Raw genomic sequence first — 72,089 nt, forward strand, 5'->3', positions numbered from 1 at the left:
CATCTATGTCAAAATAAGGCAAAGTTTAAAATTATGTTTAATTAAAATTAAAGTACCATAAAAGGCATTTATTTGGTAACTTTAAAACACTTTATTCAATAATTAAATGATCCCAATTGAATTTTAAGTGATTCCAAGATCCTTTATTTGTGCAATAATTAACCAGAGTGAGGCTCTGCAATCAACCATTACATTTTCAAGGTGAGTAAACTCTTTACTGATTACAACTCTTGTAACTCTTGGTTGAATAATTAACCATCGCATGTTTAATTATTACTCTTAGCTTCAAGGTTCTAAACGGTTTAGGTAACCTTGTTGAATATAACCAATTAAAAGTGTAGAACGTGATCTACCCCCACTTCCCCAAGATATATTATGACGCTCTGCTGAGGCCGACCCATCACAAACGATCAAGGTTTTCGTCGGGTTTTTAATTGGAAAAGCTGCATCAATATTACTGGGATCTAGATTCATTATGTTGTGATTATTTAGTGAACTCTAGCGCATCATCAATCAACATAAATAAACCTAAACATGCATAATCTACTAATGCAATAAAATATGACATAGTATGGCCCCTTAGTCCTAAGAAAACTAGAAATGAAAAATGCTCCCACTTGAATCATCATGGATCTTCATCCACCTTGCTCCTTTGGGCCTTCACTTCATGGGCTTCTTTTGGGCTAACACCATTTAAATAACTATTCTATTTACATTAAATAAAAGTTATGAAAATACTCAACGGTACGCAGACCGTATTTAGACTACAAAAATACATCACGATACGCAGATCGTATTTAAGAATCTATGGGCCATACTAGTCTATATATATAGCAATATAATATCATATATTAGAAAAGTGCCATATAATAATTCACTCAACATGCTTGTCTAAACTACAACATCGAATGTTCATAATAAAGTCAACGCATTTCCTAAAATATCTTATATTTTAATCATAATTAGATAATATCATATATTATTCATGACGGTTCATAAAATATCATATATTTAATTTAGTCATGAGATAGAATCAAATCATATTTTAATCTAGAAAGATAAATCATATTTAATCTTCCATGATTATCCTAACTAATTTAGGAGATTCTATCCTAATTACTAGCCAATCAAATAATTTTAAAATCAATTACATCCTAATCTAATTATGGGATAATCACATTATTTAAATCAATTATTATCCTTTTGGAATATGCTCAGAATATCCTAGTCAATCTTATCCTTAATTAACCACTTTAATTTAGGATAATTATCAAAATAACAAACTAAATATGGATAATATCAAATATAACAACTTTTGAATATTTGATTTTATCCTAAAATAAAAGATTTTATCAAAATAAAACCAACTTTATCTTTTAAACTAAAAGATCATATTTTGAAAATATTTGAACTTATCCAAAATAAAACCGATTTTATCCAAAAATAATTCGTAATTATCCTGAAATAATTTTTTAAAACAGAAATTTTTTTTTTTTTGAAAATACCGCAACCACCAAAAACGCCGCCCACCGTGGTTGGCTAGCCGAAGCTAGCCACGGTGGCTGGTTGCCGTGACAGCAGCCACTGCCGCAAGGGCAGCAGCGTGGCAGTTGCTACTGCTGGGGCTGCAGGCCACCGTGCGTGGCCAGCCGAGGCTAGCCACGGTGGCTGGCTGCCTTGCAGCAGCCACTGTCGCAAGGGCAGCAGCGTGCAGCTGCTACTGCTGGGCTGCAGGCCACCGTGGTTGGCTAGCCTTGGCTAGCCACGGTGGCTGGCGGCTTTGCAGCAGCCACTGCCGCTCAAGGCAGCAGCCGCAGCCCTGCTCCAGCCGTGGCAGCAGCTGTGCAACACTTGCACGCTACTGTCCACGGCCACCAGACCTCCGCCCTCCCCTTCCCCTCCCTCTTGGACCACCACCTGGTCGGCAGCCGCCGTGGCTGCGCCACCCAGCCGCGGTTGCCGACCTTAAATAAATTTTTTTTTTTTTTAGAGTTTTCAATTTAATTAAAATAACATTTATCCTAATTAAATTAAATTAGTCCATAAGATTAAAATTAAATCATATTCAACTTTAAAATTAGGGTTCGTCATAAAATAATTCCAATTTAATTCTAACTTTTAAAATTAAATCTATGATCATACATAAAACATTTTTATGCATAAATCAATTCAATTAAAATTATGAAACAAAGAACAAATCGAATTAAATCAAAATCAAGCACAAAAATCATATTTTAGGGCTATAAATTTCGAAAATTCGAAAATTAGGGTTAGGGTGTTCGAAAAATTCGAACATGTTAGGGCTTAAATCGGTCCTCTTCATGGCTATCTGAGCATAATTAAATCGCATTTAATCTATTCCAAAAGTTTAATCACATTAAAATTAATAATCGAACCATAATTAAATTAATTTCTCCCTCTTAATTGATTATAAAATTAACGTGGACATCAAATAATCGTATTATTATGATCTAGCGCGTTCATGCAAGAGGCTAACTGATACCACTGTAGGAGTTTATAGGTACTACGCAGCGGAAATAATATATATGAATCACATTCAATAGAGTACCTAATCCAAGGATCGCATGCATAACACACAAGACACATAATCATACCTTTGAAGCGTGAATTCCACGAAGCTATTCGACAGGCAAATCAGGGAGAGAATAGAGCCCCAAGTGTTGCTCCTCTACCAATACTAGATTGGTCGAGTGATTGAGGAAAACCGCGATCACCACCTTTTCGGACAACCGACCACCGCACGAACCACCACCACCACCACGAGACACCACCGGCGCCGGGAGGAGGAGAGAGCCGTGAGAGAGGGAGTATGAGAGGGGGTTGGTTTCGTGTTTGCTAATTAGGGTTTGATCTAAATGATCAGTAAATTACTATCTTGCAAACCTAGGCACCTAGTCTATTTATAATCTCATTATAATTAGACTAGGGCACGAAGCCCAATAGCCTCTCAAAGCCCCATATGGCCGGCCACCTAGAGTGATGAGGCCCATGATGGGCCTCGTCCTCTAATGCTCGATCTAGCCCCTTTGTGTGACCTTATAGGATCCGTCCAATTGGGCTTTGGCCTATTTTACTAGTCCAAAGATCGTAAGTACCTCTAGCTATGGCAAAACGACGACCCAAATGTCCGGACTTAATTATCTCCATGATTTGATCCAATTATATATCTAGTAATTGCACACGACGAAGACATAACTCCTTCAGAACCATGTTTCTAAGGCATTCCTTCTCCCCCTCCCTCTGGCAGATGATCTCCCTCTCCCTCTCCCTCTGCCTCTTTCATTCCCTCTCCCCCTCCCTCTCACAGCACCTCTCCCTCCCCCCCTCCCTCTTCCTCTCCCTCTCCCTCTACCCTCTGCTTCCAACTCAGCTTCTAACTCAGCCCAAGTTTGATCTGGATCATAATTTAGAACCACAGGTTCACTCACCTTGTCTGACTGCCCTTATGCCTTAACATGTCTATCAAATTCTGCCTTGCTAACTACTTCAGCTTCCACCAACTCAGTTTGTTTTTGCTTCCTAGGTGTGAGCTTTTTCTTAGTTGTAGCTGATGGTCCAGCTTGTGGCTTAGCTAATGGTTCAACCGGGTTAGCCCCCACTACTTCCTTCCCAGCCATTAATGATCTTGCAGCAGCAACTACCTTACTATCTTTTACACCATCCCCAACCCAAATGTAAATCTCTTTTTTTTTTTTTTCAGGCAAATTTGCAAACATCTTCATCAAATCAGCATCACTTAAAAGTGGCACATGCTTCATTTTATATACATATTGAAAGGTGGGGTTCTGAGCTGTTACAATATTACCCTCCCTAGCCTTTTCCCAATACTCTACAATAAGGTCAATCAAATTAACCTTATCTATATCATCAACCACAACAGACACATCAACACCATTAAACTGAAATTGTAGCACAATTTTATCACCCATTCTGCATCAATCAAACAACATGCAACAAACAATTGTATAAGCATCTGCCCTAAAATAGCATAATTCACCACAAAAAAATACACAACAAAATAAACTGATAATACCCCACAAAAACTAATAAAAACTTCAACTTTATCAATTATCATCAACAATCACACAAAAATACCCACAAAATCAACAGCATTTCATAATCCAACCCAGTAAATGAAAAAACAGAGCATATCAAAATTTTAAGCGAAAAAACCACTTACCTTGCTTAAATTCTGAGTCGATGATGATAGACTATAAAAAAATGCGACCTTTGAAGCCGATCGTCACTCCAAATACCACCCAAGCACGACTTTTTGACTATCAGAATTCCCGATCAAGCCGTCCAAAATTTTCACTGAAATCGCCTTCAAAACACAATCAACCAATTACAAAACACTACCCAGGATTATTATTGTCACAGGCCCTAATTTTTTGTCGAGTACTTTGTGAGGATGAAGAATTTTGAAGGTGAAATGAATGAAGATGAAGAATTTCGAAGGTGAAATGAATGAAAAAATTCAGAACCCTCCCCTCCAAAATTAATCTGATTAAACATATGTGGTTGGGCAAAATTAAATGAGGGGGAGGGTATTTTAGGCAGCACGGTCATTTTTTTATTAAAACAGTTAACCATGGTTAAATAATCCCTAATTACAATCATTAATCTTACCAATGAATTAATGTTTTAAAATATAGTCTACCAAAGATAATAAGTTTTTTCACAATTTACCAAAGAGAATAATAAAAAATAGAGGTTTACCAAAGAGAATTTCCCTAAATTTTTTTATTTGTACTTAAATGAAATCCGGGATATCGCTCGTGCTACAAATTATTTTCTTAATAAAAATGTCATGTGACATGGGTCAACACAGGAAAAAATCAAGTGAATGACGGAATGTGAGCTTTAGTTGTCTTTAACAAAATCCGCAGCCAGCCCCCCTCCCTTGCGAAGGGGAAAATGGCTCCAAAGAAGAAACAACAGCTGCAGAAACAAAAGCAGCAGCAGCAAAAGAATAATTCTTCAACACCAGCAGGAGGCCCAAAGCTGCAGTTATCGGCGGAGAATGAGCAGAGGTTGCGCCGCTTGTTGCTCAACAATAGCAGCGACGCTGCCACCGTCCGCCCGACGTTCGAAGAATCACAGTCGTCTTCTCTCTCCAAAGCACAGAAAACCAAGAAGCTCAAATCAATTTACGAGAATCTCTCTTGCGAAGGATTCTCTGATGATCAGATTGAACGTGCTCTCTCTTCGCTTAAGGTAGTTTATTTAATTACCTTTTTTTTTTTTTTTTAATTTTTTTTAATTTTTTTTTATCACTATTATTTTAGTTGATCAATTTGATTTAGCATGTCAATTTTTGTTTTGAAGTCGAATTAGTGTAATTGTTTTGTTTTAAATTAGTTTTGTATCTATGATGAATTGGATTTTGATGTTAATTGTATTTGATTGTTTGATCTTGAGAGGCTGATATGGAGTACATACTACATTGTTATTGATTGTTAATTTATCATAGTGATGAAGGAAACAACTTACAATGCTTTATTTAAGAACTACTTTGAAGTAAAGAATTTGTCAAGCATACTCGAATTAAAGGGTTTTTTTTTTTTTTAATATATTTATTTATTTGTTGTTATTATTTTTAATAATATAACTTCATGGAAGATTACTTATTATTATTATTAATAGTTTTTGGATTCGTGTTTTAATGATTAATATTTGTATGAGATCGTTTGAAAAATTCATTGTGAGGTGGAGAAACTGAGCTAAATATGAAGGATATGAATCATTTTTCTGAAAATTGTTTCCCTTCAAGCAAACGAAGCCTCAGTGAACTTCATTTGGCTAAAAGCCGTTTTTTTCAGTATTTAACATGATTATAATTTTCTTTATAGCTTGGAGAATCACAAAATTACTGCAATCATTTTTTTTTCTCTGTGAGGCAAGACCAAATCTGTCACCTTGCTGTTAATAAATTTGAAGTCTTTAGACCACAATGTTACCAATGAGTTTTATGTTGCCTTGCTTTCTCTGTTAATATTACCCTTTGCTATGTGTACGTCACAAGCGTGGAATATGATGAACATGACCTTATCCATTTCAAATGACTGGTGTGAAGTGTGAACTACGTGTGGACAATATGAAGAATGTATAGGAGGCGTTATAATATGTTTGATGTAATTGTTTAAAGCATGCACTTGCTAGTGCTAACTTTGCTTATACTTCCCTTTCAAATGCTGTATTAAAAAGTGTTCCTTTTAAAGTTGCTAATTAAGTTTGTTTTGCTTTGATTTTGACCTTTGTAGGATGGTGCAACTTTTGAAGTTGCGTTGGACTGGTTATGCTTAAATTTATCCCGGACTGAACTACCTGTTAAATTCCGTGATGGATTATCCATGCATGCAGGTGGCTATCTTAAACAACATTCACATCATGATGTTTACAAAATACTGTTCTAAATACCGTATAACATGTTTATAGTGTGGAAACCCTGAGTTGGTGTTCGAATTTGAAATATATATAATGTCTTTGTCTACCTTGTTTTAGGAGGGTCGATTGGTGTGGTGTCTACTGCACAAGAAAATTGGAATCCCCCAGCTGATACAACAACAAGGTCTGACGATGAAGTGCATGGATTTTCTGTCATAACTAGAGGCCGTCACGATGATGACTCCTTAGCTTTACATGAGCCATCTCAAGCTGATTGGATTCGTCAATACATGGAAAAAGAGGAAGAGGTATACTCTTGCCATCTTTTTTGTATATTTGTCATTTTAAAATCTGGGAGTATAAAGAAATGTAGTGAAAAGACCACGCTGCCCCCAATTTAACTCTTTATTTAATATGATAAGCTCCACTTGGCTTGAAACATAATAGGTTTTCTAAAATGGCATCAAAAACCGGAAATTTTTATATGTTTTTGTTTTAAAAATTATTATTGTGCTTGTGCATTCTTTGGAGCTTATACAATTGTTAACATTCTCTCTCTCTGAACCAATTGTACCTGTATATTTTTCACATAATCACAACTGTAATGATCTCCTAATTTCCCTTGATCGAGGAAGTCAAGTGTATGCAACCTGGTTTTGCAATGCCTTACTTTTTCTTCTCCACAAATTGAAGTTTCTATACTAAAAGAGCAATTTTAGTTTGATTTTTCTGTATTTTTTAATTCCCTTCCCATTTTTGCTCTCTTAAAACATGTATTTGCTAGGCTAAGGTTCTGAAGTGGGTAAAAGCTTTTGTCTTAGTTACTAGTTTGGGGAATCTCAATACATAAATTCGATCATACTAGGCTATTCCCTTAGGAATGCACTTTATGTTTTTCTAGTGAGCACATGTTATTATTTGTTTTGCATTGTCATGTGACAATATTTTTATGAAGGTTGTTTTTATTTGGTGTGTCTGGCTGGAGCGAAATGGCTGTATTTTTAATGGTGTTGATATCTCACATGATCTATTATATGATAAAGTAACTTTGTTTGTTTCATAATGTGCTAAGGCACCAAGGGCTTTCCAAATAACACTATTCCCAAATTACTTTGTAATTCTTTCAATTTGTCTCTTGGTGGGGACTCTTTGTCCTCTTGTACTTTGTGGTTAGTCTATTTGTAGTTAAAGTATAATATTTTTCGTATCAAAATATTTGTTTGTTTTGATATAGCTTATTTGGTTTGGTTGGTATACATTTAATGAACCCTTCTATATTTGAGGTCATTTACAATATATATCGGCTAGAAAGGTGAAAGGTTTCCGTTGAAGACAAATGGTAAGAATGTCCATGGTTGAGAATTTTCTTCAGCTACTTTGTCAAAGCGAGTGGTGTATTTAGCTTTCTTTCATGCTAATGGAGTATTAAGTTTTGTGTCTGGTGGACCTGTCAATTGGTTGGTCAGATGAGTTAGGGTAAAGTTATCTCGGGTTACGGGTTATTTTGGGTCGGGTTATGCGTTGAAACATAAAAGACCCTAACCCAAAGTTTGGTTCGAGTTAACCCATTGGGTTCATAAGTATTTGTATTATTTAATTTTTTCGCCTAATATTATAAAATTTAGACATTTCAAAGATTGTTTGCGCCTTATTATTTCAACTGTTAAGCAACAAAGGCTGTCAATTTCCAACTTTTAAGCAACTTTTCTTGGATTAACGCCGGTTGTGCAACTCTTCATTTTGGAGTCATTTCTGGCAACCGAGGAAGTCCAGTTAGAGATGAGTAAGAATGAAAGAAATGGGAGGCGATTAACTTCAATAGTATAAAATAGGATTTGCATTTTCCTGTTTAAGTTACTGCTTACTTGATATTTATACAAAAAAAAAGCCTTGTAACCCAACGGGTAACCTAGCCCCAACTCGTTTTGATTTGCTTTTGTGCGGGTTAAATGTGTTCAGGTTAAAATGGGTTTCAGGTTGATAAGATGTGTTCAAAATCCAAAAAATGGTTCGGTTTTTTGGGTTGGGTCAATCTTTGACATATTTAGTTCCGTCCCTTTATTTTCTTTAATTTTGGTCAACTTCTGGTCTATTGCTTGCTTCATCTTTCTTGTGATTGGTACTTTTTCTTGCCTAAGGTAAAACTTTCTGTTATTCTTGTTATATATATTTTTTTGTATGTGGACATTTATGAGCATTATATTGATTGGGGTTCAAAGTTGGAGGGAATAATTGTTGACAAGATGAGAAATGGTGATAAAGATGACAGATTAGGGAGTGCTTAGAGAATACTAAGAGAGTGGATTTCGAGGAAGATGGGAAGATGTTGGTGGTGTTGGGAGCACAAACTATTTTTGTTTTACCATTTCCTAATAAAATATCAGGAAAACACTTCCTTTTAAATTCCCTTTTGTAGTTGTGCTATTGGTAGATGCGTAAATATTTGGAGGATTCAAGCTTTGGTAGGCACCCCTTGTTATTTGTCGATGAATGTAAGGTAATTTTATGAATATCATGTGGTAATCTATGTAGAGGATGGGCCAGTGAAACGTAAATGGCCTCACGTTGCAGGTTTAGCTGGGCAAACAACTTTTAATATATTAGTAATGAGTTGAAGGATTAATAGTTATCCATATTTTTTTCTTGCATCTGAATGTTTTTAATTGCTTTTGCAGATAGAAACCAAGAATTGGGAAGATATGCTGTCAGATGAAGATTCTTGCAAAAAGGTATTAACATTGTTTTGCCATCATCTAAAGTTCTATACCTTAGTAGTTTAGGCTGATAAGGAGAGCTTCATTATCTTTTATACTGCCTTTGTTCCTCTAGTATCGTAACATAAGGGGAAGTGCATAAGATTTTAGGTAGTGGGAAAAAAGGAAGAAAGATAAAGGCAAATTACAAACTTGTTTATGTGATTGCAAGCATTAACTAAAGTAACAACTAGCAAGGGTGACCTGGGTGTTTGCAGTGCAAAAATAGATACTCGTTTTCCTAAATGTGTGTTACAATTTTGTGAAACTTCCTATAGAGGTAAATGTTGCAATATTATAAGAACAGAGGAAATGTCTAGGATTGTTGTTATGTCATTGTTGTTATTTTTTTTTATTTTTATTTTTATTATTTTTATTTTAAATACAGAAATTAAACATCCCATGCAATGGAAGAGAATTATAACTCTTTTTGTTTAGATATCTAGTTGTGAATTGTGATGCATTTGAATATGATTAAAATTTATTTCTGACTAGCATTAGCAGTAGTTCTAATGTTTTAATAAATGATGACGACAATGCCATAGTTACTAACTTACTAATGCTTTGAAAAATGATGACAATAACGTTATACTTACTAATGCTTTAAAAAATGATGACAACAATGTCTGTTACAGGAACCTAGGTCATATGATACAATTATTGAGGAGTACCAATCCGCACGTTTGGAAGCTTTTTTTGCTAAGGAGAAAAAGGACAAAAAAAGCCAAGAAGCAGCTAGCAATAAAATCCGCCTGCTTAAGCAGGAGATTTCTGATTTAGGTTGATCTTGATTATATGAAATTCCTGTCAGGGTTTTTAGACAAGTATGATTCAATCTAAGAAGACTTGTATTTTTGAACCAGGGGAATTGAATATGTTTATGTCTGATATTGCTAAAATGGAGGCACCTTGTTCTGTATACAACATGGAGGGCAATTCTAATATAGAAGCAATGGCTGATTCAGTAATTGATAAAGTGGGGATGGAGCATTGCTCCAGGGATGAGGCAACAGTACAAAACATTCCTTTTAACGAGGTGGAACCTCTACAAGAGGAATCAGAAGATATTGAGCTTTGCAACATTTTCATGGAAGGTGACTCAAGTAATGCGGCCTTAACTCCTGAAATCGTGATGAAACAAAACAAAGCAAGAACAAGAGGATTACCAACTAGTAAAGACTTGGAAAAATTGGAGGGCATCTGGAAAAAGGTACTTTGACAACAGATATTGTTCTTTAGGCTTCAGCTCATCATGCTCGTGGTTATTTCCTGGTTTGTTACTTTTGATGTAATGCTTTTTTTCTTCTTCAAGCATGACTTTGCTGGACTGCAATCCCATTTGTATCTGCCTTTCTTCTGGTAGTAAATGTTCTTTTGTCTAACATTAATAATGTAACAGAGGTTATCACAGTATTAATTTAATCTACTTCTTGACTTAAGAAAGTGAAAAGGAAAATAAAGTAAAGTACAGATTAATACAGTGCTGATTTTTCTGCTAAGTACATTGTACAGCAAGATATAGGAGAAAGAAAGAGTAGGAAACATTTACTTGTAGTGTTGATCTTTGATTCACTTATAAATTTCAATGCATAATAAAATATTTATCTTCGTTATATTTCAGTGCGTCCTCTAACTCGTGTTTTTCATTACAGCTTTATCGCCTGTATGATTGTTATATGACTATATAATTTACATATTACAGGGTGATCCACCTAGGATTCCTAAAGCTGTTCTTCATCAATTGTGCCAAAGATCAGGTTGGGACCCTCCAAAATTTGACAAATTGGGTAAAAAAGGAAGTGGTTTTAATTATAGTGTTAGTGTTTTGCGTAAATCTACTGGGAGGGGTAAGAGCCGAAAAGCTGGTGGTTTGATGACACTGCAGCTCCCTGGACAAAATGAAACTTTTGAATCTGCTGAGGTACTGACTTTAGTCCCTTTTTTAAGTCTGTGACTGCATAATATATTTGACGTTCACGATGAAGAACAAGCTCCTTATTATTGAATGATATGTGTTTTATAGACCATCATCTTTATTCAGTTTTCTTCAATGCACTTTTGAGTGTGGACCTTCTTGTTAGGATCATATACTTGCTACCTACCTTGGCATTGAAAATTTGATAAAGTAGGATGTTTTGGACTTTGCATTTTTCTTATCCTTGAGGAAAGAAAAGTAGTTTTGGGTGTTTTCTTCCATATTGGTGTATCTCTAGATTAACTTATGTTGGCCATAGGAAATAAAGGAGAGGAAGACTCTTAAAAGTGGCTTGATGACTCTTTTAGGCCAATTGACCACATTGGTATAAAAGTTAGCACGTTAGCGACACATTGATATAAAAATTATTACCGACCACAAATTGGTATAAAATTAACAAGTTGCGAAAAATTGGTAAAAAAGTTATCAAGTTGCGATAAGTTGGTATAAAAGTTAGGAAAAATTGCCACCATTAATCCCAACTTTATCTCATCCGCCAATATTAATCCCAACTTCAGTTTATTCCCTATCACTCCCAACTTTATACCCTATTAATTTTTATCACCTCCAAGTGACTTGAAATCGGCTGAAGCCTTAAACCTTGCTGATTTAGGTTTACTTGTACACATGTCACAACCTGATTGGTTAAAATATAAAAAAAAAAAAATCACGCCTAGCCAACCTCCTTCCCCTGGAGCGCCGGCCACCGCCCTGTCTGGTCACGTGTCGTCGCTGCTCGGCTACCGCACACTTGCCCCACCTTACGCACGCATGACTACCGCAAAACTTACCCAGCCTTAAACGGTAGTTTTCCCACCCAAAATAACCCCTTCCCCCAAAAACGACCACCAAAATTGGCCACAAACGACAAAAATCGGTGGGTTTTGGGGCTGAATGGTTGATTTCAACACTAAATCGGCCGATTTCGTGGCTAATTTCGTCACTGGTTTGCCAATGGTTTTGAATGTTAGGGTTATGGTTTTGGATTTAGGGGTTAGGATTTTGGGGATTTTGGCTGGTTTGCGTGGTGATCGAAGAGGAAAGGGGAAGTGGTTGAGGAAGCACCGGCACCGGCGCTAGGGGGGGAAGGGGTTGGCTGGTCATGGTGGCAGCGGGCTGTTGTTGATGGAGTTGCAGCCGGTCTATTGAGTGCGTGAAGTGCGCAGGGAAAGGGAAGCGGGGAGGTGGGCAGGGAGGCGGTGATACGGAGGTGGGGGAAGGGGAGGTAGTGCTGGCGTCATGGATTACTGGTGGTTGCTGTGGTGGGGAACCATAGAGGGCGGAGAGGGAAGGGGGAGGAGGGAGGAGAGAGAAGGTGTTTTTTTTTTAGATTTATTAATTTAATTTAATTTATTTTTAAACTTTATTTATTTATTTTTTAATTTTAATTTTTTAAGCTAATCACACGCTTACACGTGTCTTGTAAACTGTAATATTAGGTTGGATGACCGGTTGGGGGTGATAAAAATTAATAGGGTATAAAGTTGGGAGTGATAGTGAATATACTGAAGTTGGGATTAATATTGGCGGATGAGGCAAAGTTGGGATTAATGGTGGCAATTTTTCTTAACAGTTAACATTTAAACCATTTTTTTCTTAACGCATCACTTTAATTTTATTTTAGTTCAACTTTTTCAATATTGTGTATTTGTTGTTTTTGTTAATACTTATTTAATGTGAAATACTTCATCCGTCCATGTCCATACACCTAAGATTATCGAAATATAATAACAAAAAAAATTGTACGAGTAAACGTTTTAAAATCTCAAAATTGAAAGGAAAGAGAAATTCCTTGGATTTAATCTCAAAACAAGTTGAAAATGACTTGTAATTTCTAATTTTTTAAGAAAATGGGAGCAAATTTATTCATACACTATTAGCTTGATGTAATTCAAAACTTATAATTCGTATGCATGATCTTGAATTTTCCTATATTATTCTTTGTTTTCTTTTTTTTTTTTCCCTTCTTTTTTTTATTCTTTGGCCTTTTTTTTTTCAATTGAGTCCAAGAAATATTCAATAAATATTTAAAGAAGAGTAAAGAAAAACATTTAAGAATAATGATGTGTACAATATGCGCTTATTCTGGATAGATAGAAAAAAGGGTTAAATGTCGTCACTAACTTTTATACCAATATGTCGCCACTTTATAACTTTTTATATCAATATGTCATCACTAGTTAACTTTTATACTAATTTGTTGCCACTTGCTAACTTTTATACCAATCTGTCGCCGACGATAATTTTTATACCAATATATCACAAGGGTGCTAACTTTATATACCAATATGATTAATTAATTAATTGCTCGGCTGTTTTGTGAATTATGTGGCTCGCAGGAAATCATAAGATTCTATAGGACTTTTGTTGTTTGCATCTTGGGGCTTCTTGCGGTGTAGGTTCAATGCTTTTGCCTTTAAATGTTATGGACTTTTTTTTTTTTTTTTTTTTTTTGTTTTTGTTTTTGTTTTTTTAAGCATGATTTAGTACTGAGTGGTTCACGGGAATATTGTTCCCTATTGTTCCCCAGTTCTTATTAAAGCTATTTAGTAACCAAAGGAAGCTACATAATATCATAATCTATTGCCGATTTCTTATGCTAACGACTATAGAATTATTAATGTCATCCATTAGCAAATTAAGCTTCCAACTGAAATTGTTGTGTAATTAATTATTGTTAGATTATCACCCTCGATTAAAAAAAAGGAAAAGTTGAAATGAATAGTCTCACCTTTGACACTTCTGCTCAAAATAATCCCACCTTTTACACCCATATTCTCAATTTTTTCTTTCCTTTAATTTCTCTCGTCCCACCTCAGCTCCCTCTTCCATGGCAACACACCCCTCCTTAATAACAACCTTGATGACCATCACATCACCACCCCAAGATCCTAACCCCAAGGCTCCATCCCAAACTCCCAACACCCTGAAGCAAACTGACCCCACCCTTGAACCGAACTTACCCCCACTCTGAGACCCCTAATTCCACCCAATCCCCACCCCGAACCCACCCCTGAACCGGAAACCCACCCCCACCACTAAACCAAAACCCCACCCCAAAACCCTCACTCACGCAGAAACCACCTCCTCTGAAAAATCCACACCACCTCTTAACTCAACCATTCCGTCACTCCCTGTCCCAACCCCACCCCACCCCACCCCACCCCGAAACCTACCTCCACCATAGAATTTGCGGGAAAGAGAAGGTTGGCTGCTGTTCGGCAGGGAGTGGGGGTTGTTGTTTTGGCAAGGAGTGGAGGTTGTTTGGCGGGGAATGGAGGCTGCTCCGGAAAGGAAGAGGGGCGTGCTACTTGGTGGAGATCGGGGAAGGGGAATGTTAATTTTTTATTTTTATTGTTTTTCAATTGTAAAAAAAGACCAATTAAAATGTGACACATGGCAAGTCACCTTTTTCAACCGGATACCAACTTAATAAACCGGTCAAGGGACTGTTTTGAGCAGATTGGGGGTAAAGGTGGGATTGTTTTGAGCAAAATTGCTAAAGGTGGGATTAGTTTTAGTCTTTTCAATTTTTTCTAAAAAAAATTGGAATAATACGAGAATGGGCTAACGGAAGACCATGACGAAGTGTGATGATCTTTTCAGTAAAAAGCTATAAGCTCCGTTGGCTATATGGTTCCCCAAATGATCCCTAATAACTATTCTTGCAGCATTATGAACAAAAAAATTGTCAAAATTAAGTTTACAATAACAAGTAGGAGGAGACTAGCGGACAAAATTTGAATTTATAGCCTTGGGGGGGGGGGGGGGGGCAAGAACTGTAGGGTACACTAGGTTACATCAATTGTACTTTACATCAGTCAGTTTAGGGTAACTTTTAACCAGTTTGGGATAACTTTAAACCTGGTTTAGGGTAACTATAATATGTTATAATCTTTTACTCCGTATTATAACTTGGAAGGTTTTTTCTTAAGGATAAAATTTATAATAGGTAGTATGGTTATTTTGATGCATTAGAAATAATTTTTACTGTGCAAATTTCTTGCAAAGAGAGTAATATTATATGTAGACATAGCTAACTTTTATCTTTATATCATGGTTACTGTTGAGTATATTAGGGTAATTGTACCTTTGGTGTACAATATTTACACCCAATTTTTTAAGAGTTTGTGTGGGGAAAATAGGAGTCAAAGTAGATCTAGAATCCATAGAATTGAGAAGGGACATACCGACATAGGTTACCATTTCTTACATGCAGAAAAACTTCTGATGTGTCTATTAATTATTGATGTTACTATTTTTAAATATGATATTAATTCTAGTTTTCCATGTACTCCATAAAAAGAGTACTATATTAGAAATATTGCAAACTGAACTAATTTTCAAAGTGCAAAAAAAACTCAGTTAAAGAGTGATGGAGGTTATTGAAACCTACCCAATCAGTAGCATAAGTAGAGTTCCAGAGATCAGAGTAGAAGGGAAACTGAGAAACAAGTGCTATTGTGTTTCAACATGGGATTTACCAGAAGGACAGGTGTCTGAAATGTCAAGCTGACGATAGATACAACTCGCCCTTGAATTTTCTTAACGACATGACTTTGCGTTACTACTGCTTGGTCTGTTTAAATATGAATCAGTTTTCAATGGATCTATAAGTATAGTGAGTTGATCACACAAACCTATATAAGTAACAAGCAACCAGACAATAAGGCCAGGAGGGGTTCACATTTATCGTGCCGGGGGGGGGGGGTGGGGTTTCACATTTATCATAAGTGATTTGTGAAGAGTGAGGATATGTTCATCTTCAAGTAATTTGCTATAGATTTGGATGACAGTAATCTTATTAAAAGTACAGAGGATCTATATTAATTGTTATTACCTGTAAAGCAATATTTCATCATAAAGGGTTTATAGTTTTGGACTAGATAATTTACATGGCACACCTTGAGCTTTTTGAAAAAGTCTCCTATATGTACTTGTATATGTTCACACTTGCATTCTTGACATTAGATTTATATTGTGTTTTATGCCTAATCTTTGTAGTAAAGTAGTAAACAAGATTCAGATTCAATCATCAGAGAACTCAACTAGCGTATGAGTTGAGCAGTGTCTCTTTTATTGTTCCAGGAAGCGCAGAATAGAGTAGCTGCTTTTTCCCTTTGCCGCTTGTTTCCTGATATACCTGTTCGGTTTCTGATTACAGAGCCATATGCTTCGCTGGTTGTAAAATGGGAGGAAGGTAAGTGTTGTGAACTTTAAAATGTACTGATGATAGTTCTATGCGTCATTATATTTCTCAAAGGCTTGTGCTATCAGGGGATTTGTCAGACGTGATTGAAGACTCTATGGAAGATCGAAGGGCTGGTTTTGTGGAATCATTGTTAAATGCGGATTCTTCAGTAGGGATTAGTTCAGCCGATGTTTGTGATAATTCCAGTCAGAACAAGGTTTCTGATATGTTTGATGAACAATTTGCTGCTGCAAGTCTTCAGAGTATGTGAACTTTATGTGTAATTGGTAGCCACTCTGATTAATTTGCATTATTGTTGATGCTCATTACAAGATTAAAAATAGCTTCAGATGATGTATTTAAAAATTTAAGCAGCAGAACCAAAGCCATCCTCAAAACTCTACAAACACAAGCCATAAGAAAGAAAATGTATAGTGTAGGTCTGTAGAAGCTGTAGGGAGTCTACTAGAAGCAGCATCTTGTATATCCCATGGTAAAAGTCAATTTTACAAATCATCTTGAGTTAATGATATACAAGAATTTATGTTTAAAAGGTGCTTTGAGAAAACATAAACAACTAAATCCACATTTAACTCATATTGGGTAAAGGTTCTTGGACTGAATTCCACTTATATGCTTGTGTGGTTGATAGCAGTCTTAAGGTAACATTGTGAAACTGAAACATAACATTATAATATGATTTTCAACCAGCAGGGAAGATCTGACTTCTGTTTATGTCAAATTCATATTTGAACTAGCTGGGATGTCAGACTGTTGTGTAGTAAACTAAAAAATTGAATTCCATCATAACTATACCCAAAAGTACTTTTTGAGATTTAACATGTGTACATCTCTAAGGACTATAAACAGTCTAACCCCAAATAATGGATTGAATATGTATTCCCCTTCCTCAGAAAATTCTTTTATATTTCATTTATTTGTGAAGGTCAATATTACCTCATTTGTATCTTAAAGCAGTCTGCAACGATTTCTATTTACAGTTATTGGGTTGGTTAATGTATTTTGCAGGCAATAACCCTTTGAAAGAAAAGGAAAGTTTCTTCTTAAGACAAGAACTTGAAAACAAACAGAAGTCACCAAGATACAAGGTTTGTGTCTTTTATATATATATATATATATATATATATATATATATATATATATATATATATATATATATATATATATGTCAACTGATGACTAATTTAATTATGTGCTATATGAGCTTGTAATTATATTGCGTCCTCAGTTTACTAAGCATGATAAGCTCTTTGCTCTTTTCTTGCAGAGCATGTTGGAAGCCAGAAATGCACTTCCTATAGCTAAAACAAAAGATGAGATATTGCGATCGTTGAAGCAAAACAATGTCGTCGTTGTTTGTGGGGAAACAGGATCTGGGAAGACAACTCAGGTAACTGAAGCTGATACTTCTGGCATATTGTTTAAGAATTTCAGTGAATCCTCATATCCTTCTCTCATAAGCTGACACATCTTGATGTATGAATCTGCTGGTTATTTTATGTCTTATCAGCATGATAATTTTAACCTATCTGGTATAATTGTAGGTTCCACAATATATACTGGATGAAATGATTGTGGCTGGTCGTGGTGGGCATTGCAACATTGTATGTACACAGCCACGGAGAATAGCAGTACGTGCCTGTCTCCTATAATGAGTGTCTTGTATTGTGGTGCTGAGGAGAATCTAAGCCATATTTTCTTGCATTTTTGGTTGGCACCCTTTTCTTGGGAAGTTCTTTACCATGACGGGAAACAATCGGGTGTTTTTATAGCACCCCCAAGTGCCTCCTTTAATAAAATCCGTGTTCCCTAAGAAAAGAATTCTTGGGTCAGACAATCTGACCAAACAGCATTAGACTTTTGAATAAAATTTTAATTTTGGTCACCCTTCTTATAATGTATAATCCGTTGCGGATAACTGGTAACTTTTAACGTATAAACTAAACTTATAATGTTATGAAATGTAAGTAGGGCCTAAATTTGTGGTTGGGTTGATATATAGTGGTGTTAGTTGTTGGGAGACTTCTCTTGTAGGTGTTTATGGGAATTTTGATGGCTAAGGTGGTGTTTCTTGATGGCTAGTGGCACTCGGCGGTTAGGAGTGGTGGTTGGTGTTCAAATTCCGGAGGGGAGGTGGGAATGAAGAATTTTATAGTTGTGGGAACTCCAAAGATTAAAATGAGTGTAATGGAAAATGGAAAAAACACTGACCAAACACACACTTACAGAATTAATGGTTAATTTACCTTTCTCTTTCCAAATTACTTCCAGCCAAACAGCCCTATCGAGAGCACAGATTTTCTCTAGCCTTGTTTAACTCAAAAATCTTGATTTTGATTGGGATACTAAAGTTTGTTTAGGATTAGATTTATTGCTTTATTATAACCTTTTGTAACTAGTGTGGGGTAACGTATGATGCATCATTGCTGTTTATAAAATTTGTTGTTTGTGTTTTATTTCAGGCTGTTTCTGTTGCTGAAAGGGTGGCCGATGAGAGATGTGAACCTGCACCTGGTGTAAATGGATCATTAGTTGGTTACCAAGTTCGGCTAGATAGTGCAAGGTTCCCGTTTCCCTTTCTTTCGCATAGATTTCTTAGGGCTAATACCTATAAATGTTTCTTTCGATTTTCCAAAGTAATCGATGCAAGTTTCAGAATGATTTTCTTGTTTACGTAAATCGATGCAAGTTTTTACCCATCTTTGACCGCAAATATGTTTAATCTCACATTAACAAAAGTTATAAAAGTTAGATATTAATAATGTACTCATTGAGACGAATCAAACTAGATCCCACATGCCTATATTTGTTCTTATTGATTGAGAGAAATTTAGAAGATTTCCTCTTATTTTTAAAAGTCAAAGATTCCAAACAGGAACATCATGAGGGAGTAATTTATAATCATTCTTCTATCTTGAATGTTTTAACATAGAAAAATGAAGATACTAGTCCAAGTGTTCTGCTAATTTCTGATTAATTGAGTATATTTGGTACAAAATAAATTGTTGAGATCCTAAACCGATGTTTGACTGTTTGACCTGGTAGAAGTTCTATGAAGTGTACAAATAACGTAGAGCCATCTTATAACTTATGAGGTGAACTATATGGCCGTGAACTAAGCTTATGAATAATGACTATGTTCAAATTGAAGTATTCAATTATATACAATGAAGGTTGAATTCATGTTATTAGTTGCCATCTAAGGATAATGCTTGGAGGTTGTATGGACAGCAGAGTAATCTTTTCCCATTATCCTCATCTAATCTTGCTATATGTTCAAACTCTTAAATGGACCTGGTCCACACTAATGTATTGTGGACCACTAATGTCAGAGACACTATGGTTATTTTATTAATTAAAAAAAAGGCCACTATATTAAAATAATGGTTATTATGTTAAAATAAAAGTATTGTGATATTATAAAGGTTATAAGAAGGTGTGTGGTTTTTTATTTTTATTTTATTTTTATTATTTTATATATATATATATATATATATATATATATATATATATATATATATATATATATATATATATATATATTAGTCAATATAAATAATAATGGTTACTATGTTAAAATTAGGATACGTATGTTTAACATAAAGTCCTACTTCAGGTTCACAATAATATTAAATGTCACACAAGTTTTAATAAAGGTTACTATGTTAAAAATAAGGTTACTATGTTAAAATTAGAGTCACTATGTTCCATATAATGTCAGTTGCGTGCGTATAAACCTCGGGTTCACAATAATATTATTGTGCACCATGTCAGGCAAGATTTTTTCTGCTATATGTACTTTGTATGCATCAGGTAATAACTATTGGACAAAGTTCGTTGCTTTATGTAATAGGACTTTTGATTGGCCAGTTGGCCCTTCATTGTTTTGGAGCTGCTGTGATGGGGCCTAGTATTAGTTTGTGGCACAAGGCTTTTATGGAAATTATGTGGTGGATTTAATTAGAACTAGATTAGTAAGCTCTTTTCAGTCCACTTCAGAGTATGTTTAATCTTCTTATGACTAGGGTAGGTGGATTTGTAGGAGTTACTTGATTTTGCAGTTATTAGAAAACTTTTTTTTAACCTGTTTTTAACCCTTTTTTTTTAATTTTTTTTATTCAGACAACTTTGTCCATATGATGTGCACCCTTTTTTCCCAATAGGAGTATGTTAGAAATTCAGAAATCATTGATTTGTTTTGGAGCTGCTGTGATGGGGCCTAGTATTAGTTTGTGGCACAAGGCTTTTATGGAAATTATGTGGCGGATTTAATTAGAACTAGATTAGTAAGCTCTTTTCAGTCCACTTCAGAGTATGTTTAATCTTCTTATGACTAGGGTAGGTGGATTTGTAGGAGTTACTTGACTTTGCAGTTATTAGAAAACTTTTTTTTAACCTGTTTTTAACCCTTTTTTTTTAATTTTTTTTATTCAGACAACTTTGTCCATATGATGTGCACCCTTTTTTCCCAACAGGAGTATGTTAGAATTCAGAAATCATTGATTTCTTTTGCACCTCAACTCTTTTACAAGTGTGAAAGTGTTTCAAAATTTTTTTCCGGGTTTATTGTCTAAAATTAACAGTCAATTATTCCTACTTACATTAAAGTGCAGAGGATCTTACCCTGGTTCTTAAGGTCACATGTAGAGGATGTATGAAAGTTTGATGAAGGTTTTCTTTCACAGAAAATGGTCTTTTGTGTTTTAAAATAGAGTTGATTTGTGGACTTTTGCTAAGAATACTTTGTTTGGATAAAAGAAGATGGAAGGAAAAGAAGGGGAAATAAAGGGAGGGGCTGAGGGGGACAAACTCTCTTGTTTGGGTAAAGGATTGGGGGAAGGAAGGGGAAGGAGAGGAGGGATCCATTTTCCCTCTTTCTGTAATAAGCATAATCCCTCCATAATTGGAGAGAGGGAGGGACAATGGAGCTCACCTCCCCCTCCCTTTCTTTTCCCTTCCCTTCCTCCTCTTTCCCTCCCCTTCCTTTCCTTTCTTATTTGCTAAGTACAGATTTAAAAGAAAATAATTGTCATAAGGCGGCAGTTCTATTGATCTGAATGCTGTTCAAAAGTTTCTTTTTAGGGAACAAATTTTAGTAATGTCATTCACTTCAGAGTTAGTATGTTCGCCATGTAAAGATGTAACAATATACTAGTTTGTGCAGCTGCGCTTCTGTTCCCGGTAGATATAAAAAATTTGCATAGGTCTATTCTATCTTCTTGAGTCCTCCAACTTTCATTTCATGTTTATATTTATAAATTTCCCATGTTCAAAATATTGCAACATTGAGGGAAAGGAGAGGTGTGGAGGGATGCACAAGAATTAACAAAGTGAGATAAGGGTGAAAGAGAGGACCACATTAATCACGTGAACTACATAGAAAATCCAAGCGAGTTAAAACTTGGGAATATTAGTAAGGGTATACTGGGTATTTACTGCATGAAATTTCTTCAAATGGTATGTTGCAATATATTTGAAAATTCTTAAAAAGGTCAACACTACAATTTTTTTGAATGGATGTATCTATCATCCCCTACTTTTACTGGATTTGCAGTAATTTGTGTTCTAGAGTAACTTATTGTTTATAATTGTTTAAATTTTTTTTTTTTAATTCCATATATTGTCGATCCTATTTTTTTTATTTTATTTTATTGTTCATTTCATTTCCCGCAGGAATGATCAAACCAAACTCCTTTTCTGTACAACTGGTATTCTTTTACGGCAAATTGCGGTATGGGGGTTACTAATATACATGTTATCTGCATAAAACTTATAATTTTATAGCATGACCTTATGGTGAATTTAAAAATATTTTTGTTTGTCTCACATTTTTAGTTGATTCCTCTATTTCATATTATGACTGGGTATTAAGTGCTTTTGAGAATGTACCATTAGCACCAAGGAAAAATTATTTCCAACACTTCCTCACATATCCAGGGTGAGACAAACTGCCTATGGCAAGGCAAACAAGTGAGATAAACACCTTTTTGCATGCCTGATTTTAGCATTATGGTCTAAATTTCTAATATAATGGCTCAATCTGCTTAGCAAGTCTTCATGTGTGCTGGAAATGCAAACAGTCTTCTTTCTCCACAAGTGATTTATGTTGGAGTAAGCAGTAGGATAGGCAAACTGTCTATTAAGTCTCTTTATTTTATCATTGTCATGTGGTCTTTTCTACTTGCCTAATATCAGGGTAAGCTACCTAGAAACTTTGCACATTTCACAGCAGCACCTTAGAGTTGAAGCAGCCAAAAAGTTTTGCAACTGAACCTCTGAAGCTGTTTAAAATAAATCGCCATTACAAGCAATAGTTATGCCAAAGCTTACCATGATCCTTGGTTGAAAGTCTTTGCTTGAAAGCCAATTAGGCTGTTATGAGTAAATGTGTTCTTGCAGTTATTCAGCAAAAAAAGAGTTGCTAACCATGATCCTTGGTTAAAAGTCTTTGCTTGAAAGTCAAAAAGGTTGTTTTGAGTGAATGTGTTCTTGCAGTTATTCCACAGTACATAAATATTGCCTTGGGGTTTGGTTTCGTGTCTTAAATGGAACTGCATTATCATTCAATGACAAAGCTTGCTCTCTCTTTAATATATTTTGATATCTTGAGTGTCATATCATATTCATCTAAATCCATGTATTATTTGTTGTATATTTGTTTTTATCTTTCCTTTTTCATCTCTTCAACTTCTATGAAGTGTCAAACTGATACTCTCAGTTCAAAATTGGAAGTTTCTGTACTGTGTAGCTGATACTTGGCATTGCTTCTTGAATGTTTTAGACATTTATCTGTACAAGCTTGTGGATATGATTGCTTAATTGTTTATTATTATATAATATATACATGTTTATTTCTTTTATAGGGGAACAAGAGCTTTCATGGTGTTACTCATGTTATAGTTGATGAGGTGCATGAGCGCTCATTATTGGTGAGTCATCAATTTTGATATTTATGATTCATGGAGAGTTTGGTTCAGTTAACAAAGCAGTTTCCATGATATTGTTTATTTTCTATTATTTATATGGAATATTTTTATTTACCCTACCTGCGTTTTATTAGCTTCCTAATACAAGAGTTCTATGTATTCTTTTCTCTGCTGTATGTTGCAAAATCTATTCCTTTTACACATCATTAAAACTATTTTAAAGATTGTCACAATCTACTTGAGAGTTTTGGTTGGACCTTTTGGAATGTAGTGCAATGGAGTAGAACGCATTGCAACATTTAGCTGGTATTTTTTTTTTCTCTGGAACCTCAGACCAGCGGTATCTAAATCCATTCCGATTTCCAACTCTCTACAATATCATACAAATCTCCCCCTCAAGATTCTTAACCCATTCAAACTTATATTCAAACCCTGACAAAGTGCTAATCCATTCCAGTTTCAGACCAAACTAATTTAGCAAGTTATGGGTTTCCCAATCCATACCACCGGTATGAGCTCCCAATCCATCTTCTACCTGTTTGTTTAACGAAATGACCCCTTCGTGTAGGCAAATTCTCCAATTTTCTAAAAACTAGAACACAAGCAGGTATATCATGAATTAGGAGCATCATCGTGATAATTTCAGAATGTAGTCACAAAATAAGTGACATTGTCCTGGAACAATTCAGAAGAATATAAAACATGAAAGAAGACCCGGGAGTTTTGCTCCAAGCCTCCAACCACACACCACATAAAATCACCATGAAAGCACTGCTCTAACACCTTTTCTCCTTACTTTACCAAACCCCTATTATAAATGTGCAACCAATCCATAACCTTTAAACAAAAAACCCAAGACTCCTCGTGCTTGTTCAACAACCTCCTCCATAGGCTTCTTGCTACTTCAGAATGAAAACTTGTAAACAATGCTTCCTATTAGCATACCAAAGCAAGTAGTTATCCATTGAGAAATTAAACCTAGCCCATGCATTTGGAGCATTTCATTAGTATTGATCATCCCCAATGCCAAAGTCCACACAAATGTCCTCACCTTGAGAGGAACCCTATCCAAATGGAATTTGCTACTAGAAATTGAGGGGGTTAAACAGTGGCGGATCCAGGATTTTCGAACTGGTGAGTCGCCATCAATAACTGATCACTTGTTTCAATCCAAAAATTATATATATATATTTCACCAAAATGATTTCAATCCAAAAATAGGACATAAAAATCCATACTACAAAGTATTTAAAAATTCAATCTTACAAGTTAAAAGTACGTACTCTAAATAAATAACATGTTACAAACAAATAGTATTATGAAATTGTTACATTAAATCAACTTTATGATTTTTTACTTAATTGATAAGCTTTGTGGGAAAATATTAAAATTGGTTGCGCAAATATAGTATAAATAGAAACAAGAATTATTAAAAAATTATACGGAGTACAAAAAAATAAAATAGTAAGATAACTTAAAGAGACCTGTTATTAAATGTAACAGGTCTCTTAAATGAAAAAAAGAAAGCAGCAAAACAAAGATTCATATTCAATGTCAGCAGAAAAGAGACCAGTTATCTAAATAACAGGTCTCTTTGTTATTTATAAAAATCTGACAAAGTGTTAGGCAGCAATAGCAGCAAAGAGACCGCCTATCTATAATAGGCGGTCTATTTGATATTTTTTTTTTTAAAAAAAAAACATTTTTTTTTTTTTTTTTTTTTTTGCTGGTGAGTCACGTGACTCACCATGCACCTACATAGATCCGCCCCTGGGGTTAAATCAAGCAACTTACATAGATTTACAAGAAACCGATCCTGAAGCAACTAAAACTTCAGTACCTCTAGTAAAGAAGTGAGCTCCTTTACAATTGCCTGTCACATGGTGGCAGTGGTGATGTTTAAAACTGTAAATCCCAAATGTTATCACATTTAGAACAACTGATCATGGACATTGATCACCTGATCAAGAGAATTGAGCACAGAAAGACTGCTCCACTTTTCAAACATCCTCGCAGAAAAAGAATTCTCGGGCCATCTCCTACCTTAAACCTCAATAGGTAACACCTGTGAAACGAACTTTTTGAAACCACCATGTCTTCCTTAGGTCCCTCAACAACAACAATAACAACGAAGTCTTAGTCCCAAAATGATTTGGGGTCAGCTAACATGAATCGTCACAAGTAGCTGTGTGTCTCCCTTAGGTCCCTCAAGTCATTTAAATAATACTGCATTTTCAAAGCTTGATGAATTTTTTGATTTGTATCTCTACATACTTTTTAGCTTTTGGCTGTCTGCACTCTGCAATAATTGAAGTGATATTAGGTCATGCTGATCATTTATCATTGTGACTTGTGACATAAACAGGGTGATTTCCTAATTATTGTCTTGAAAAACTTACTGGAAAAGCAAGCTGCATGTGGCACCCAAACATTTAAAGTTATACTCATGTAAGGGGATCATTCTGAACATGTTTTGGACTCATGGACTCTTCCTTTTTATTACTTTTTTTTTTTGTCTAATTTACAAGTGCACAACATTCAGGTCTGCAACAGTTGATTCAAGTTTGTTTTCAAGGTATTTTGGGGACTGCCCAGTGATTACTGCTGAAGGTCGAACCTATCCTGTGTCAACTTTTTTTCTCGAAGACGTATATGAAAAAACCGACTACCATCTTCCGTCGGATTCCCCAGCCTGTTTAGGTTTTAAGACATCTGGCCATGAGGTAATTTTTATTTATAATTATATCTGTTTCGGGTTCCTGCCAATATTTAAGTTGGTTGATCTTTTACTTAAATTCTATTATTCGTTTTTCCTTTTGTTGTTCTTGTAACTTTGCTATTTTATTTTTTATTTTCTTAGGCTAAAATGCTAAGTAAAGAATCATCTTTGAGCAAGTGCAAAGCTCAAATATCAAATATATATAGGAAATTTTTAGAAAATAACACCACAAATTTCTCAAAAATTGGATTATAACACCACAAAAACTCAAATTTTTATCATAACACCACAAAAAAAATCCAAAAGTTTGATTTCACCACTATTTAATGGATGAAATCCGTTAGTGGGCCCCACTCTGAACACGTGTCAATAAAATATTGGTTTAAAAATAAGATAAATAAAAATAAAAACAAAAAAAAGAAAAAAAAGAACAAAACCCTAAACACTAATCCAGCCACCAGCCCACCACCTACTCCTCTGACCCCACCGCCGGCAACCCAACTCCAGCCACCGAAACCCCCTCCTTCAACATCGAAATCACCGGCTATCACCCCTACCAACCCCCGCAAATCCCACTAATCGGTGGAAACCCCCACCACGAACCCTGAGCCGGCGACGGCGAAAACCACCCCTGCCCTTTGCCTCACTGCGAAATCGAACATTCTGGGGGCTTTGAAGGTCGATTTCAGCCGTTATGAGGGTGAAGGGTAAGGCCAGGGTGTTTTCGGAGAGGAGGATAAGCGCATAAGTGGTTTTTGCGGTGGTGTGAAGGGGCTGGGCTGGTTTTCGGGGAGTGGGGATTGGGAAGGGTGGAGTCGTCGTTTGTAAGGGTGGTGGTTGGGCTGGTTTCGACGGTGGCAGGGGGATCCGATGGCCGTGGTTGCTTTCCTGGCGGTGGGGTCACGGCCACCGATGTTGGGCCGGTGGCTGGGTTAGGGTTAAAGGTTTTTTTCCTTTTTTTTTTTTATAATTTTTGTTTTTATTTTTATTTGTCTTTTTTTTTTTTTTTTTTTTTTAAAAAAAACAAATTGCTTATTGATCCGTGTCCAGAGTAAGCCTCACTTACGGATTCCATCCAAAAATCCGTTAAGTGGTGGTATAATCTAAATTTTGGGGTTTTTTGTGTTGTTATATTAAAAATTTGAGAAATTTATGGTGTTATTTTCTAAAATTTCCAATATATATATTATTGAGAAAAATAAGTACTGACTAGACAACCTCAGAATGTTGCAAGAAGTAATGCATGTGATACATTATACATTTATTATCACTTTTTTGTGGACTACCTCTTCAGCAGGACGGAGATTCATTGATTTGGGTAAACCTGAAATTGATGAGTTTATGTGCTGGTTACATGACAAAAAAGCTTCCTTTATGTTTATGTTTAATGGATTTAGCTGGCTTGCTTTATTGGAATCTTTGTCTTGTTTTTCTTTCTAATTGATTGTAGCCAATACAATTAGAATTCATTTAGACTACAGTCTTGTGCACTTGAATCTAACTCGTATATGCCAGTTTTTTTTTTTTTTTTTTTTTTTTCATCTACATAATATATCCCCTGTTATTATTTAGGTGCAGCACAAACTTTATCACACAATTATGAAAAACACTGTTAACTAGTCCCCACATGACTAACTCATTGATTAATTTTTCTAATCACCCAACCACTCCCCATAAACTCATCCCTGTTAATTAATAAATCCACCCCATCAACTTCCAAAACCATATCCTCCACTAATATAGAATCCACTGCCATTGCCACATCCACCATTGCCTCCACCATCAGCTTCAAATTAACTAAAAAAAAAATCCTTTCCTCCTTCACAACCGTTGCACTGATCTAGCTAGACAGGAGCATAAATTCAAAAATGAGAGAAGAAAAAAAATTAAATAAAAATCAAGAGTCCACTATTAACACCAATAAGAGGAGACAAAATTAACTGAGAATAATTCAACCCGCTTTGAAGTAGGTGGTTGAATTTAGATCTAGCTTAGTGGTTGAATTTTTGTCTTTGAAGTTTCAGAACTGAAACATCAGGTCGAATTTGACAACCATAGGTTGAGTTTAGCCCTTTTCCGTCAATTTGCTGGAAATTAGTGGTGGTGGACCGCTGGAGCTTATAGAGCTGTACAATTGGTCTAAATTGTAGCAGGTCTCTGTTAGTGAAACAAAATCACAATGAAATATAATAAGATACCAACAAATGGAAAGAAAATCGGTCATATCCCGGACTCTTATAAGGTTTTGAGCAATTAGGGAAACTAAATAAAGATCTTTAAATGTGTTTCATTTTGTTCTAGGTACTTCAAATTTCTGTGGGGCCATTGCATCTATGGATTTTGGTTCAACTTAAAGAAGCAAGATTTGTTTGTAGCTTGATAGATAGATAAATTATTTGGCTGGTGGAGTGGGATGTGGTCAAATAATCTTATGTTTGCTAATAAGTTACAAACTCCTATTTATAATGGCTGTTTATTGCATTGAGAAAAGCACCATGGTCCGAGTTGTCTTATTATATTGTAGATAGTGCCGTTTTAGGATTAGGACATTGATCATCCCTTCATCCGTAGTTGTTCACTCCACCATTTTTGAAGTTAGAGCTTATGAACTTTGACCATGAATTCCCATTGAAGTATAAGAAAAAAAACATAGTTAGGTCTATTTTTTAACATCTTGAGTCATGTAATGTGAGTTTTGGGTGAGTTAAAGAGATGTTGTACTATTGGGGATTGGTTTTAGTCATTTTAAGTGTTGCAGTTAGAAAGAATGACAACTTTTTTATTTCCAGAATACAGTTAGTGTGCCAGGTGGATATGTGGATAGAGCTGTGTAACTTGTGTCCCTTTAATGCACCCTATGGGGATATTTTCGAGGTTGCTTCTTAGTTACGCATAGCATGATGCCCAATTATTCTGTCTAATAATTTTCATGGAGGTCTCCCACATTCTTTTATTGTATACTAGATTCAATGTCTATTTGTGATATATGAATATTTATTCTTTTTGTTAGAACAGGAAAATGTTTTAATGACTTTTTTTTGACTGAAAATTTAATTGTCAACTTTACACATTTGAAAATTTACCTGAGTTAGTCTGGATGTTTTTTTCCGTTTTATGTGATAAGGTGCTGAACTGTAAAAAAAAAAAAAAAAGTTAACAATTCCAAATACTGAATCTTTTAGAAGTGTAAGTCATAACATAATTTTTGTTTGCTTCTTTAGATTGTTGGAGGTTCTATTGACAACCGTAGAGGAATGAAAAGTCTTGTCTTATCATCGATGGGCGACGAAACTCTTCTATCAGAAGAATGCATGAACCCACACTATGACCCCAGTGCATATCAATCATACAGTGAGCAAACAAGAATGAATCTGGTATAATATTTGATCCTGTTGTCAGGGGTGTCAATTACATGCTTGTCATGCTTCTTTGTTCTTATTTCAATCAACTATGTTTCTGTGCAGAAAAAATTGAATGAAGATGTAATTGATTATGATCTTCTTGAAGATTTGGTGTGTCATATTGATGAAAACTGTGGTGATGGCGCAATTCTTGTTTTCTTGCCTGTAAGGTTTTTTCTTTCTCTCTCTCTCTCTCTCTCTTTTTTTCCTTCTTTTCAGGCATCCAAAGATTATTGTGTATTATGTTAGTTAGTTGTTACTGATAGAAAGTTTGGTTGGAGTTATTGTAGGGAATTTCAGAAATTTACAGGTTACATGATAAGCTGGCTGCTTCTTACCGCTTTGGTGGAGAATCATCTGAATGGCTTTTGCCTTTGCATTCATCTGTTGCTGCAGCAGACCAAAAAAAGGTGTTTCGGAAGCCACCCAATAACATGCGTAAGGTATGCTAGCATTTTAAACGATGATTTCTTTTTAGGATCAGATGTCAGCTTTGTGCGTTTTTCCTTTTGGTGTATAAGGTCCATGGCTGTATAGCAGGAACAACAAAGAATAAGCATTTGTTTATAGAATTCTACCACTGCAGATGAATAATTATGTTTTGAGATGTGTATGGTAAGGAAGGGTAACTTCTTAATAGATATGGATGTGACATCCCTAATTAATATGAAAATTATGGCATGGTCTTTATGGTTAACATGAAAATTATGAGAAGATCTCATTGAGAAATTGGATGTAATTTTATCTCTTGAACCATTGTATTTTAAATGTGATGTGCAGAGGTCATATCATATGAATTAAGTATAGCTGCTTTCCTTTTCCTTCTTTGCAAGACTTGTTATGCTTTGTTAATGTGCTTTAAGAATTGCACCTAAGGCATTGAGGCACTAGGCAGTTAGTATAGAGTGCTTTTTGCTCTAGGCAAGGCACATTCAAAAAGGCGCTTTTGAAGACTCAAAATTTTTAAATGTTTATACAGTGTGCCAAAGTTGAAAGTGGTGCACCTAGGCGCAGCAGAATCCCTCTCGCTTTAGGAAGCCAAGATCTTTTATATACATTGCAAGAATATAATGAAACTGACTCATTAGTGTAGACTTCAGTTACTGCTTGATAACATCCAAGTTGAGAAACAGCAACCCCCCCTCCTTCTCAGTCCTTCACCCCAGCCTTTTAGAGGATGAACTATTTGATTATTCTTGGATATGGATTAAATTGATATCATCTGCACTATTTTGTCATACATGCAGATTATAATGGCAACCAATATTGCAGAGACAAGCTTGACAATAGATGACGTGGTGTATGTGGTTGATTCTGGTAAACACAAGGAGTACCGCTATGACCCACGAAAGGTTTCTATAAATCTTCTTAGCTTTATGAAATGTGATGGCTGTTTGATTTATTGATTAAGTTATTGTTACTTGTCAATGGTATTATTGTCTAAGTTGCTCATGGTTACTTCTAGAAACTCTCAATGATGGTTGAAGATTGGATATCCCAAGCAAATGCAAAACAACGACGAGGAAGAGCTGGACGAGTAAAACCTGGTACTTGCTTTTGCTTGTATACGCGCCATAGATTTGAAAAAATGATGCGATCCTTCCAGGTATACCATAGTGCCAGAACTAATATTTGTAGTCCATGTCCATTTTGTATGCCATACTTTGATAATTCATCTAATATGTCCCTAACTTGCTTGATTCTGAAGGTTCCTGAGATGCTTAGAATGCCATTGGTAGAATTGTGTCTGCAGATTAAGCTGCTTTCCCTTGGTGACATAAAACTCTTTTTGTCCAAGGTATGACCTCGAAGATTATCAGAATAAAATTTGAGGCATGATACTTATGTACTGTAGTTGTTTTTTTACTATATGTGACCAATAGACTGCACTCTGGGACACTTGACCATTGAGATGTAGGGTAGCGTTTATTTTTGGTATGTTTATATGATTTTAAGATTTTGATTTTGTTTTCAGGCTATTGAAATGCCGAAGGATGAAGCTATAGATTCAGCAGTCTCATCATTAAAAGAGGTAGTGTTGCTTGGCTTCCAATATTCAGGTTTTTTAGTATTTTCTGCTCTGATTTTGAAAGAGCTCTTCGATATTGTAGAACATAAATCTGTTTATGAGAATCAAATTTATGGCATCCTCCATTTCTATTAGATTATCTTAAGATTTTCCCTCTTAGCATCCTCGTTCTGAAGACCAAGGCGGCAGCAGAAAAAATTATCATGCTTCTAAGATTACAAGATTGTAGCTTGAACGTGAAATTCTTGCCATTCGCCTGTAACAGAATACCTGAAACAACTGCCAAGGCCGCAAGTTGCAGGCCTATGCTTCTTGTGCTTTGAGCTTTTAAATTCTACTGAATTTTGTCCTACTTACCTTGCAACTGAGCAAAAATTTCAGTACTTTTTTAGAAAAATTATCTCTATTCATTCTTCTGCCATGAAATTGTTAGATGTGTCATACATCCAATAATTCATATATGAAATGTCTTGTTAGTATGAATAAGCTGTCTATCCACAATAATTTAGCAGGTGTTTTTTTTTACTCTTAGACACAGTGGCCATTGCTGAGGCTCACTATTTAAGATAGGCCCAGAGCATACATTTTTTACTTTGAGTAAAAAGAATGCATCATAAAAAAGGAATTAGTTACAATACAATTGAGACAAGTCTTCTAGGAAGCGTTAGTAAGGGCATAGCTTGCCTGTCATGCTTCCCAAGTTCCCATAGTTCTGTCATAAAGGCACTGAAATAATCAATTTAAGTTTCTCAGCATTATCTATCTCATCACCTAAGAGGCAGTTTCCGGTAAAGGAAGCTAGACTGAAACTCTATTTCAGATACTGTCAGTGGTAATACTTTGATGTCCCATGTCATTTCTTTATAACCATCCTAAGAATCTCCAAGCCAGCTGAATTTACAAACAACCATCTAATGTTTATTTCTCTTAAAGATGATAGACTTGTAAACGCTGACACCCATTATTGTTAATATAACCTTATTTTCAACATCCTAAAATCCTGCCTTAAATGCAAATGTTCCTGCTCTCTCTTTCTCTCCCTTTTAATTTCAGTGGTTCATATTCTGATGGTAAAATGTTTTCTATTCTTCAGGTTGGTGCTGTCGATGAAAATGAAGAGCTAACTCCCCTTGGGCATCATTTGGCCAAACTGCCAGTTGATTTGCTGCTTGGCAAGGTTTAAACACCATACCTTTTTTTTTTGTTGCCATTTTCCCCCTCTAGAAATCATAATTGAATGTCAACTGTGTTATGAAAAGTACCTTGCTAGTGCGTGCGCACTAACACACGCACACACACACACGCACACATACACACACATCGTATATATCACCATTTGCAATTTTGACGCTATTCACACACTTCTCTTTAACCACATATTTTGATTTTTATGTATGGAGAATATAGTCATGTAAGGTCTTTTATTTTGTCTCCACATATAGACTTTGTTAATATGATCCTTTCATGTACTTTCTCTTAGACATAAGGTTAATAATGTGCAATGTGATGCGTACATCCCTTTTGGGGTAATATTTGGTGTGTGTGTGTGTGGAGTGAGAACACATGTGGTACATAGATCTTGATTCATCAAACCGCTTAGAGCGATTTGGTGAGTTATGGCATTTTAACTCTTACAACCCCCCCACTCTTAGTTTTTTGCTCCTTTTCCGTAATTATATCCTTAAAGCTAATTGAAACTCAAACTATTAAGAGTGAGTCCAATAGGTGAGAATTCAATGGGTCTATTGATAAAAATACTCATTTTCTCTTCTCATTTAGACTCCGTTGAAGCATTCAAGTTCTAAGTTAATTAATTTATTTTAAAATTTCAACAACTCAAATTATATATGTAGTGATTCAATTTTTTTTTTGTTTGCGTGTGTGTGTGTATGTGTGTGTGTGTGTGTGTTTTAGAAGTCCAATATTCTTACCTTTAGGATATTTGTGCTCTCTCCTTATAAAAATTCCTTCTAAGGCTCTGTTGTCGTCACCTAAAATCAATAATATTTAGTAAAGTATAGGAAGAATAAGCTAAGTTAGTAAAAGTAAATTAATTTCAGGAAAAATAAGTTCTATTTATTTTAGTAACTGTATTGAACAAATATAATAAATCTGTATAAGTTTAACTCGGTAAGTAAAATAATTTCATTTCCATTTAAATAATTTAGGTTCAGCAAATCTTGATCGTTAGTTCTATGCTAATCCAATGATCATTAGGGCTGAGGGCTGTAATAGTGCCAGTAGCCACATGAAGTTGCTTTTGAATACCATTGTATTTTTTTCCTTTTGCAGATGATGCTATATGGTGCAATATTCGGATGTTTATCGCCTATCCTGTCAATTGCTGCATTTTTGAGTCACAAATCACCATTTGTTCACCTGAAAGATGAGGTTTCTTGTATTTGTAATACTTGATACTCAAGCATAACCTTTATGATTTAAAAAACCTAGTTCAGTGATGAGTTTCTTTCTGTTTGTCTTTCAGAGAGAATTTGTTGAACGATCAAAACTGGCAATTTTGTCAGATAAGACTGATGGTTCTAGCAATTCATACGATAATGCTAGTCAATCTGATCATATCATAATGATGATTGCCTATGAGAAATGGGAGAAGATTCTCCGAGACGTAAGACTTTGGCATTTTTACAGCAATACATGTCTTTCAATCTAGTACTTCTTCTGTTTCTTCTTCGTTGCACCATCTCCCTAAAAAGGAAATGTCATAATAGTCGCAACATTTTCTTATTAAGTACAATTTTGTTTTTTATCTAGACTGGCCTATATACCCTTACTTTTCACACAGGGACCTTTTTCCACTAGCCTAAATTCATGTAATTTCCTTACAATACCCTTCATATGCCCCTATTTTTTCTCCTAAACTTGTATTCTTGAAACAGTTTGTGTTTATAATGTGAAATTATAAGCAATTGCAGTCTTCCACATCAATAATGCTCTTAGATTTTAATTAAATCTTAGAATGCATGTCACATTCATGAGTTTAGCATGTTATCTTGGGATCTGAATTATATCTTTCTTGATTTCACTTTTTTTAATTCCCAGAAAGGGGTTAAGGCTGCTCAAAATTATTGTAAAAAATACTCTCTCAGCAGCTCAGTTATGCACACAATACGGTACTTATTCATCTTCAGCTTTTCTCCTGCTTGATATTTATTGTTCAATTCGTGCATTTTTTTGTCAAACTGTTGAGTATGTTGTGGCATGTAAATTAGTTATTTTGGTGAGAATATATGGTATTAAATGCTCCCTCTGTTCCTATATGAATCCATCACTTGGGATTGCGATGAGTTTTATGAGAGTTTATTTGTATTGCAAGCAGGGTAAGTGAGTGATTATAAAAACAAAAATGTGGGGATCATGAAAGAGAGAGAATGAGAGAGGGAGTAAGTTTTTTTTAATTATTTAAATGGGAACTGTGTAAGAGAGAAATAATAAAATAAAATCTTTTGAATGGGAATTATGGGAAGCGAGAGAAATAATAAAGGTGGAAAGTTATTACAAATAGATGTGATGCATTAAATTTGTAACAGCCAAATAAGGCAAGTGATTTATTTAGGAACAGAGTGAATAGATTAGAACTAATGTGAGTGAACCATTTTGGAGTGTAGTGTGTTTCCAGTGAATGCTTCTGGTAGAGAGCCTTTGGAGAACTAAATCAGTTATACATGAATCTCAATTAAAATAGAACATAGAAAAGGAAAGCTATGCACTAAGTTTATTCCATATTAAATACTACTCCCACTGTCCCTTTTTGATGTGCCTGTTACTTTTTTGGTGTCCTAAAGTGATGTGCCTATTTCTAAAAATAGCATGTAATCATTACTTACTTTTTTTTTTTTTAATCTTTCTCATACAAAATACACATATGCCCAAAAAATCATTACTTACTTTTTATCTTTCCTATACATTATTCCTCTATTCCATCCATTCTCCTTGATTACCGTGTTTTTTGAGAAATAGGCTCATCAAAAAGGGATGGAGGGATTATATGTATAAAAAACCGGTGAGGTCTTTTGTGGAAGACTCTTGTTGTTGAATGCCTTTTTAGTTTATATCGAATGAGCATTTCATAAAAATTGTAATATAGACTTTAAAGTTTGAAATCAAACTAGAAGCATGAATGTAAAACTATCTCTATTGTGATCGGACTCAACTATTAAAAAAATGAAAATTTTGATATTTGCTACCAGGAAAAACACCTCGATTCACATTTGCTACCGTTTTAATTTTTTCTTTTTTACTTTGATAACACCTAAATCAGAGTTTATTAGAAATTACTACCGGTTAACGGAATCCGTTAGTATTCGTTAAGTTTATTTAAAAAAAAAAAAGAAAAAAAATCCAGCCACCCCTTCCCCTCGGCTGCCTCCCCTCCCCCTCCCCCCTACCGGCAGACGGCGCCCAAAGCTTTGGCCGGCGCCGGTGACGGCGACCCCACCCCCCTCCCTTTTCCCCACCCACGAAGCCAACCCCCCCTCCCTTTCCCCCACCCACCGAAGCCAACCCCACCAAAATCAGCCCCCCTCCCCGTTACCCCCACTGGAAGCGACCCCCACCCCTTCCCCAACCCAAAAACCGACACCCCTAACCCTAAACCACTAGCGCGAAACCACCCTAAACGGGTTTTAGGGTTTCGCTTATGGTGGTTTTGGGGTGATGGTTTAGGGTTAGAGGTGGTCGAAAAGGGTAGGAGAAGGGGAGGGGGTCGATTCCGGTGGAGGGAACCGGGAGGGGGGCTAATTTCGGTGGGGTAAGCTTCGGTGGGTGGGGGGTTGGCTTCATGGGTGGGGGAAAGGGAGGGGGGTTGGCTTCGTGGGTGGGGAAAAGGGAGGGGTGTGGGGTTGCCGGCGCCGGCGCCGGCCGCCAGCAAAGGGGAGGGGGAGGGGTGGCAGTTGAGGGGAGGGGGTGGCTGGACGGTGGTTGGGCCCCACTAACGGAAATAGATACGGTGTAAGGCATCGGGTAGTAATTTCTAACACACTCTGATTTAGGTGGTAGCAAAGTAAAAAAAAAAAATTTAAAACGGTAGCAAATGTGAATCGAGGTGTTTTTCCTTGTAGCAAATGTCAAAATTTCCTAAAGAAATAGAGGGTTTCGTGATTCTCCTCCTGCTTTTGTTGCTTTGTCACCTGTGAATAAGCTTTTATATTGACTTCAAGTAGGTGGAGCACCTAGGTACCTTGCCTTTTTGAAGATCTGAACTGAAACACATGACTCTTTACGTGATTTGTGTTCTGATTTTATTTGGTTTTTTTTTATTTTCCTTGGTTTATTTGCTTCAGTCATGTATACTGTTATCAACCTAACGTTGCCTTTGGATGCTATTTAAAATTGTGGAGCTTTATTTTAGAAAGTTTTCTGTTTGGAATTTATGATATTTGTATTACTGATTTAAAGTTTCAGAATGTTTGATGGAAAAGATATATTGTCAGTCTTAGCTTTCACTGTGCTGACATTGCAAAGTTGGTTTTTTTTTTTTTTTTTTTTTTTTTTTTTTTTTTTTTTTTTTTTGTAGAGATATGCGAGTGCAACTTGGAACACTATTGGCAGATATTGGTCTCATCCATCTCCCTGACGATTATCAGGTTGCCTTTTCCACAAATAATTTGCATTTTTGTCGGTGCTTGTGCATTATTTACAATCGCAAAAAAAAAAAAAAAAAAAGATTAACTTTACAATTTCTAATCACATCATCATGAATAAAGGCAATACCTTGTTCATTTGAAGACCAATATACCAATTGAGGTGTTTAGGCGTGAGACAACGGAAGTTGAAGCTTGATTATAATCATGAATGAATTAAATTAGGATTTGTATAGATGTCATTTGATTGACATAAGAAAAATGAGTATGTTTTATTTCATAGAAAACAGAAACTCAGTTAGCTGTTTGATAACAATGTGGGTAATGTAATTCTTAGGAGTTTTCTTGCCACAAATTGAAAACTTTCTGATTGATAACTTATGTATTCCATGCTGAGCTCTCTGATCCAATAAAGCAGTTTAGGATCAATAGGAATTTCATTTTCTGCAAAGTAAACCTTTTTGGCAATCACAATTTTGGTCTAACCAAATCTAGTTTGTATCTCTCTTTAGCTAAGCTTGCTAGATCGGTGTATATTTTCATCTTTATCAATAATTGACTTCTCTTTCCTCGTGATTATTTGTTTTCTTGCTTCTTGTGTGTGTTGGATTGGATTCAGGGTAAGAGAAAAGGAAATCTGGATGGCTGGTTTTCTAATGCATCACAACCTTTTAACAAGCATGCTAATCATTGTGCAGTGGTGAAGGTAATTATATGTCATCTCTGTGCTGAATTATTTTTTGAAGTAAAATTCATTAGTATTAATGCTGTTGATTCCTGCATCTGCTCTTTGAAATCGTTTTAAAAGAACTTTTTGAAGAAAAATTTTATTGGTTAAGAATGACAAGCAGAAAATTTGCAAGGAGCCTCTTAAAGAAAAAAGTGGTGGTAAATATTTATTATTTGATGTCAAGGCTCATGATCAAGATTTCTGTTCTGGAAGATCCTGTCATCCGGCTCATCCCTCCATCACCAAAAACTCAAATAACAATCAAATATGAGGATTTTATTTCATTTTTTTTTCTTTTCAAAAAAGCAATTCTACGCTCTCTCTCACAACTCTTACATAATTAACTTGTTGATCCAGCAGACCCAGTAGACAAGAAAATTATTCAATTGCCAATCTGAAATGGTCTACTCTAGCTAGCTTACAATATGAAAAAATCACACATCAGAAAATGAATTGATGATGTTGCCTCATCTTCTAATTCCTAACTATTATTAATAAGGTGTTTGGTTGTGTGGGATTTATAAACAAGGAAAGGTATCCATTTCCTTGCTTTTTCCCTTTGTTGACGTTTGGTTCAATTTTTTATTTAAAATTCTCTCTACCCATTTCTCCTGTGTAAAATCATCATGTAAGGGGTTAGTGTTGTTTTTCACCTCCTCAGATTTTGATTTTGTAAATCCCCCATTGCCATTTGCACTGCCTAGTCTCATGCATCATTTAATACCATTCATCACCTCTTCCCTCTACTGCTACTACCTCAACTTACCCCCTTTGTCACCCAACACTCCTTCAACAACAAACATTCCGCCTCTACCCTCAACTTCACAACTGCTCAAGCCTAAAATCCATAGCCTTCGTTTGCCTAACAACTACATCATTCTCTCCTCTCCTCCCTCTTCATCTGTGATCACTTAACTAATATCTCCACCATTATCTTATCTGCATCAAGGCTCGCCATCAGAAAGGGGAGAAAATGGCCATTTGTTCAAAGCTGCACTTTGTTTCCCACAATGGCCAGCCTAGATCTTCAGCTTTGTGGCTGAGATCCTTATTTTATGGACTGATTTAACCACCAAAGGACTAATTTGAGACATGTAAATGATGAAACCTGTTCAACTAAATTTGGAAACAAAGAACGTTGGTGGTGGCAACTGCAAAGGAAAGAGTGTTGGTGGTGGGGCATGGTGTTTGAAATATATTAAGGTTTTTGGGAGGATGGAGAGAAAATTATTGAAAGATAATAAAGGTATTTCTTAGGAAAATCAAGATCTGCATTAATGACCCAACCAAACAGAATTGGCAATGGGAGGGTTCTGATTAATTTCTTTTCCTTTACTGATTTCTTTCCTCTCATTTCAACTACCACTAGGACCTATTTTTTCCAACTTAAAAAGGTATATATAAAGTGGGTCTGAAACAGTAAAAATAGTTTTAAAGTGTAAAAATCGGTTTGATTCCGTAAATTTAAGTTTTATTCAGTAAAAAAAAGTTTTGATTACTGAAAATTGTAATACTTATGCAACAAAAACAGTAGTGAATTAGTTTAAATCAGTTTCAATTAGTAAAAATGAGTTTCACTTCAATCAGTATATAATTTCAATCCAGGAAAATGCAAGTGAAGTGAATAAGACCTTATTGCTGACTCTTTTCAATCACACTCAATCCAAAGTCACATGACCAAAGGAAAATAACAAACTCTACAGAAACTCCATGGCGAGTTGGAGCTTATTCTGCATGTTTAAGTGGACCGCCTAACAGGAAAAAAGGAAATTTTAGCACTGCGGTAAACTTGCCTGAAAACAACAATCCTGGCCTCCCAAAAGTGAAATCTGCTGAATTTAATAATTACTATAATGAAAAACTTCTGAATGCATATAAATGAAAATACTTAGTAGTTGTGAAAGATATTAATAAGGAAATGCAATTTTGATGTTAGAATCCAAACATAAAACATTTGATGAAAAATTTGAAAATATATGACATTACAGAGTATGCTCCATTATTTTTCAAATGCACAGCCCTATACCCTCTCGTGTATATCAGATAACAAGCTAATAGTTACCATGCCCATTCTTGGTGTTAAAATATCATTTTTAGATTGCACCTATTATACCTTATATATATGTGAGAACTCTTTCATATGTGAAAACACTCTTTGTGTTCTAAATTTTTACTAGTATGTTTTAAATATTAGATCAGGCGTTCTAAATTTTTGCTCACATGGTCTAAATATTGAATGAGTTAAATAAGATGTTCTAAATTATTACTCACATGTTCTAAATTTTAAATTATTTGTTCTACATTTACTTATATGTTCTAAATTTTAAATCGTATGTTCTAAGATTTTTAATCATATGTTTTTACATCATATTTTCTAATTTATTACTTGTATGATCCAAACTTTTACTCACATGTTCTAAATTTTAAATCGTATGCTCTAAGATTTTTAATCATATGTTTTCGACTTTAAATCATATTTTTTTTAAAAATTATTTCTCATATGTTCCAAACTCTTACTCATATGTTCTAATTTTTACTCATACATTCTAAATTTTAAAGGAAAATTTGTCAAAAAAATCTTTTAAATGCACCATTTTGCGAAAAAAAACCTATTAAAAGCTTTTTGGCAAAAGAAAACCCGATTTTTAACATTTTGGCAAAAGAAAACCCGTTAGTAAAAATTTTTTGTTCAAGACAACCTAATACCTCTAATTATCTTGATTAATCTCTAATTTCTTCTAATCAACTTCTAACTCTAATTTGACCATTTAATAATTAAATCAATTTATAAATAAAAACAAAAAACACAAACCAAGCAGTCACCCCCTCCCTTTCTTTCCCACGGCAGTCGGCGCTATCCCTAACCGAGCCGTAGTTTTGAACCACGTACACCCAGCGACCCACCTCCCTTTCCCATTATTAAAAACAGGGGAGTTGTTGAGCTTGACGCCATTAATGGTGACGTTGTCATCCAAATCGAAGGAAGTAATGGAGAGAGAATTGTTAGGGAGGAGAGTAGAGAAAGCTGAAGCCTGTTGGTGAGCTAACCTTATAGCTTGTGGTGGTCAACATAGTTTGGCTATTGTTAAATGGCAAGCTGAAGATGATGAATTAAGCTATATATGAAATAAATGTTCTTATCACGGACCTTATATTAAAACAGCGGTTTTGTTCCCGCTGCCTGACCTCTGTTTATGTTTGGTTGAAGGAGATGAAACAGTTATGTAGAAGCGAGGGAAAAAATGGAATTGGAGGAGATGAGGGGTTCAGAGACGAAAGGGAGGGTGAGAAACATGGAATTGAAGTTGAGTTTGAGAGGATTTCGCCGGCATTGTTAATGGTTTTGTCGGAAATGGAGGTGAGTTGAGGAATGAGGAGAGAGAAAATATTGATGGAAGTGACGCCATTGTAGATTGTTTTTGAGGTCTCTAGTTTTTGGGAAATGGAGGTCTCGGCCGGCAGTGGAGCTGAGTTGTCGGGGGTTGCGGGTTCAAGGCGGCGACTCAGTTGGGGGAGGGGGGCTGATGCCATGGGAGGGTGGCAGGGATAGGGTGGCTGCCTGGTGGTGGGGGTGGTGGTTTTTGCTTATTTTGTTAAAAAAAAAAATTAATTTAATTATTAGTTGGTTAAGTGATCGAAGGTAATTAGAAGAAATTGAAGGTTAATTAAGTAATTAGAGGCCCTAGGTTGTCTTCAACAAAAAAACAATCAACTTCGGGTTTTCTTTTATGCTAAATCTTTTAAAAGGTTTTTTTTCGCAAAATGGTGCATTTAAAAGGTTTTTTTATACAAATTTTCCAATTTTAAGTTAGGTCTCCTTAATTTTTACTTGCATGTTCTAAATTTAGAACATCTACGTGAATAATAGTTTAGAACATCTAATTTTAAATTTAGAATGCGTGAGTGAAATTTGTAAAACCCTATTTGAAATATAGAACATGTGAATAAAATTTCGAACCTTTAATTTGAGATTTAGAACATGCGAGTAAAAATTAAGAAAGCCTAATTCATAATTTAGAACACGTGAGTAAACGTTTGGAACATACAAGTAATAACTTAGAACATATGATTTACAATCTAAAACATATGGTTAAAAATCTGTGAACACACAATTTAAAATGTAGAACATATAAGCTAAAATTTAGAACAATTAATTTAAGATTTTCAACATGTGACTAATAATTTAGATAATCTTATTTAACTCAATTAAGATTTAGAACATATGAGTAAAAATTTAGAACGCCTTATTTAATATTTAGAACATATAAGTAAAAATTTAGAATATAGAGAATGTTCTCACAAGGAAAGAGTTCTCACATAAACAAGGGGTTCTCACTGGTGTTTGGGTGTTTCCCCTATATATATTCCAGTAAACATGTAAATCATTCAAGTAAATGGGTCTTGTAATTCAATTAATGATTTCATTTTCACCAAGATGTGTCGTTAAATTGATTCAAAAGTATCTTATCCTCCTAATTAAATTAAATGCTTTATCAAGATCTTATAGTTATTGGCAACTAAGGCAAATATTTGTTTGCAGGCAATATTATGTGCAGGTCTCTATCCCAATGTGGCTGCAACAGTGGAGGGTATTCATGCTCCAGCTCTTGGGAATCTAAGGCAATCACTTAAATCTATATCTAAGGGCAGACCTGCCTGGTATGATGGAAAAAGAGAAGTTCATATACACCCTTCTTCTGTCAATGGTGATTCAAAGATCTTCCAACATCCCTTCCTTGTGTTCCTTGAAAAGGTCAGTATGATTGAGATTTTGTTTCCTCCATATAGTCAATTCTTGTTTTGTCATTGTCATTTGCAATAATTGGTGGGAAATATTTCTGTATGCATGTGACAAAATGGTTGGATCTGTTGAATTTGATTTTTTATTCGGTTAATCCAGTAAACTTCAAATTATGTACACTCCATCTGATCATATCGCAATCTTGTCTGTGTGAGCATATATCTGAATCATTTCATCATATCAAGCTCACTAAATCTGGTGATATGATTACTAGTCAAATATCCCGGATATGTCTCAAAGAGGTTATATAATGCAGCATGGGCAGTACTCACTGCTGGTCTGGTAATATTCATTGATGCATATCATGGAAATGAAAGGTGTAATGACCTTTGATCAGTACAAGCACCTTGACATGGTGCCCTAAGCTTTTGTTCCTTTCAATATGAATCCCATATGAGATTTAATTCTAGATTGTTTAAAATTAAATCTATGAGAGTGATGACTAGTGCTATACTTAGGTTGAAACCCACAAGGTTTTTCTACGAGACACTACAATCATCTCTCCATATTCTCTTCTACTTTTTGGTGGTTCCATACAAGTTCAGCATCAGGTGAGTTACTTTGCCAGATACCGATTATAAATAAATATCAACTTTGATAAATGACTATCCTTTTTTACTTGTAATTATTTTGCCGTTTTTGGACATATATGTGTTTAATTTGCTTTAAAACTTGTGTTATCGATAGGGTCTAGTATGAAATTGTTTTATTTGGAATTAACCTTATTCCTGTAGGTGATATTCTAATTGCATGGTGCAATCTTCCCAAACTGTGCATTAAGTTTGGGTGATTTGATTTGAATACCAATGTAATTTCCATGTTTGAAGTTCTTGCTATACTATTCAGTACTCTGTATTCACTTAATCTCTTGAAGTATAGATATTATTCTCATACCCTTTGTGCACCTTGACTATGTTAAAGATATTTGTGGCTGTGTCAAAAAAAAAAAAAAAAAAAAGATATTTGTTGCTTGCTTCATACATGTAGAACCTTTTCCATCATCAGGGAGAGCTAAGTTGCATAGAGAGTTGAGCATAGGGCAGGACATGGTCTGATATTGGGCAAAGCTGCATGGGTTTGGCATCCTCACCCCCCCCACCCCCCCTCCCCTGCGCTCTTTTCAACTGGTGATTTGATGTTTCAACCTTCTAGAAAATAAATTTTAAGACATTCACCAATTCTTAGAAAAGTCCTGCTTTCTTGTTTAGTTGCTAGGTTAGGTTTTTCACACTTGCCCATGCACATTTTTTGCTATCAATATCTCTAATTATACACTCGTAAAAGTTAAAATGTTGAAAGTATATATTGAGGCAAATTTAAGAAGACCCCACATGACTATATTTTTTATAACGTGTGTCACAAAAGGTCAAAGCAGTTTTTATGGATAGTGTAACATTTTACAACGTTGCAATTAAAAAAGAACGGAAGAACCGAAGAAGTATATTTTGCAATAATGGCATGTTCTTCGGCTCACTTTCATGCATCTCTCTTGGTAGGGAGTGTTGACCACCATGGCCGGTGGTCATCTTATTCTCATGAAGTGGAATGAGCTATGACAAAATAGTTAGTTGATTCATGTTTATGTTGCCCCTTTTTCTCCCATAATCCCTACTAAGATAAACTAGAAAATTCTCTTTGAGAAGTACAATTGTAAAATATTGGTATTGCAGTTGGGACTTGTAACGGTAGATGGTTGGTTAAAGGTAGCTGCACCAGCACAAACCGCTGTGCTATTCAAGGAACTTCGATCAACTCTACAGTCTGTTCTTGATGGATTGATCCGTAATCCACAGGTAATCCCCTTGATCATGTCACCAGGTTGTCACTTTATTACAAAAAAATAGAAAATGAAATAGATGTTCTTGAACAAACATTTTTTTATTGTTGTGATTACTTAAGCATGGTTGAGAACAGAGGACATAGACTCATAGTGGTATGGACAGCCATATCTCTGGAAAAAAAAAAAAGCCAATTAGAAGAATATAAATTGAAGCATTTGGCTGTTACTAGTCATGTGAGACATATAATGTTTGAAGAGGTTCAAAGCTTTTGTTAAGATAAGCTAATATCTTTTGGCAAATTGGTCTGGAGGATGTATTAGAAGTTTCTGTTATCAGTGACCAATGGAAGCATGAAAAAGATTAATACTGCCTTCGTCCACAAATAAACTTGTATAGTTTTAATGTATGTCCACAATAATAGTCATGTTACTTTGTATGGAAATATCACTCAGTTTTAGGCTCAACTTAATATATCTACATTTATCTTATATTGTGTTATCTGAATCTTTAGTTTATTTTATTTTTTATAATATATCTGAACTTATTTTGTTTCAATTGCCTTATATGTGCATGAAACTTTTTAGTAAAATTTAGAATTAATTTTGTCTGAAAAAAAAAAAAAAAAAAAAAAAAAACCCTTTGATCTGTAAGAAATTATTAATTTGTCAGAACTTACATAACTTTTCCAAAGTTATTTTTCCTTGCCATGTGGTTTGGGTTTTAGGTTAATTATACATCATCTTCTATAAAGCCTTCCCTTTTCTAATTTGGATGGAGTATTTGTGGATGATTTTTACATAATTTGTTGGCTTATTGCTATTGGATTTGTTGTGGAGGATATGAAATTTATGTAAAAGCTAGTCTCGTCCTCATTCATGCTTGTGTTGTTCGGTCACTTGGCAAAGACAAATGCTCAAAGGGCTTTTCTCTTTTGGTTTTGTAATTTCTTAATTAAATTACTTATTGTTTTAGACATCAAGTACAGATGTACATTGATAAATGATAATTCTTGCACCCAAAATGTAAATTGAAAAAGTCAGCTCATATATAAGCTCACCTCTGATTTTTTTTTTTTTCCTTTTTTTGGTTTGGGGGGGGGGGGGGGTGATAATTGCATTTCTTCCATTCCAAACTTATACCAAATGTTGAAAGATCTTGAAAAAACTTAAAATTAGATGTGGATGAAGAGGAACATAGTGTAATGTTCGATGCGGAGTAAATTAATTGGTTATCCACTTTTGTGACTATATTAAAGGATTAAACATTCTCTCATCGTCGTAATTCAGGCAAAAGTCCTGATTAAGTTTGAAATTTTATTGTTTATTTTATTTTCCTTGATAAACTAGAATTTAATTTCTCAAACTTCTTTTTCTTTTATTTGTTTTTATTTTATAAATTTGCAGAGAGCAACAGTTGAGAATGAAGTTGTGCAATCTATTGTTCACTTCTTGGTGGAGGAAACCAAACCTCAGGCTTAATCAGCAAATCAGCAATACAGGTTAGCACATTATGATACTCTGTGTCTTTCACTTACTCTAGAGTCTACTTTGGCCTATATATGGAAAACAAACCCCCCCTTGTGATAAGCAATATTTTGTATAAAGCGTTAGGTTTTTTCATTTGTGGGAGAACTACCCCTGGAAATAGTGGTCTTTATGTAAACATGCATAAAGATAAATAAAATAAGTTGGATCTTACATTGGCAAAAAGTTTATAATTCCTAACGATAGAAAGCCACCATATGGTCACTATGTGATAGGAATCCTACTTACATGTTCTTCTCTTATTTTCTAGAGCAATCTCCTGGATGCATTTTATTATAGAGAAGGCGCCTTATCGGAGTGGAGCCTCTCACAAGTCAACCCGGTCCGAGTATGCATGCAAGGCCTTTTGGGAATTTTGGGGGGTGGGGTATGGGAAATCCCTAGGTGGGGATTGATCCCATGTGACATAGGATTCCTTACACCTAGAAACCAAGTACTACTTGGTGTTATCCTAGACACATGATTGTAGGATAGATGAAGGTGTTATTTGCTATATTTGTCAAGGTGTTAGCATAAGAATTCAAACCAAAATTGCTTTATGGGAAGGCAATATACCATATATTAACTAGTTTTAGGCTCAGGCAATGTCTCGTGTTACTGCATTATTTCCATGATACAAATCTTTATTAATATTTAAATTTTATTGAATGACATGTAATATGGTAATAGCTTAGTGGTTAACACATTGGCGTTTAAACTTGAGTTTGCGGGATTAAATCTTGTAAGAGCCATATTTTTAAACATGGATCGAAAATTGGATTAAATGAGGAGAGCGTCGCGTGGCACCTAAACTTCTTTAGGAATGCCTTTTAATATATAGGAAAATTTGCTAATTGCAGCCATTTAAAGTTTGTATTTTGCAAATAGCACCCTAAAAGGTTCTTATAAATTGTAAATTGCAATCCGATTCAACTTTTTTATCGGTTTATGTGTCGAAAAATATTCGGTTAAGGTTTTTATGGGCTATTTTAACACTTAAGGGTCCAAATTGAGCTCGGAATTAGCAAAAAAAAAAAAAAAAACGTAAGTGTCTCGTTTTGTGTAACAAAAATGTATCAGTTTGTGGGCAACTATTTTTAGTTGTAAAAACAAAGCACTTATGTTATTATTTTGTTAATTCCGAGCTAAATTCAAACCCTCAAGAGCTAAAATGGCCTAAGAACTTTTGGGTTGCAATTTATTTTTTAAATGACTGTAATTTGTTAAATACAAACTTGGCTGCAATTTACAAATTTTCCTAATATATAGTATAGATTTTCTAGTGAGTGGATTTTATAATTGTATTGCTCTGTATCTCAAGCTCCACCTTATTGTTCTTCATGATGATTTTTCACGGATTACGATGAATCCCATTTGAAATAATTGTGAGTAGCTTTTAAAATCATCTAATACTCCAATACTAAAATTTTCTCTTTCTTTCCTCCACCTTTCACTTCTTATAAGGTCATTCTTGGACCGGGGATAATAAATTGAAAATTTTATTCAGAAAAACCTTTTAAAATGAACATTTTGTTCAGAAAAATCTTTTAAATTTTTTTTTGCTAAGAGAAACCTGTTTTTAAAATTTTTTTGTTGAACACAGTTAAGTGAGACTTTTTGACGTTGACTCATACTTTTCCGGTGTTGACCACCCTTTTTCCCTCATGTGCGACTCACGTGACACTTAAATCACTAATCACACCCCCCTTTCCTAACTCCCCTCCTTTTTCCCTCCAATTACACACTCTCTCTCCTGCTCTCTCTCTCCTCTCTTTGAACATGCATCGAGGCAATTAATCCCCTCTCTGCCATGGCTGCAACGAAGAACTGAAGCTGCATTCAATTTACAACAACCCAAAAATAGTAAGTTTAATGTTAAAATCGATTCTTTTATTTCAGAAAACATAGCATTGATACTTTACTCTTCTGCTCTATCATAGCTAAGGACAAAGCATAGCGCACTGCGTCATCATCAAGGGAGCGGAAAGCCACACTCACACCTCAAAACACCTCCTCGAACCATAATTGCTGCATAATTGAGAAAGTTTAAAAATGGGGGAAAAAACCCTAATTTCTAATCATAGTTTCAAAAAACTGAGAGATGGACAAATTAAACATTTACCTCTGGTCGAAACTTGTTGGGAAAGCCTTCAATTGCTTCGAATTAACTGAAGTCCAACAATGGCGTGTGAACACAAAGCAGAGAAAGAGGAGAAAAAGGAAACAGAGAGGGAGAGGGAGAGATAGAGAGAGAGAGAGAGAGTGTGTGTGTTTAATCGGAGGTTTAATTAGAGAGAAAAGAGAGTGGAGTTAGGAAAAGGAGGGTGTGATTAGAAAATTAAAAATCACGTGACACGCACATGTAGGAAAAACGTTGGTCAACGCCAAAAAAACAAGAGTCAATGCCAGAATGTCCCACTTGGCTGTCTTGAACAAAAAAAAATTAAAACTGGTTTCTCTTAGCAAAAAAAATTTTAAAAGGTTTTTCTGAACATAATGTTCACTTTAAAAGGTTTTTCTGAAATTTTTTTACTAATAATTTAAGGTGGTAACGAAAGTCAAACTAGGAAAAATATAAGTGATTAGAGGTGGTATTGTAAGGATATAAAGTGTTTATAAATAAAATAATGTAATTGTGACATGAGGAAAGGAGGGAGGTGAACTAGTGAAGGAATTATTACCCTCATAATGAAGGTAATAGTTACCCACCCGGCCACCCCTTCCCCAGTGTAAATATTACCCTCAAAAGTAGGGTAATAGTTCACCTTTCTTAACTTATCACCGGGGTGAAAATAATTCGGTTTAAAACCAAACCAAACCGGAAAAGTAATATGGTTTGGTGTTTTTTAAATACGATGCGGTTTGATTTGGAAATATATAAAAGTACGTTTTACGGTTTGGTTTCGGATTTGGATTTAGAAAAACCGAAAACTGAATTGTAAACCGAAATTAGGCCCAATATCTAATACAACCCAAATCCTCAAAGCCTAATTCTTAATGCCTACACCCTCCTTTAGGCAAAACTACCTACACCCCCCCCCCCCCCACTAAAGTACCATATAGCCCTTATTTCCCTACTAAAAGTCAAACTACAACCCCCCCCCCCCCCCCTAAACTAACCATACAATAACTGTCCACTAACCATGGTATCTTTAATGAACCACCCATACCCCACATATATAAACATTACCAAAAAAAAAAAAAAATCATTTCAAATCATTTTCTCTCTCTACAGTGTTCTTTTTCATCAATATCTCTAGACTTTCTCTCTCATCAAAACGAAAAATCTAAACAATATCACTCCAAAATTACTCCAAATTACTTTAAAATACAATAAATATCTAAAGAAATTCTTCAATCACAACATTATTTCTAGAAAGAGTAAGTAATTTATTCATTTCTGTACAATTTTGTGTATAAACCCTAGTTTTTCAATTTCAATTTGAGATTATATGTTCTGAAAAATAATCTGCTATGATTACACTTACTTTTATGCAAAAAAGATTAAAATCTACTATATTTTGTCTATTTTTCAATTTTTAGTTAACTTTATCAAGGAATTTGCAAATTTTGTGCTACATATGTAAGAACTATGAAATTATTTGACAGTGAAAATTAATTATAGAGTATAATTGCGCTAATTTTCTGAATTATATGATTTTTTGTAGATTTACTGAGATTTAAATTAGTTTATATTAAAACTAACTTTTCAGTAAATGTTCATTTTTCATTTTGATAAATGTTCATTATGATATTACTATATGACCATTTACATTCTTACCTTACGTCTACTAATGTTCAGTCTTAATTGAGAGAAAATTACCCTAGTTTTGTCTATATCATTCACATATTAATGATTGTTTACTAAAATTTGAACAAATGTTCATCATTTGAATTTAAATACGTACATGTTCATTCTTATATTGAAGATATCCACATAAATAAAAATAATATAGGTTTAATTTCATATTAACTTGATACATACATACATACATACATATATATATATATATATATATATATATATATATATATATATATATATATATATATATATATATATATATATATATATATATATATATATATATATATATATGCGTCATTTGAATATTATACTATATATATTTTAACCCTAATATTGATAGATGTTTATTCCAATTTGATACATAGATGTTCATTTGGATATAAGTATATTCATACATATATTAATTCTTGTTCATTCACATGTTAAAAAATGTTTAAAAATAAATCACATATTGTTTTGTTCATTCATGACGGACCTTTGATGATTCTATTTTAAAATATAATATAATCTTATGGTATTTCATTCACATATTATATCAATGCATACTAAGTTGTATTTTGACATATTAAATTATTATGAATGGTCATTTACATATTAATAATAAATATTTACTTGGATTTATATGTTCTTTTTCATATTAATAAATTATCATTTAAAATTTAATACATGTTCATTTAGGTTTTATATGTTTTCATTCTCAAATCAAAAGATATTTATATATTTATAGTGTGTCCATTTTTGAATCTGTAATTGGTATTCATGCGTAAATGTTCAATTTTGAATCCTTAGATTTCACGTACTTTAGTTTGGAATGTGTTGTTATTATTATTTTTTTGGTATTCATGCGTAAATGTTCAATTTTAAATCCTTAGATTTCACGTACTTTTGTTTGGAATGTGTTGTTATTATTATTATTTTTTTTTTTTTGAAAAACTTGATCGATCTCTTATTGTACAGAATGATCAAGTAAGGAAGTTGAAGGCGACATATATATTGTGCTCATATTATATTTTTCATGGAAAACACACAAATATATTATTAGAGGTGCAACGAACTAGGAGGATACATATGTACATTTGGTTCACTTTCATGTTTATGAAACAATTATATGTAATAGTATAGCTGTATAGAAATTTGTTATTATTAAATTAAATTTATTTTATATTGAAAATTATTTTTTAACAACGTTTTATTTAAATAAGCAGAAATCTAAGACGTATGTATTTACCTACATCTTACTATGAAACTTACACATAGCTCTTGAAATGAACATTTGTTAATATAAAAATGAATATATATTGAAACACGAATTAATAAAAACTGAACATTGGATGATGCAATACTTTTTATAATAAAAACGATTTGAATGCAAGTAATCCTTATAAATAAATTTGCTCTCATATTTATTTATAGAAAAATCTTAAAATTCAATTCAAAAAATATATTAATTTGAACAAAAACACCTTGTTATAAAAATGAACATTTAATGATTCATAAATGAACAGTTACCAATATAGAAATGAACATGTTATAAAAATTTACAGGAATTTCATAAATGAAAAGAGGCGAGGCGGGGCACGCGCGAAGGTTAGGGGGGTGCAGGCAGTGTTCTCTGCCAGGGGGTGTAGGTAAAAATTTGTACTTAAAGCCCCTTAACATAAAAGTGGATTAGTTCACTTCTTATATATTTCGGCACTTTCTTTACCCCTTAGTTGTACAGGTCTAATACCCTTAAATTTCAAAATATGTGTATTAATTTCATGCCTAATACTTCATGCTTGGGAATCAAGCCCCAAAAAAGTTACAAATCAAAGCCTAGAATGCTAGGCTCAAAAACAGCTGTTTGGTTTGGTTTTTTTTTTTTTGAAAACCAGGTTAAAAACGGTGCAGTTTGGTTTGGACCGAGTAGTAATATGGTGCGGTGTGGTCTGAAGAATCCCAAATCGAAATAATATGGTTTTATTTTGATTTGGGCTATAAACCACGCCACAAACCAAACTTTCACCCCTAATCACCGTGCCATCACTACAGAATATAAAACTCCTTATAATTACAAACTATCATTATCTCTTCATCCCTTACACATACTTTCATTTTGTTAATTTAATTTATATTACCCTAGCAATGTAATACGTACTCTCAATCCAAGCATGCCCTAAGTGTTTCTTTGATGCCTGGCTGTAATCTTGTAGTTTTTGCTAAGTTTTACATTCTCTACTTCAAAGAAAAAACTACCTTGTCACGGTAGCTATGGACTTGTTAAATGTGGAGGTCATGATATGTGTCACCCATAATGCCTTATTGGGCTATGTTGGAGTATATTTTGTGGTCAAGCCATGGGCTTCACCATCCCCAAGTCTTTAGTAATTCCTTTTTAGTTCATAGAGTAAAGCATATAATTTTTTTAAAAGACAATGAAAAGTAGTGAGTGCATTAGTGCTTGAAAATGCAATACTCGCAATCCAAGTAATGATTAGAGAAGGTTTTAGCTAGACGGTTGAGGATTCTTCACTTGTTTAAGGGGTCGAGGGATATGTAGTTTAATCTTTTGAATTTTGATGATCGCCTCAATGTTAAGTTGATTCCTTTTTAATGTAACCAGTATGTTCTAAACAAAACAACTTGTAATTTGTCTTCATAAGTCATTAACATCTATTTATTTCACTTGGGATAAGATTAATCTACTCTAGTTTACGAAAGTTCTGTACTATTCACCTTATTTTCTATTTCAAGTTTGATAAGTTTAGATTATAGATAAAAAGTTTAGATAAGATAATATTTGGGTCTTGCTAAGACTTATGGCATGTGAAATGGATGGAATTTGATATATAAATAATCAAATCAAATCAAATAGAATTTGACAAGATAATCATGTAATTCATTATGAAACTCTTTGAACTATTCAAAAGAATCATTTTACAACATATGGAATAGATGTAACCTTGTTTCTTTCACTTTTTCTTTTTGTTATTATTTTGTACACTAGACATTTTTTGTTACTTGTGTACATGTCCAAATATCTTTTAGAAGAACAGGTAGCTTTTGTTCCTTGTTTAGCTCTTCTTTTAAGCCTTTTAATCTGGAAAAAAAAAAAGGAAGAGAAAGAGAAACAACAAGTTGGCAATTTGCATCATGGCATGTAAACCCTCTATTATTTGCCATTGTTTATGTCCATTTGAACAAAATAATTGTTTTAGTGTTGACTTCATGTTATGGGGTCAATAATTGTTGGGGACAGAGACTAGATGATTTAATGCTATGTATGGATACAGGAATTTCATTTGAAATTCTATGATTTGAAATATTTCTAGTGTTTGGATGAGTTAGAATTTGAAATATGAAATTTAGCCCAAATTCTGAAACAACTAAGAAAACTTTATAATACTAAGAATATAAGATAATACGTCAAACCATGTCATTTAGAATTCCCAACCTAAGCTAGAACCTTAGACACTTATCATATACTTCATAGTTATTCCCTTTCATGATAATTCCCTTCTTTAATTTTCTTTCTTACTTTCTTTCTCTTCTCTTAAACATATTTATCGGTCTCCATTCTTTCCTCCACGGCATTCTCCTTTATTAACGGCTGCTTCGGCAGCGGGTTAATGGAATCATTGTATCGATTCCGATCCTATGTATAGATGTGGGTTTGGGGCTAAAAAATCTCGTTTTTGGATATGATTGACTATTTTTGGGATAACATGTAAGTAAAATCTTTAAACTTGATGATGATGAAGGTTATTGTTGTGGCTATTTAAAAATTGCAGTTTTTCTTTTTTTCTTTTTTTTTTATTTATTTATTTATTTTTTTTACACGATTATTAGTTAAATTAATTAGTTTTGTTATAATATTCCAAAGTATTTCCAAACACCATGGTTATTTTGAAATTATGGATTTGTTTTCCCGAATAAGCAATTTGTAATGGAAAACAAGGATTTCAATTTCCGAAATTGGAATATAGAAATTAAAATGAAGTCAATGTTTCCAAACACTACCTAAATGAATTTTAAGCCAATGGATTGCATATTCTAAAGCTATATGTATGTACATGTGAGCCTTTTAAATATGCATTTTGTTGGGCTTAAATTTAAGTAAATCAATTAAATGTTATGTTGTCCTCTAGTTGTGTTTACATCAATGATGTTGATCCACACTATGAAATTGTAATCTCATCATTTACTTTTTGTAGGGAATATTTCAAACACCAAACTTTGAGCCTACTGTGATCATGCATTTAAGCATGGTAGTGTCCAAAGGGAAGGAAGCTAGAGCAAAAGAGTTGCCAACAAGTTTTAGGAATTTGTAAACCGTTCACGAGGCGAAGGTTACACCCCTTCACGATCACAGAGATCGCTAGATCTATAGTGGTCCTGAACCATGACTGAATATTCGGGGATGAAGGTACAAATCCAACCTAAAAGGGATTGAACCTGCCCTAAATAGGCCCCTACTTTGTTCTTCTCATATTCATGTGCGCTTTTCGATCAATATACAATCAATATATTAATCCTAAACCTGTTTAATCTATGTTGGTTGATTATTAATGCACAATTAAATCTATTATTGGCGATCACTTGAATTAAAATCATATTAAGCCTAAATCAAATTATTAATTATCTTATTAAGCGTGATTTCAAGTACAAATTTCCTTTAAACCTACAAGAGAGAGCGTGATCAAGCAATAACAATAATTTTAAGCAACATAATAATATTGATAATATTTACTCCACAAATCATCATCATCAAAATGATCTCCTCAAAGATTAATAATATTAGCAAGATCCTAGGCATGATACTAACATGATTAATACTAAATCCTAGTATATATGTCACTAAATAATAAAAATCAAAGCTTTAATCCTAACATGATACTAGAAAGCAATAAAGACATCCTAACATGATAGTAGGAATTAATAAAATAATCTAAGCATGATTCTATATCAAAAGAATAATTAAGTAATTAAATTACTTACTTTGATGCCTCGTACCTCTTTTTATCAAACAAGACACACGTTAGTAATTTCAATGAAAATATTAAATCAAACAATAATAATAATATTAATTGAAATATGGATTTGGGACCAAACCCTCAGAACTATCAACCTTTCATGTCGAGGTCTAAGGCAACATCGAGCTTGACTAGGTGTATTCGAGTCTCGTGAATGAGGAACGATGATCAAATCAAATAAGAACCAAAAAGATGTGTTTAATATGTTTAGGCTAGGCTTAGAAAAAAAAAATAGAGAGAGAAAGAATAAGCTTTAGCTTAAAGGGGGAGAAGATATGATGACTGTTGGAGATAAAGCTTGTTGATGATTGTAAAAGGGGTGATATGACTTCTATTTATAAGGAAAAAAGAGGGTCAAAAGATTAGAAAAAGATTCGAATTCGAATAGGATTAAAACTCCTTTGATGGACAACAGTTTATGCGGGTTTTATTTTTATCATAACTTTTGATCCAGAAATTGGAAAAAGATAAATAATATGTAGTTCGAAAGCTCTTGAAGTCTACTTTCCAACCCAATTAAAATTAGATTAAAATATTTTTTATAATAAAATATATGGACGAAATAGTGGGACGGTGTCAGTTTTTGATACATGTTCGTATTTCTTTTATATCTTTTTCGTTATAGCTTGGAATTAATATTATAGTATATCATTGGAAAGATAATTTCAAGAGCTATACAACCATCTAAGATTTGGATAAAATTATGAGACATGAAAATAATAACTGACCATCTTTGAACTTCTTTCAATTCGAGTAGAATTAGGAGTTTCAAAAAGAGGAGTTTTACTCAACTTTAAATTCTTTAATCTTATCTTCTAAAAAAGGATAATAAAGATCTTTTAGAAACTTATAGAAGCTTCTAATTAATCCTAATTGGTTTAGGAATGGGATTAAAGCCTTTAGACCCTCAACATGATCATTGGATCGTAGGTAAGGTGGGGCTACTACAAAAATTGCCAAAGAGACCCGTTCATTAGGGGGGTCTGTTTGTGAGAACAAAGACACCCGTTGTAAGTGATAACGGGTCTGTTATGTAAGTGATTAAATTAATAATTTAGATAGAAAAGAGACTTGTTATTTAAGATATGGGGTCTGTTTAGTGGGTATCTACCAGACCTATCATGTCAAATAACGGGTCTCTTTGTTCTCCAAGTTTTTTTTTTTTTTAAAAAAAATATTTTTTCATTTTATTTGATGTGGCTTGGGAGGTCTTCGTTTGAATTTTGAATATTTTGTTTTTATGCTATATTAAAATTGCCGGATAATTCATAAATTGTAAGTTACATTTTAAGACCATAGAAAATAGCAATGGATTAAATTTAAATTTATGTGATACAAAAAAAAAAATTCATTCTACAAAAAAAAAAAAAAAAAAAGAACATTCGAATTAACTGAAATTTACAATTATAGTTATAGCAATAAGCTAAGACTTGAATACTCCATTATCTTCTTTGTTTGAGAATATAGTGGGACGAAATCATGCAAACCTGACAAAACAAAAAAAAAAAAAAAAAAGACAAATTAATACTCTTCATTAAGAAAACAATATGCTATAACCAACACTCTAATAAACAACACAGTTATCCACTTGACTAGGGGGAGAATTGAAGAACACCAGCAACTACAGGTTGTAAAAGGGAATAACTCCGAGAAAATACGACAACAATCTTAGCGAAACCTCTATTAATTAGCCATTGCAGAGAAATGACCCCAAAGGCGAGACCCGAATTACAGCCAAAACAAAGATAGAAGCAATTGTAATTAAGAATTCTACTAGAAAACTTATTTAGAAACACATTTAAAAAAAAAACACCACAATTATTGAAAGAAATCACGACTTCAGAAGAACTAGATTACAACAAATATAATTCATAAAAACATACAAAAAAGTTGCAATACTTTTCAACATTCAACTCATAAGTTTGTTCAATTTGAGAAAATTTCAGAGACGAATGGTAGGAAACTTCATATAAAATACAATTCAAAAGGTAAATAACAATCAAATCTTAAATGTTGATACAAGCTGTTCATGGACAATAAACAACCTTTAAGAAAAGGAAAAAAGAAACAAAACATTTGACAAAATAGGTAAAATTTTAAGCAGACATTACCTCCAAAAGGCCACTTGTGAGAAGTAGCATTAGAGTGAAGGAACTTGGGGTTAACATGCATATGCGTCTTGGTGTCTGCAAAAAAAAAATTAAAAATTAAAAATAGAAAAGTTAAACAATGCAAAGCAAAACTCATTAGACCTCATTGAATGTAGATACTAGTGAAAGCATAAAACAAGTGACAAGTATATAAATGACATTGCCGATATCTACTGTTGTGGCATACACCTTACATCTCCAATCAAAGATATCTTAAGATATACAGTTCAATTTACAAAATTAAAGCAGAAAATCAATTTATAGATTAATTACCTCAATTTTGATCGCAAGTTAGGTCATCAATTAGACAACAATTCTTCATAATTTCCAGAACTATTAGCATAAGAGGTTAAGCTTCTTTCTGCCTTTAAAAAATTAAAGTAGACCTTGAATTAAAGTTCGATGTTAGGAAAAATTGAATGCGATTAATGATTTTTGTAGAGATGTTGAATCAATTGTTGGTTGATGTGTTTTGAAATGGAGAAGGGAAGAAGAAGTGACGGCGACTTCATAACAAGAGGAGGACTTAGGGTTAGGGTTAGGGTTGGGCGGAGGTTTTGAAGAGAGAGAGAGAGAGAGAGAGAGAGAGAGAGAGAGAGAGAGAGAGGTGAATGAGTTTGAAGGGATTTAAGGATAATTAAAAAAAAAAAGGGTGGAGTACCAAACACATACAAAGGGTCAGAATTTTTATAGTCAGGAGGAGCAAATGTAAGAGACCCGTCAAATTATAGAACATATCTCACATTTTCTTCTCTTATCAGAAATTTGGGACCTAATATAATGAAGAGACCCGTTAGGTTTGGCAATGGGGCTCTTATTTTTTACTTTGTTTTTTCCTAATATACATAAAAGACCCGTTATAATTAAAATTGGGTCTTTTACATCAAATAGACTCGTTAGTTAAATAACGGGTCTTTAATTGGGGTTCTTTTTTCCAAGTTTTGTAGTAGTGTGGGCTTAGGCCTTGTTTAGTATTTTGGCCATAACTTCCTCGTTATAACTCAAATTTAGGCTTATAATATATCATTGGAAAGCTATTTTCAAGCCCCATCCAACTATACAATAAATGAATCCAAATTATGGACCAAAATAAACTAGTTTGGATATTTTTATAAAAAAAGACACGAAATGAATGATTTTAAGGGACACGAAATGAATTATTTTGGGTTTAAAGGCATGAAATGACTGATTTTGGCTTAAAACATTTTAGAAAAGGTTAGAAAGGAAAATTTACAAGACTCGATAATCAAAGACGTGATAAGTACTCATCACTGGGTTTGGTTTTTGGGGAGACACTATCAGGTGTCTACAGAAGCCCCCACTTTGACTGAGTTTGAAGAAATGTATGTTTCGAAAACAAAAGTCAAAGTAGTCGATAGGGACGGAGAATGATTCAGAGCGTTCTGCGATCCTAAATATTTCTTTGTAACTCCGATACCTGCAAACTAGCGTTAGTTAAACAAATAAGGGAGTTAAGGGGAAAGAAATGCGTATCTGGCACCCGTGCATGGCAACAAACACGTCTGGTAGTTTTCAACGCCTCGAGAAATTTACCGGATGATAATTTTCCACGTCTCAAGAATTCTATCGCGAACCACTACGCCTCGAGCGATCCACTGGATGATGATCTTCCACGCCTAAGGAATTCTATCGCGAACCACTATGGATTGAGCGATCCACTGGATGACGATCTTCCACGCCTCAGGAATTCTATCATGAACCACTACGCCTCGAGTGATCCACTAGATAACGATCTTCCACGCCTCGAGAATTATATCGTGAGCTTCTACTCCTTGAGAAACCCACAAGTGAAAGATGATAAATTTCCTCACCTTAGGCAACATGTCGTAGACACCTACGTCTTGAGCAGTCTTTTGAATGATGATTTTTCACGCCTTGGGAAGTATAATAGTTTCCACACCTTGAGAAGTATAATAAATTTCACACCTTGGGAGTCCTATTGTGAACTTCTACGCCTCAAGTAGCCTGTAAGTGGAATTCCATTAAGTACCCACGCCTTGGGACATAGTTGCCAACTTCTATGCCTTGGGAAGTGTGCATCAATTGACGATTTTCTATGTCTCTGGAAAGCCTGTCTGATAATTATAGATCTTTACGCCTCGAGAAACTTACAATGAGAATCTTCCATGCCTCTGGACACAATCAATTTTTGTTGAATCAAAGTTATTTAGTATGACAACCTCTACATCTTAGGGAATGCCGTCCAAAATCGCTGCACCTCGAGCTATCTTCTCAAGTCGGGTGACAACCTTCACATCCTAGAGAACGTTGTCAAAGACCACTTTGCCTCGAGCCGTCTTCTTTAATCAAGGTGACATCCTCCACATCCTAGGGAATGCCGTCGAAGACCACTATGCCTTGAGCCGTCTTCTCAAATCTTCTCATCTTCAAGCCTTGGAAGTGATAGCTTCTCATGCCTTGGAAAACTTGCGTCTTTCCAAGATCCGCTCATCAAATTGCCTTAAATCTTTTGTAAAGGTTACTCGTCCTCCAAGGACTTAGTGTACCTGCATCTATATTTTGGACTATAGAACTTTGCTCATGTTTATAGTTATCTTGAGGTTAACTCAAGGCTTGGTGTTACTTAACTCATCGTGTGACTCAATGTGTTTGGATCAACTTGACTTAATGTGTTGTGATAAGACACGTATGTGCAGACTCAACTTGATGATGACTCGATGTGTATGACTCGTGTGTGCAGAATGTTGACTCAACTCGATCAATGTGATAACATGACATAACTCAATGTACACGACTCGTGTGTGCATTGTATTGTGATCGTTCGACTTGTAAATGTATAAAAAAGCAAAAATTTTATGTCATTTTTGTTGAAGGTATCGACTTTCTCTCGAAAAAGAAAGACGTGAAAAAAGGATGAAGTGAAGTGTTTGATGGTGCATGTTGAATGAGCTTAATGAAGTGTATGTATTGATGTTGTTTCTCATGGTGCAAGGATTGTAGCATCCTAGACTATCTCAATTGATGACTCGATAATGAAAGTATTCTGGTAACTTAGGCACAGAGGCTAAGTAATTCCTACTTTGTGATGCAATGATGATTATGAGTAATGAATGACTCTAGGATGAAAGGCTTGCTTCAAAGTTGTGTCAAGATTTCATGACAAAAGGTTCCAAAGGGAAGAATTATTTAGCTATGTATCTGTGATGTGTGTGAAAGTGACACTACGGTTAGGCCGTGTAGACACCCAAAGGTCTCTCCCCAAAACCAAACCCAGTGATGAATACCTTTTGCGTCGAATGATTGTCGAACGAAGTGAAAGTGTGGAAAGTCTAGTGATGAGGATGTTTTTATTAAAATATTTTCTCTTTCTGTTTTCGAAAACAACTCTATTTTATGAAAATAGTCAATCCAGTTTAGTTTGGTCCACGACAAGGGTCCAATAATAGTGTAGTTGGATGGGGCTTGCAAAGAGCTTTCCAACGATATATTATAAGCCCAATTCCGATGAATAATGAGGAAGTTATTGCTAAAATACTAAACTGGGACCGGTTTGATCTTTACATGCGGCCCAATGATCTAGGGGAGGGCCCAATATTAATTATTATTTCTAAAGTTATTAGAATTGATGATAGTCTTCTAGAGTTCTCTAGAAGGTTCTCTTTAATCCTAATAGGATTAGAATTAATAATTATATCTTGATAAGTTTTATTTGGAATAAAATATTATTTTATGAAAAATATGATTTCAGTTTTCATACGGACTTTAAAAATCGATTTTGATTCATATGTGGACTCCGTGCTGAAAGCGCGTAGGAATCCAGGCTGTCGTCAAACGACAGGCCTGTTGCCACGCGACAAGCCTTGTCGCCAAGCGACAGAACCTATCGCCTAGCGAAAAGGTCGGTTTTGCAGCGACAGAGTGGAGTTTTATTCCTTATCAAATTCTACCTATTTCCGGACTGTTTTCTTATAAATAGGGTCATAAACCTCCCTTTTTATTCACCAATTCTCATCATCTACAATCTACAATCAACAATCATCATCTCTCTCTTTCTCTCTCTAAAAGCTAGAAGTTTTCTTTCTCTATTCTTTTTCTAAACCTTCCCTCTCACAAAATTCCTCATTCATTAGATCTAGACACACCTAGCCAAGTTTGAAGTTGCCTTCGCCCTAGACGTGAAAGGTTATAATTTCTAAGGGTTTGGTCCCTAATCTCTATTTCAATTATTTAATTTGATTGTTTGATTTTATTTTCCTTAAAGTTACTAACGCGTGTATTTTGTTATTAGAAAGAGATACGAGGCATCAAAGTATGTAGTCTTATTGCTCTATTCTTGTAGAAAGCATGTTTAAATTTGTTTAATTCCTAGTATCATGCTTAGGATGTTATTATTGCTTTCTAGTATCATGTTTAGGGTGCCTTTTACTCTTTTCTAATAGCATGTTAGTATCATGTTAGGTTTAAAACTTTGATTTTTATTGTTTAGTGACATGCTAGGGTTTGTTATTAATCTTGTTAGTATCATGCCTAGAATCTTGCTAATAATATTATGCTTTAACAAGATTATTATTGTTTTTATAATTATGATTTATGATTATCATGTTGCTTGATGCTTATTTATTGTTATTGCTTGATCACGCCTTTTATGCATGTTTAAAGGGAATTTGTACTTGTAATCACGCTTGATAAGATAATTAATAATCTTGTTTAGGGCTAATAGGATTATAATTCAAGTGATCGCCAATAATAGTTTTATTTGTGCATTAAGTTCAACCAACATAGATAAACAGGTTTAGGGTTAATCTGTTGTTTGCATGCTAGTCAGAAAGCGCACATGAATACGAGAAGAATGAAGTAGAGGCCTATTTAGGGCAGGTTCAATCTCTTTTAGGTTAGATTTGTACCTTCATCCCCGAACCCTATTTGGTTCAAGACCTCTTGGAGTTAACGGTCTCATGGATCGTTAAGGGGTGTAATCTTCACCTTGTGAACGGTTTACAAGTTCCTAAAACATGTTGGCGACTCTTTTGCTCTAGCTTCCTTCCCTTTGGACGCCACCATGCTTAAGTGTATGATCACAGTGGGTTTCAAGATTGGGGTTAATGGCTTGAAATATTCCCTATAGTTTTTGGCGATTCTACTGGGGAGGATTTCTATTTTAATTCCTGAAATTTATTTCGGCAATGATTTAGAATGAGTGGATGAGAATCGAAAAGTTCTAAGTATTTCATGTGCGTAATTTTTATTAGCATTATTGTAATATGCATAAAAAAGGTCCTCATTGGATAGACCATCCGAAATGAGTCAAAAACATAGGATTTTCACACGTAGGAAATTTGAGAAATATCTTTCACAACTAGAATTGAAATAATGCTGCGAAATCTGGAGAATTCTAAGAACGTAGATACCTGCTGAGGCATGTAGGAACTAGCGCCTAGAAAACAAGGCTTGTCGCCTGTAAAGTGCTTCTGTCGCTTGGCGACAGGGGCACTTTTGCGGCGACAGTCCCTGTAGTCTGGTGTCAAGTTCTTCCAATACCGAGCCAGAACTCCGCCTTCTTGTTTTGACCATTTCTAGCACTGTTGGCTCGATTCTACTTCCTGATTGAGTTTTTCTGAAACCCATATGTGTTTTACATATGGACATAACCCTCTGGGGGTTCACGCTCCATCTACCCAATTGAACGCTCCTGGCAACGACGGGTACATCCAAGTTTGTGAATCTACCAAACCCTGGAAGCAAGTTTTTAACTTGCGGGGTCCCATCCTCTCGCGCCAACCCTTCCAAAGGTAAGGCTTCCGCGCGGTGCATCCGGACTCATAACCATGGACCCTCTTTGACTAACCCATATCCCGAAATTTAGAGAACTAGAGCCATGGTTTGGTTGCAAACTCATTGCATCATGTTGTGACTACTTGACTATTTGTGCATTCTTTGCTTGTGCATACTTTATATGTGCTAACCGTTTGTTTGACTTGTGTTTAAGTCTAAATAAACCAATTAATGACTAAAAAGGACTTTTTCTAATTAATGAATGAATTAATTAATTTGACTAATTAAAGACCAATGAAGTAATTAATCTGACTTAGTACGACTTTAGGCATGTCCCCTTAAAGTAAGCTTACTGGAAACAGTCCCAGATTAATGTTCCAGCAATGGCGCAGGAATTTGGGCTGTGGCGCCGCAGTTTATGCTTGTCGCCTGGCGACAGATTTGTCATTTGGCGACAAGCTTCAAACTGTGGCGACAGTTCTGTTGTTTCGGCGACAGTCCAGATTCTTACTCGAGTCATCACTACGAGTCTAATTAAACAGTCTGCTAATCAGTTTAACCAATTTGTTGATTGCTTTAGCCATGTCTAAGTCCTTAATTGAGTCTAGGCACTTAGTCCCATGGTCATACATAAAAGTCAAAGCATGTCACGTACACTCACTAGTGTTAGCACTCACTTTATATAGTCACCTTGACCATGTCTTAGGTTCATGCATGAGTCGGTTTTTCTTCCGTCATTTGAGTTGGGGGTACATTCTATTCCTAATTTTTTCAAATCTCTCCATCTACATCATCTCTCCATTCTCTACATGCTTTCCCCATATCACAATATTCATTCTTCCTACCTTCTTCCATCTATTGCATGTTGAATACAGTTGAGTCAAATAATTAACAATGAATATCCCTTGATTTCCCTTTCCACAGTACTGGTCAAGGTGAGAAGGACGATTAATCAAAGACAACACCTTTATTCAAGTTTAACTTTTTGATAAGCCAATCGGTCGAAAAAGGAAAGCTACGAAGATAATGGCAAGTCAGGAAGAAGTCAATGAACTCAAGGGACAAGTGGCTAACATTGCTGAAATGTTGAAGAATCTGACTCTCCAAATCAATGACCCTGTGAGACAACAACAAATGGAGCTCATCCAGGAAAATTTGAGCAAATTGTCCAATGACTATAGATTGCAGGGCATTAGCTCACAAGGGGTCTCGGTGGACAAGGATCTTCTTCCGCAGAAGTTCAATGCCAACGACATCCCGAAGTTCAAGGCAATGGATAACCCTTATTTTCATTTAAGAGCCTTTGAAACTGTAATGAATATTAAGGGAATAGACAAGAAGGCTTTTCATTCTGTATTTTCTCTGTCATTAGAAACCGTTTGTCAGCAATGGTATTTTTCTCTTGATAAAGAGAAAACCTCTAGTTGGGAGTCAATTGTAAATGCTTTCATTGATAGATATAAATGCAATATTCAAGTTGAAACTGATCATAGGGAACTTGAAATACTCAAGCAGAAAGAGAATGAAGGTTTTACTTATTTCTTTAATAAATGGAGGGAAACTTCTGCAAAGATGGTTGAAGTCCCTACTAAAAGAGAATCCGTGAAGATGTTCATCAAAAATTTACAAGAAAAGTATTCAAAGCACTTAAAATACCAACACAACTTGAACACTTTCAAGGCTGTGTATAATATAGGCATTGACATTGAAGATGACCTTCTGAAAGATAATAGTGCGAGAGGAAAGAACAACGACCATCCTTCTTCTTCCTCTCCCATTAATGAAGTACATGCTACGATCACCTCCAAACCACGAATCCAAAGGTCGAAAAGAGTGTTCACTCCACTTGGTATGAGTTATGAAACAGCTTTTGAAAAATTACACCACAAAGGACTAGTCATGCCCATAGGGCCTATCAAAGATCCAGTTCCAGAAGCTAGGCCACCCTAGTGGGATCCTAATAAGCACTGCAAATATCACCAAGGAAAGGGTCATGACACCGAGGAGTGTTGAACTCAAAGAAGCTATTCAAGATCTGATCGATGACAATAAAACTTCCGAGATTCTAGCCATCATCAAACATCCTTCGATCCTTCACTCCTTATCACACCTGTAGGTAAGCCCATGATCGAGACAACATATATAACCTCTCTTGATGAAGTGGCCGCGATTGAGGAGGATGAAAGTATTATCTTAGACAATATCAAGGAAGACTTGTCAAGTCTAAAAGAAGACGTTCGAAAATTGCAAGATGTCATTGCCATGCTCTTGAGTGTGGTAGAAGGATTAGCAAATCGGATGATAGTTGTTGAACAAAATTCTCACCAAAGATCTAATGAAGAACTCAATGCTCCTAAGCCACGGACAAAACGGACCATTGAAGAATACACACTAATAGGAATGACTTACAATGAAGCTTTTGACTGTCTCCACGATCAAGGTCTCATTCGCTCCATTGGTCCCAGTCAAGAGCCTCCGCCTGAAAAACGGTATCCCATTTGGGACCCAAAATCTTATTGCCGATACCATAGAGGTTGTGGGCACACCACCGAAGTATGTCTCGCTCTCAAAGATCGTATTCAAGACCTCATTGATTCAAGTTTCCTTCATGTTCCTCCGCGCGACAAGAAGACCAGGACTAGTAACAATAATAACAATGGCTGGAAAGGAAAGAGGAACGACAATCCTTCTTCTTCCAAAGCTACCCACTCGAACAACGTTAGCATGCTTAACTTGGATGAGGTCCTTGCCTTGAACAAACGAGAGCAAAAGAGAACCTTTACACCTATTGGCATAAGTTATGACATAGCATTCGATCGCCTTCATGCAAAAGGTTTTATAACTCCCATAGGACCGTTTGGGGACCCACCTGTCGAGAAGAGAACGACTAGCTGGAACCCCAATGCACATGGCAAATATCATTAAGGTAGGGGTCATACTACCGAGAGCTGTTGGAAGCTAAAGGAAGCAATTCAATATTTGATCGACAATAACAAGCTTCCTATACCTCCAGTCGGCAAGAAGACCGAGTGATGATAAGACACAAGACAAGAGGCGAGCTTCAACGACAAGATTTCGTGACCTCTTTTTCTATTTCTTTTTTATTCCTTTCCCCAATAAGTCTAGCATATGCACCGTTTTATTCTCCTTAGATTTATTTTGTAGGATCATTATTTCTTCCCCTTTTAATAAAATGAGCATTTATTTTCTTGCATATGATCATCGCATTGCATTGCATTCATAAAAAAAAACACCATGTCGAACTAAGCATAAGGTATACCAATGATTTGAGGCACCCCTTGTAGCCACATCATATCACCTTTCACCTTTTAAAAAATATGAAATCCTTTTTTGATAAACCACTTTGAGCCTCGTCTAACGATAGACCTGTCATTTTTCAACCCATATCTACCTAACCTTGGGATGGGATGGTGTGCAACTTATGCAATTTTCAAAGAACGAAATCTTGAGTGATTTTACATAAAACTCAAAAATTCAAAAAACAAAAATGATAAAAGTGTACAAAAGGGCAAGTGTTCCAATGTCTTTGATATGAAAATGTCTTTGATATGAACAAGTCTCAGATTGCGTTTCTTATTGAGTGCTCGGTACCGTGCCTGAGAAACATGAATGCCAAGTGAGTGATAGACCGCATGATCGGGATTGCCCACGCTTATAAAAAAGAGATTTGAATTTGAAAAAATGATAAAGGAAAAAGAGAGAGCAAAATATAAAGAGTTAAAAAACTCAAGCATAAAAATACAAGGATCCAAATGCAAGGTTGCACACCTTGGGGGCTTATCTAGGGTCTTGAGCCTTTATCCCTTTCTTCTATAACCTTTAGCCTAACCACATTACAACTCTCAAAAGACCTCTTTGAGGAATACACACTTGTGCGAGGTTCAGCTGGAGCTACGTTCGGCCTGATTCCTAACGGATACGTAGGCAACCTCACATTGGGGTGCGGCCGTAATAAAAATGCATTTATATTCACATTCACACATTCACACCATGATCATATCAAAGGATCTCCTATGCTCATCCCTATCCATTTAGAGCTAGACTTGGGGGCTTGATCCCTACATTATTAGCCTACCCAGCCAAGAGTCACCATCATTTGACTCTTTTCAATATATTTTTCCACACACTTAGCCCTTGTGGCATAACTTTAGTGTCACTATCACACACTACACAGATACATGACCAAATAGTCTTTCCCTTAGGAACCATTTGTCATGAAATCTTAACACAACGCTGAAGCATGCCTTGTCATGTCAAAATCAAGATCAATCATCATTGCATCACAAAGTATGAAGTACTTAGCCTCCGCGCCTAAGTTACCTAAATACTTTCATTATCAAGTCAACTAGGATAGTCTAAGATGTTACAATCCTTATACCGTGGGAGACAACATTAACGGATTAAGCTCATTCAACATGCACCTTCAAAAACTTCGCTTCTTTCTTTTTTCGCGTCTTTCTTTTTCAGGAGAAAGTCGGTACCCTCCACAAAAATGACGGAAATTTTTGTTTTTTTGCATTTTTCAAGTCTCACAATCACATTATAATGCACACATGAGTCATGTACGTTAAGTCATGTCACCTCGAATTGAGTCTAACGCATGTGTCAAAACACACTAAATCACATAAGAGTCACATACGTGTCAAAACACATTGAGTCAACCTCAAGTCAGTCAATCACCTTAGGTCAACCCTAAGAAAAACACCAGCAAAGTCTTTTGGCAATCTTTTGATTTTTACAGGATACAACCATTCAGCAAAGCTCCTGTTCGCAGCCAACCGAACGATCTCAACAAACATTCAAGTATCAAAGCTCTTTGTTCAGAGACGGGTGGACATATCATTAAAGCTCTTTTGTTCAGAGACGCGTGGACATTTCCTACCAAAGCTCTTTTGTTCAGAGACGCGTGGACATTTCCTATCAAAGCTCTTTTGTTCAGAGACGCGTGGACATTTCCTACCAAAGCTCTTTTGTTCAGAGACGTGTGGACATTTCCTATCAAAGCTCTTTTGTTCAGAGACGCGTGGACATTCCTATTCAAGCTCCATTGTTCAGAGACACGTGGACATTTCTTTTCAAGCTCTTTTGCTCAGAGACACGTGGGCATCCTATCAAAGCTCTTTTGTTCAAAGATGCATGGGCATCCTATCAAAGCTCCATTGTTCAGAGACGAGTGAACATCCCTCTAAAAGCTCCATTGTTCAGAGACGAGTGAACATTCCTTAAAAAGAAACTCTTTTGTTCAGAGACGAGTGAACATCAAAACAGCAAGATGGCGTTCCATAGAATGTGGAAAGTCGTCACAACAACAATGCAGCAACAAATTGGTTACTTTAGAGACGTGTGCTCGACGGTGTAAGATACGCGTTTCTTAACTCTTTTATCTGTTTAACTAATGCTAGTTTGCAGGTATTGGCGTTACAAAAATGATTTAGGATCGCAGAACGTTCTGAATCATTCTTCGTCCCTATCGCTACTTTGACTTTCGTTTTCAAAACTTGCGTTTCTCCAAACTCAGTCAAAGTGGGGGCTTCTGTAGACACCCAAATGTGTCTCCCCAAAACCAAAACCAGTGATGAATACCTTTTGCGTCGAATGATTATCGAACGAAGTGAAAGTGTGGAAAGTCTAGTGATGAGGATGTTTTTATTAAAATATTTTCTCTTTCTGTTTTCGAAAACAACTCTATTTTATGAAAATAGTCAATCCAGTTTAGTTAGGTCCACGACAAGGGTCCAATAATTGTGTAGTTGGATGAGGCTTGCAAAGAGTTTTCCAACGATATATTATTAGCCCAATTCCGATGAATAATGAGGAAGTTATGGCTAAAATACTAAACTGGGCCAGGTTTGATCTTTACATGCGGCCCAATGATCTAGGGGAGGGCCCAATATTAATTATTATTTCTAAAGTTATTAGAATTGATGATAGTCTTCTAGAATTCTCTAGAAGGTTCTCTTTAATCCTAATAGGATTAGAATTAATAATTATATCTTGATAAGTTTTATTTGGAATAAAATATTATTTTATGAAAAATACGATTTCAGTTTTCATACGGACATTAAAAATCGATTTTGATTCATATGTGGACTCCGTGCTGAAAGCGCGTAGGAATCCAGGCTGTCGCCAAACGACAGACCCTGTCACCTGGCGACAAGGTCGGTTTTACAGCGACAGAGTGGAGTTTTATTCCTTATCAAATTCTACCTATTTTCGGGCTGTTTTCTTATAAATAGGGTCATAAAACTCCGTTTTTATTCACCAATTCTCATCATCTACAATCTACAATCAACAATCATCATCTCTCTCTTTCTCTCTCTAAAAGCTAGAAGTTTTCTCTCTCTCTATTCTTTTTCTAAACCTTCCCTCTCACAAAATTCCTCATTCATTAGATCTAGACACACCTAGCCAAGTTCGAAGTTGCCTTCGCCCTAGACGTGAAAGGTTATAATTTCTAAGGGTTTGGTCCCTAATCTCTATTTCAATTATTTAATTTGATTGTTTGATTTTATTTTCCTTGAAGTTACTAACGCGTGTATTTTGTTATTAGAAAGAGATACGAGGCATCAAAGTATGTAGTCTTATTGCTCTATTCTTGTAGAAAGCATGTTTAAATTTGTTTAATTCCTAGTACCATTCTTAGGATGTTATTATTGCTTCCTAGTATCATGTTTAGGGTGCCTTTTACTCTTTTCTAATAGCATGTTAGTATCATGTTAGGTTTAAAGCTTTGATTTTTATTGTTTAGTGACATTCTAGGGTTTGTTATTAATCTTGTTAGTATCATGCCTAGAATCTTGCTAATAATATTATGCTTTAACAAGATTATTATTGTTTTTATAATTATGATTTATGATTATCATGTTGCTTGATGCTTATTTATTGTTATTGCTTGATCACGCCTTTTATGCATGTTTAAAGGGAATTTGTACTTGTAATCACGCTTGATAAGATAATTAATAATCTTGTTTAGGGATAATAGGATTATAATTCAAGTGATCGCCAATAATAGTTTTATTTGTGCATTAAGTTCAACCAACATAGATAAACAGGTTTAGGGTTAATCTGTTGTTTGCATGCTAGTCAGAATGCGCACATGAATATGAGAAGAATGAAGTAGAGGCCTACTTAGGGCAGGTTCAATCTCTTTTAGGTTGGATTTGTACCTTCATCCCCGAACCCTATTTGGTTCAAGACCTTTTGGAGTTGACGGTCTCATGGATCGTTAAGGGTTGTAATCTTCACCTTTTGAACGGTTTACAAGTTCCTAAAACTTGTTGGCGACTCTTTTGCTCTAGCTTCCTTCCCTTTGGACGCCACCATGCTTAAGTGTATGATCACAGTGGGGTTCAAGCTTGGGGTTAATGGCTTGAAATATTCCCTACAGGCCGCAATGGCTAAAGTTGTGGAAAACATTTGAGAAGAGTCAAATGATGGTGACTCTTAGGCTGAGTAGGCTAATAAAGTAGGGATAAAACCCCCAAGTCTAGCTCTAAATGGATAGGGATGAGCATTGGAGATCCCTTAATATGATCATGTATGAATGTAAATATAAATGTAAATGCATTTTTATTACGGCCACACCCTAATGTGAGGTTAGCTACGTATCCATTGAAATCAGGTCGAATGTAGATCTAGCCGAACCTCGCACAAGTGTGTGTATACCTCAAAGAGGTCTTTTGAATAGTTGTAACGGGATTAGGCTAAAGGTTGAAAAAGAAAGGATAAAAGCGCAAGACCCAAAGTAAGCCACTAAGGTGTGCAACCTAGCTTTGAAACTTGGTACTTTTATGCTTGAGGTTCTCTCACTTTTGAACTCTTTTTTTTTTTTTTTTTTTTTTTTTTTTTTTTTTAACTTTATTTTTCTCTATTTTGCTTTATTTTTCTTTTCATATTCAAATCCTTTTTTTTATAAGTGTGGGAAATCACGATTATGCAGTCTATCACTCACTTGGCATTCATGATTCTCAGGCACGGTACCGAGCACTTGATAAGAGACGCAATCTGAGACGTGTTCTTATCAAAGATATGTTCATATCAAAGACATTGGAACACTTGCCCTTTTGTACACTTTTATTGCTATTTGTTTTTGAACTTTTGACGTTCTTGGTAAAATCACTCAATCTTTTGTATTTGGAAATTGCATAAGTTGCACAGCATCCCATCCCTAGGTTGAGTGGATGTGGGTTAAAAAAAAGGTCAATCGTTAGACGAAGCTCAAAGTGGTTTATCAAGAAAGTTATTATATGTTTAAAAAGGTGAAGGTGATATGATGTGGCTACAAGAGGTGCCTCAAATCATTGGTATACCTTGTGCTTAATCCGACAATCATTTTTTTTTAATGCAATGCAATGAACATATGTAAAGAAATAAATGCTCATTTTATTAAAATGAAAAAGGATAAAATAAAACTCTAAAAAATCTAATGAGAATGAAGGGTGCCTATGCTAGCCTTATTAAGGGGAGGGAAAATAAAAGAATAAGAAAAAGAAAATCATGAATCTTTTCGTCGAAGCCCGCCTCGTGCTTTGTGGTTTTCATCACTTGGTCTTCTTGCTAGTTAGAGGATGGGAAGCTTGTTATTGTCGATCAAATATTGGATACCCTCTTTTAGCTTCCAACAACTCTCGATAATATGACCCCTACCTTGATGGTACTTGCAACGAGCGTTAAAATCCCAGTTGGGTGATCTATTTTCGGTGCTGGATCTTGAAGAGAACCAATAAAGGTGATGAGTCTCTTGGCATGGAGTTGATCCAAAGCAGTATCGTAGTTCATCCCAATAGGGGTGAACACTTTCCTTAGTTGCTTTTTAGGTCTTTGATTATCCATGGCTAAGACATCATTAAGGTTAAAGGTACTAACATTGTTACTAGAGTAGGTGTTTTCGGAAGAAGAAATATTGTCGTTCTTTTTTCCTGTTCCATCCACTGTTGTTACTATGGTTAGCAGATTTCTGTTTTGCAAGGTCATCTTCAATGTCAATAACTATGTTATAGACGGCCTTGAAAATATTCAAGTTGTTTTGGTACTTTAAGTGCTTTAAATACTTTTCCTGGAGGTTATTGATGAACATCCTCACAGAATCTTTCTCATTTGGAACCTCAACCATCCTAGCGGAAGTTTCCTTCCATTTATTGAAGAAGGTAGTAAATCCTTCGTTTTCTTTCTGTTTGAGCATTTCAAGTTCCCTATGATCAGTTTCTACTTGAATATTACATTTGTATCTATTAATGAAAGCATGTGTAATAGCATCCCAAGTAGCGATCTTTTCTTTATCTAAAGAGAAAAACCATTGTTGACATACTGTTTCAAGTGAAAGCGAGAAGAGTGTAGGGAAGACTCATATCAATTCCCTTAATGTCCATGATTGTTTCAAAAGCCCTTAAGTGAAAGTAAGGTTTGTCAATTGGCTTAAACTTAAGGATGTCATTGGCATTGAACTTGTGCTGAAGAAGTTCCCTGTCCACTAAGACCCCTTGTAAG

At 35.0% G+C, this 72,089-nt stretch overlaps 1 protein-coding gene across 2 annotated transcripts; it reads left to right on the top strand.

Annotated features, from left to right (window-relative positions):
• The first annotated feature begins 4,858 nt into the window (after positions 1 to 4,858).
• On the top strand, positions 4,859 to 46,532 carry LOC145562432 (DExH-box ATP-dependent RNA helicase DExH7, chloroplastic-like). Of its 2 annotated transcripts, XM_081622707.1 has the most exons (35): positions 4,859 to 5,238; positions 6,285 to 6,384; positions 6,526 to 6,716; positions 9,084 to 9,137; positions 9,797 to 9,941; positions 10,025 to 10,371; positions 10,864 to 11,082; positions 16,225 to 16,336; positions 16,414 to 16,590; positions 17,357 to 17,436; positions 17,616 to 17,738; positions 17,893 to 17,979; positions 18,811 to 18,911; positions 22,022 to 22,079; positions 23,212 to 23,277; positions 25,640 to 25,722; positions 25,817 to 25,997; positions 29,215 to 29,367; positions 29,458 to 29,559; positions 29,685 to 29,837; positions 30,642 to 30,746; positions 30,860 to 31,000; positions 31,103 to 31,192; positions 31,370 to 31,426; positions 32,517 to 32,600; positions 33,716 to 33,814; positions 33,909 to 34,049; positions 34,484 to 34,554; positions 36,957 to 37,026; positions 37,643 to 37,729; positions 42,294 to 42,506; positions 43,013 to 43,105; positions 44,225 to 44,347; positions 45,739 to 45,833; positions 46,130 to 46,532. In XM_081622707.1, exons 1-34 carry the CDS (start codon positions 4,939 to 4,941, stop codon positions 45,811 to 45,813), a joined length of 4,281 nt encoding a protein of 1,426 aa, XP_081478833.1. In that variant the 5' UTR covers positions 4,859 to 4,938; the 3' UTR covers positions 45,814 to 45,833; positions 46,130 to 46,532. The 2 variants fall into 2 exon arrangements, with proteins under 2 accessions (XP_081478833.1, XP_081478834.1); XM_081622708.1 differs by lacking the exon at positions 43,013 to 43,105.
• Positions 46,533 to 72,089: the final 25,557 nt, after the last annotated feature.

The sequence above is a fragment of the Chenopodium album genome, chromosome 10 (genome assembly GCF_948465745.1).
Source record: "Chenopodium album chromosome 10, dcCheAlbu1.1, whole genome shotgun sequence".
Lineage (NCBI taxonomy): Eukaryota > Viridiplantae > Streptophyta > Magnoliopsida > Caryophyllales > Amaranthaceae > Chenopodium > Chenopodium album.

What these genes read in the sequence shown, in the direction of transcription:
- LOC145562432 (XM_081622707.1), top strand. Translation starts at nt 4,939, where the DNA reads ATGGCTCCAAAGAAGAAACAACAGCTGCAGAAACAAAAGCAGCAGCAG. An exon ending in TTGTTCACCTGAAAGATGAG is followed by an intron (nt 33,815 to 33,908) that starts GTTTCTTGTATT and finishes TTTGTCTTTCAG; the next exon opens with AGAGAATTTGTTGAACGATC. An exon ending in TCAGTTATGCACACAATACG is followed by an intron (nt 34,555 to 36,956) that starts GTACTTATTCAT and finishes TTTTTTTTGTAG; the next exon opens with AGATATGCGAGTGCAACTTG.